We start from the raw sequence: 68,685 nt of genomic DNA on the forward strand, positions 1-68,685 counted from the left end.
GCTGGTCGTCAGCAGGGAAGCGACAGCGACTCTGTTTGCCGGGCATTTTGATGTTATGGTTATGCTCTGGACCCTGCAAGATGAAAGCCTGCCTCTCCTATAGCAAGAGATCCTATTCTGTGTCCATGAAAGAGCTGCCGTGTTTATTGGCCATAGGTCATCACTGGGGACGTTTTCTAAATTTCACCGCCAGCATCTCAAGCTTCACCTTTTGGATTTCTTCTGTGTCATCCTGTAGAACTTTGGTACAATTATCACTGCTACTGGGACTCTCCTGTCAAGCCCAAACGTCAGAGTCTGACTTATGAATTCTTAACCCAGAGAAACTGACTCAGGTGAAGATGGGTACCAGAAAGTATCTAGAGGGATAAGAACCGTCTCCACAGCAACGAGTCTTCTGGGACCCTGGAAGCCCAGCTTGATGGTCTTCCTGGGGGTTGTCTGATTTTCACTGATCAGAGGTGTAAGGACCTCTAGAATCGGGGGAAAGCACATTTATTTATAATTGTGGAAAGCCTGGATCACGTGGTCCTTAGATCCCAGCGACTATGCTGATTCCACTGGGATTGCACTGGACAACCAGGTCCCAAGTTAACTGGGAACCAGCAGGAGCATCATGGGAGGCATCTGATGAACAGCCTGGTGTGAGCACCCGTTCTGAGGGGCACAGGAAGGGCCCTGGCCTGGGTGTCAGGGGCCCTCTGCTTTCGTTTTAACCTTCAAAACCACCAGGGGGCGCCACTGTGCCGGCTGACAGGGTCCACGGACCATCCCCGGCTGTCCTGTGGGCAGAGTCTCCTATCATCCCCACCCTCAGGATGAGGAATCAGGCAGGAGGGAACTCCATCCCTGAGGGCCCCAGGTGTAAGCACGGAGCCAGGATTCAGGGCTCACAGGGGGACCGAGGCTCCCGGGTGTTGGTCATGATGCAGAGATGGGCCTCAGCTCCACATCTGTCCCTACTGCAACCCACTCTGAAATGGAACCAGTGCTAGGAAACCAAGCTTTGGGTCAGGAACTATTGCCTATTTATACCCTCAAATTCATGCTGAAATCCTAACCCCCAGTGTGATGGTTAGTTGGTGGGGCTTTTGGGAAGTGAATGATTAGGTCATGAGGGTGGGGGCCCCACGTATGGGATTAATGCCTTTAAAAGAGGCCCCAGAAAGCTCCCTCGCTCCTCCCACCTCACGAGGATACAGTGAGAATACAGCCGATTATGAACCAGGGAGAGCGTCCCACCTCAGGCAGCAAATCTGCCACCCCTGCGACTTTAGAACATCCCAGCCTCTAGAACAGTGAGAAAGAGACCTCCGTTGTTTAAATCACCCAATTTATGATATTTTGTTAAGAGCAGCCCAAAGACAGGGACTTGGAGGCCTAAATACTATCCCATTTCTTCTGTTTCTCAAAGCATATGTCTTGATATTTTGGGTTTCTTTGACAATGGGCAAGGAAAACAACTGATACACCACGCAGGCCTGTGGTTCCAGGGCCCCCAAAGAGAAAGGGAGGCAAAAGTAGAGAAGGCATACTTTATTGCGGTACAAATCAAGTCCGGGAGGGGACAGGACGCAGCAGCTCTCCTACGGAGAAAACCAGAGCTGAGGTGTCCTGCCCTCTAAACCTCTACTTGGCTGGAGGAAAGGGTGTTTTCCAGAACACAGGCTGAAATTCTGGTTAGCAGAGACAGTGGACAGACACACCTCAAAAGACACAGAAGTGGGAGGTGCAGTCAAGTCCAGTTTTGCTACAAGGATCACTCTTGGCTTCAGAATGAAACAAGCACCTCCCAACACACGCATGCATGCACACGCACACACACACGATACGCACGCACACATGTACACACACATGAAAGCTCTGCAGGCAGCTCCTCCATGAAAGTCAGACCCGCCGTCTGGTTAGCTGGGCTGGGTACACTGTGGCAACACAAACTACCCTGGAAACTGACTCAAAATTTCAGAAACAAAATTAAGGAAAGAAAGAAAATTTTGTATTTTCTTCCCATAAATGAAAAAGTTACAAAAACCCCACATTCTGACTCTCGCTGGTGGAAGACGGCATTCTCCCTGGAAGCATCTTTCTCAGCCACCCACTGCCTGGTGCTCTGCTGCCCACACCTCTCCTCGAGTCCCCTCACTGGAGTGTCCCAGCCAACCTCAGGCGAGGCTGGAAACACTGCAGTGCCCAGCGGGCAGGGAGGTGCTGGTGCCACATCTGGCCCTTTCCACGGGGCCAAATGGAAAGGCAACAGCAACCAAAGGCAGTGGCTGTCCTGCCCTGGAGCCTCAAGGGAGGTTGCTGGTGAAGGGGGAGAAGGCTGGGTCTGAGAAGCAGGCTCCTAGCGGGGACCTGGGGACACCTGTCACAGGGCCTGGGGCAGAGCGTGGGAAGCAGCCAGGCTGGGCCTGTTAACCGCTGGGCTCCCATGGGTGCTCCTAGGGAAGCTCGTTTCTGAGAACACCGCGTCATGCTCCCCAGATCTCTTTCACTAACGCCCTCTGGAAGCAAGCACCCCAGGAAGCAAACTCTCCAGAAAAAAGCCCTTGGCTGAGCTGAGACTAATCACCAAACAGACACAGACGGCAGTAAAGGGGGTGTGAGCAGGGGCCTAGCGCTCAGCCCCAGGGGCAGCACAGCTGGCCCTGCTCCTGACCAACGGGGGAGGGGTCCCGAGCCACCAGGGTGTGAGGCTGGGGCCACGGAGGCTCACAGGGTGGGGGCACGGTGCAGAAGCAGCTCCGGGAACAGAGGCTGCGATCCGCCCATGAGCACCCACAGCAGGGCCTGTGGGCGCCTAGACGAGGCGGGTGACGGGGCAGCTGTCAGGCTCATCCAGGTACAAGGTGCTGAAGACGTCGTTGAAGAAGGTCGGGTGGCACCTGCAGGCCCGCTCACAGTCTGGGTTGAAGTTCACCTCTAGGAGCTGCGGCTGCATCACTCGCTTCCCTGATGCGCAAAAGCACGGGCATCTCACTCCCGGGAGGTGCGCTGGGGGGCCCGGCCTGAGGCCTGCTTGCCCAGGGGGAAGCCCGGAGCCACCTGCAGCCCCAGGAGCGACACGAGACACATCCCGGGGACTCTGGAAGGAAGGTGCGCGGCCAGGGCTGCCGCTCCCCCTGCCCTTCACGTGGGGCCCCGCCCCTTGTGAGCTCTCTCCCGACACCACTGCCGCCCACTTGCCTTCCCCGCTCGTGCTCTGCCCTGCAGGCCGTGGCGCCGAAAGGTGGGCCTCCTCTGGCCCAGATCTCAGGCTAATTCGAGGCAAGTGCTGACCGTGGCGAGGGAGCAGCGACGCCCTCCCTCTGTCCCCATGTGGGCTGGGTGGGGAGGACTGAATGACCACCTTTGGGTAAGTGGGGAGGGCACTTTGGATTATGGGGCAGGGGAGCCCCCTCACCATCTGGACGGCTGTCCCACTTCAGCATGAGGTCAATGGCATACATGGCTCGGGATGAGGGGTAGTCGCAGAGGCCCAGCGGGGGTGGCCTGGCACACGCCACCTGGAACAGCTCCGTGAAGGCCTGGAAGATTTCAGCCTGGGGGCCGGGGGAGGCAGGGTCAGGGGCCCGCACGGCTGACACTGGGTCCAGCCCTTTAGGGCAGCCTCTCCCTATAGGGTTCACAGCCCCTTCCTGAGCCCTGGTCCCCAAACTGCCAAGTCACCTCCTCTGACATCCTTTGTGACTCCAGACCTGGCCACAGTCACCTGTGCCCTGCTCCCTCACTCCTGGCATCCACCTCCTGCAGAGCTGCCTGGGTCCCCCTCCCTGGAGCCCACGGCCCCTTCTGCACCGAGCCAGGCAGCGCAGATCCCGAAACGCTCCCTCCAGCAAGTGGCGGCCAGCTTATGTCTCTAAGCACGTCCCTGTGTGCCCTCAGGTGTGCAATTCCTGGCACACACAGAGCCCTTTGCCGTCTGGCTGTCCCAAGGGTGTCCTGAGTACCCCGCCAGGCCCCCTCCAAGGAACCCTCACAACACCCCACCCAGGCCAGAGGGGAGGAGGGGTCTCAGCCCACACCGTCTCCCTCACCAGCCCTGGTGGGAAGAGCAGGACCATCCAGAGGAGGCAAAGGCCCATCCCCCCACCCCCCCACCTGACGCTGGTCCACGAGGCAAGCCCCGCCCCTCCAGCTCTGCCAGGACTCACCTGGACGCTCTTCCAGGGGAATTCTGGGTATTGCTTCTCAAACTCCGGGACGAACTCGTCGTAGTGCATCTGCAACAGACACAGGGTCCGTCGAGCTCTGCCCGGGGCCTCCTCTGGGCAGGGGCAGGGGAGGCCTGGCCTGCCCCGCTTTCACGTGGAGCCCTGATATTCGCCGGGGCCCCAGGTTGGCGCCAGCAGCCTCTCCAGCTCCACCCCCGCAGGGCACAAATGGGAGGCAGGACACGGGGTCTGAGCTCTGGACACATTCACTTCTCGGAGTCTCAGTGTCTCCATCTGTAAAACGGGACAACGCTTCCCGCCCAGCAAACCCGCTTGGCACGGTTGCTGTGAGGCTCCAGTGAGGCACTGAACATTGGGAGGCCTGGGCCAACGTGTCACCACGTCCCTCTCACGATGGTCACTGGACGCAGAGCTCGGACCCAAGTCTGCAGGGCACAGGCCTGAGCTCACTGCCCGGCCCTGGCTCAAAGTGCCTGAGGACAGCAGGGGCTTCTCAGGCCAAGACGTCACCCAAAACACACCTGAGCAAGCTGGCCGTCAGCTCAGGTTTCTCCCAGAGAGGACCAGGACGGGCTCCCTATGGAAGCCCAACGTTCTCGCCCTGCTGGACACGCATCCCCACACGCGGGGGCTTCAGAGGAAACATGACCCTCGGGACGACACCTGCTATGTAGAGGAAAGGCACTCAGGTCCTCAGAGACAACCTCAGCAACATCCCGGGACCCCGGCAAGGGCTCGGGCTCCTAGGGACCAGCTGTCAACACAGCCCAGGACAAGAGGAGGAAGGACCAGCAGCAGCCCTGCCGGCCGTGCATGTGGCCTGGCCACTTGGACGGCGCAGCGCCCCCTAGAGGACTTCTCAGACATGGCACAGCGAGAGCTGGGGGCGGGGCGGGGGGGGCACATTTACTAACAAATCACCACGTGCCTCGGAAACACAATCCCCACATTCAGGAGGCTGCTTCGAGGGAGGCGGGACCAGAGGCCACCTGCAGGCCTTGTTTGGAGCCGGGCGGGAGAGTGCCTGTGCCCTACTTCCTGTCTGCCCAAAACAGCCATAACCAACCTGCTGGTCCAAGAGGACCTCGTGGACCACACGTCGGGGGGCCTATTTCTCCTTCCCTTCTGCCTCCACCCAGAGCCGGCCTCTGCCTCTACCCAGGCTGTGCCTCCCCTACCTGTCCCAGGTGCACCACCGGCCAGCTGGGGGATCACACCCTCACCTCGAAAGGAGCTGTGCTGACGCCCTTTGCTTGCGGTGCCCAGAGAGCACGGGGAAGACAGAGAGCCCAGGGTCCAGGCAGGGTCACAGGCCAGCAGAGCCGCCCGCCCTGGGGGCCGTGGGACACGAACCTGTGTGCCTCCCCACCCCTACCAGCCTCCTCATGCTCAGTGGGTGCCGAACAGAAGGTGGCCTGCACCTCCCGGCTGAGACCCTGCTCTGCTCAGACTTGCCAGGGGACCGGGAAGCCTCAGGGGCCCCCTCAAGCCAAGCAAGTGCCCCTCAGAGCTGCGGGGGCAGCTGTGGGAGGGGACACAGGTACAAGAAGGCAGCTCCCCTGACCGTTACGCAAGCTGCCGGAAGACAAGCTGACGGGTGTCGGGTCCCGTCTGGGCCAGCCTCCACGGGAACCCCTCCCCAGGCCGCGCCAGGCCCCTACCTGCTTCAGCACCAAATCTGGGTCGTAGTTCATGACAGTGAAATGCTTCTCGTAGTCATCCAGGTCGTTGAGTGCGAAGGGCCTGCAGGACAAGCGGACAGACGCTCGGCTGGGTCCCGGGCGAGCAGATGCTCAGAGCCCCCTGGCCGGGCGCCGGTTCCCCCGAGAGTGGGGCGGCCCTACACTGCCCCCGCCCCCCCGGCCAGGGCTTAACCACGAAGACCCCCACTAGGCCGGTAAACATCGTCGTGGTCTGAGGGAGCAGGTGCCTGTTCCACAAGGTGGTGGTGACACAGGCAGGGTGAGAATTACTGCCGCTTAACAGAAATGGGCTCAGCGGGGTCCCTGCTGGGTGCTTGGTGGTAAAGGAGCCCCCGTGCAGTCGTTCTCATCCCGAATAAAAGAGGGGCCCTGTCGCCCAGCCCCCAGCCCCAGCCCAGTCTCCCCAGTTACCGGTTGGAGAACCGCAGCCAGAACACGTCATAGACGAACAACGTCAGGGGCTTCACCGACCGCAGGAGCACGATGTAGCGGATGTCGAACTTGACCCTCCCCACATCTTCTCGAAGGAACAAGACGGGACTTTCAATGTATTTGGACACAACCTGAGGACACAGATGCAGGCTCACAGGTGGCTTGTCGCACCTGGGCCAGGACAGAGCACCCCGACCTCCCCAGCTGTGGCTCCCACTCGTGGGACCTCCAAGTGCTGTCACCGCATCTGGAGGAACACTCACTCCTGAGCCCACCTCCCGTCCCGGTGCCACGAAGGGACCTGCTCCCTGCACTCCGCGTCTTCCTGTCTTTTCAAACCTGTGTCTTAGTTGCAACAAGTTCTTTATCTTCATCTTTAATTGAAGAAAAAGATACCACCAGTTTTTAGCTTTGAAAACTGGATTCAGATTCTCAGCCATAAATCCACTGACTCCCCATCCCACCACTGGAAAACTTCACAAGGGTCATCGCAGTGGCGTTTTCTCTCGGGCCTCTGTCCAGGTGCAGAACCTTGTGCCCTTCAATTCCCCCACTGATGGGCCCCATGCCACCACAGCGCTTTCGTCCAGGGCCCTGCGGGGCTCCCTGGCCTGGCCACCTCCCTCCTGCCGGGTGGTCCTGTGAGGCGCGGTGCGCGCGGGGATGCAGGTCAGACACACCCAGGGAGGCTCCTTCCTCTCACCCGACTGTCACACAGCCCCTTCCCCCCACTGGAAAGGGCAGGGGAAGGAGTGGGGGTGGTGAGACTCCTGTGAGCTGAAGAACGCTGACGCCGGGACCTACGCACAGAAGTCCTCGCAGAGCCCCCCCTCCCGGCGCCCCAGGGCCCCACCTTGGGGGAGCTCTCGCGGTGCCGGATAATGCTGTGCAGGTTCTTGGTGATGTGGGTGTCCAGGCTGCGGGCCAGGTTCCAGGGCTTGCAGATCCAGTGGTTGTCCTCGCCCCTGGGAGCAGAGGAGATGACCAGGCTGTGCCCTGGGCCCACCCTCCTGGGCACTGTGTCCCCAGTACTGTGGCAGCAGAGCAGGGGCTGAGAGAGGGGTCCCAGAGGAGACCTTAGGGGCTGGGCCTCGGGAGTGAGGAGCCGCCCTCCGGGAGGAAGGGCTGCCGAGCAGCAGTGCACCGAGAGCGTGCAGCTCCCGGAACCGTGGCCGTCGTCCCACGGCAGGCGCTCAGCCAGGGGGCGGGCCAGGCGGGGTGGCGGGGACCACGGGAGCCTGATGGGCGTAGGATCTCGGCCGCCGTGGCTCCGGGGGGCGGGCGGGGGTCCTCACCGCCTCTCCCGCTGCTGGAAGTAGCTGACGAACTGGGGCAGCTCGGTGCGCAGGTTGAAGGTGCGGGGCAGCCAGGCCGGGCCCTCGGGGCCGCCGGCCCGGCGCGCGACGGAGGCCAGGCAGTCTTTCACCGTCAGCAGGTTCTCGCAGGGGAACTGGTTCAGCAGGACGCTGGGCCTCTCCCGGCTCAGCCTTCTGCGGGGCCCAGGTAGGCGCCACTGGTCAGCGGGGGCGGGGGCCCCGGGGGGCGGCGGCGGGGACCGGGCTGGGAGGCGCCTCACCTGTAGTCCTTTAAGTGCGAGAAGTGGTAGAGGATGTGGGCGTCCGCCTCGCTCTGGGTGAAGGTGAAGCGCGGGTGGCTGAGGTGGCCGAGGACCTGCTGGACGTCTGTGTAGACCCTGGGGGGGGCGGGGCAGGCGGAGGTCGGCCGCCGGGCTCCGCCCCATGGCCTCCGCTTGTCTGCCCAGCGACGGGGCCACTCGGATCCTGGCGACCCCGGGTCCCCCACCTGTGAGATGGCACCACAGGGCCACCTCACGCTCCTCCCGAGGACGAACCAGGAGAACCTGAGCGTTTCGTCAGGCAGGGGCTCCCTCCTCCCACGTGGAGACGGGACGGGTCCACATGCTGGGACCTCTGCCCTCAGAGAAGGGAGCCGGCGCCCCGGGGGCCTGCAGGTGAGCGTGTGGCCGAGACACGCGCCTCCGATAAGGCCTCATTCCACACCGGCCCCATGGGGAGGAGAGGACAGGGCCTGGGAGCCTGTCTGCCGGGGGGGGGGGGGGGGGTGGATGCGGCCACACTGTGGAGTTTCAAGGTGGGAGGGAGGCCTGGCCCTGGACGGCGATCCAGGGAGGAAGAGAGGCGAGGAGCTGGCTGCTCGGGCGGGGCCGGCACGGGGCGCTTAGTCCGTGGTTGGGCCGTGGAGCACAGCTGTGGGGAGGGGGCGAGGCTAAGGGGGCCTCCGTGCAGCCTCCGACCTGAGGGGGTGGAGGGATGCTAGGCGGTGAACTCAGGTAAGGGGAGGAGGGCCAGGCTGAGGGCCGGTGGGAGGAGACCCCAGAACCTGGGGGAAGGGGTCAGTGGAGCATGGTGTCCGTTCCAGCTGGAGCAGGTGTGGGCAGCCAGAGGGAGGGTCTCCCCCTGGAAACAGAGGCCAACCTGCCCCTGGCTGACCCAGGACACCTGGTGGGCGTCACCCAGGACCTCCACTTCCTCACCCGTAAAGGGAGCATCTGCTTCCACCCTGGGTCCAGCCTGGGCTTGCTGGCCTGCCTGGCCTTACGTTGAGCTGCAGACACCTGGGCGCGGCCCCCCCCGGCAATCTGGGTGGCTCTCCTGGGTGCCCAGCACCGTCACTGTCGGCACTGGCTCCCTGCTTCCAGAGGCCGCGCGCACCCCAGCTCACCCTCGCTTCTCGGGCGCTCTCTCTGTGAGCCTGAGACCCCGCCCGTGGCGTTTCCGTCACTGCTGTGCTACCAGTGGGCAGAGGACTTACCGAGGCCGCCCTGTACTGAGCACTGTTCCAGGAATTGTGGGGACTGTGAGGCATGTGTGAGGAAAGGGACCGAGGCAAAGGCTCAGCACAGGCTAGGGGCAGGGTGGGCTACGCACTTGAAGATGTGGTTGCAGGGATACACCGCCGGCTTGATGGCCAGTGGCAGCTTCTCCTTGTTTTCCTCCAAAATGGCCTAGAAGGAAAGCACTGGAGGTAGAAACAGACCTTCAAAGAAAGGAGCACACGCCTCCCCATCCTGTACATCAGGGTTTTGGGATCCCAGGGGGCACACCTGGACCTCAGGTAGAGCCCTTCGCAGGCACCGCAGCACCCAGAGCCCTCTGACCACCCCCATCCCAGGACTCCGGGCTCAAGGCCCCTCAGGTGCCGGACAGCCTGTTCTGTGTCAAAAGAACAACGTACACATTGCTCTAAATGCTTCCTCCAAGTCGCAAGCAGCCCAGAAGGTGCCCAGCCTGTCCTGGGAGGGGGCTATCTGGTCCTTGGGGAGCCCCCAAAAGCTGCTCTGAGCTTAAGCGGTGTGATGGTTTAAGCCATGCCCATAGGGACTTCCCAGGTGGTCCCCCGGTGAAGACTCCGCGCTCCCAGTGCAGGGGGCCTGGGTTCGATCCCTGGTCAGGGAACTAGATCCCACATGCTGCAACCAAGAGCCCGCATGCTGCAACTGAAAAGATCCCACACGTGGCAATGAAGATCCCATGTGCTGCAACTAACACCGGCACAGCCAAATAAATAAAATAAAATAAAATAAAACATGTCCATAGACTCGTCTACATTCCTTTTGAAAGGCAGAGTTCATTCATCTCCCCTTGAACGTGGGCTGGGCTGAATGAGTTGTTTATAACAAATAGAAAGAAGTGGAACAACAGTTTGCTACTTCACGAAAGGCCCTGCAGTCTCCTCCCCGCCTTCTCTCAGATCACCTCCTCCGAGAGAAGTCAGTCACCATGTCCCGAAGACACTCAAGCAGCCCCGCGGAGAAGCCCACGGCTGGGGAGGAACTGAGGCCTCCTGCGCACAGCCGGCGCCACCTTGCCAGGTGTGAGTATGCCACGTGGGGGTCGGTCCTCAGCCCCATCGAGCCTCAGACGTCAGCCTGACCGCGCTCACGAGACACCCTGGGCCAGAAGCACCCAGCCGGGCCACTCTCCACCTCTCTACAGAAAGCGAGAGACAACGAATGTCTGCTGTCTTGAGCTGCTATGTTTTGGAATAAATTGTTACCTGGCGCTAGCTAACTAATACATGCAACCCCAGGGCGCAGGCCTGATCCAGATGGGTCAAATGGGGAGAAACAACCCGAACGCTTTAGAAAACCAGTGTTTGGACTCTCTTCTCTTCTTCCTGGCCAGTGGAGGGCATCCTCCTCAACCCCCCACAAATGCTAATTTCAATTCACGTTCCTTTAACAACTTCAAGATCCGGAAGCCTTTGTTCCTAAGCCATTCTTAAACTGCCCCCCTTAGCATTCACTGACTTGTTCAAGTGTTTAAGCACCTACTAGGTGCAGGCACTCTAGGAGGCTCTGAAACACACCTCTGAACTGAGAAGGGTAATCCCTGAGTTTCTGACAGGATCAGTTCAATTACCACTGGCTTAGGTTAAATTCATAGGGAAAAGTGCCAACAGGGCCACTGTGTCAGCCCAGCCCTCCCAGTCAGCAGCACCACAGAACGGCTAACGCCACACGCGCTCCCCCCTCTAATGCGAGTTAACTAGTTTACTCCTTTGCACAATCCTCTGGGGCATTCAGTGAGCATGTGATGTGCTGGTGGGAGCAGGGAAACTTCAACATGTGGGGCAAGGTCGGAGCCTCTGCCCACAAGTTACCAGGACCCCTTGGTTTTGGACTCCCGCCTTTCCACCAGCTGTGTGGCCTTTGGCAAGTTACTTAACCTCTCTGTGCCTCAGTTTCCTCATCCTCAGTAAAATGAAGATAAAATCCGTCCAGATGTCCTAATGTAAGGGTTATGGCAGAGCAATGCCCGTAAAGTGCTAAGCAGGGGCCTGTGCATCTCTTGGTTTCCAACTGGGACCAGCTGACGGGAAGCAGTGGCAGGAGATCAGAGGGCAGGGCAGGAGGAGAGAGGGCCAGGGTGTTAATTCCTGCTCAGCCCTGCCTGGTTCTGTTCCCACAGGCTCTACTTGCTGCCCTACCCCAGGCTGCACCAACCCTGGCTCCCTAACCTGGCCGGCCTCACGGACTGGGCCCTGCACTAACTCACCCCCAGCAAGGACACCCATGACGACCGCTTGCTGGGGGCCTGCTGTGAGCCAGAAGCCATCCCATGCTGTGTTTGAACGTAGTGTCCTCACGTCCCTGGTGAGGGAGGTGTCAGGAAATGGAGAAGCGGTACGGAGCTGGGATTCACAGCCGAGCCACAGAGCGCCCCCTGCCCCCACCCCCCAGCCCCTGAAAACAGGGAACAGCAGCCCTGACCTCCAGTCCACCAGCTCTACCCCACCCTCAGGAAGGACGGTTCCCAGCATCGGGACCCCGGGGTCTGGGCCCCAGGCAGCTCACGTCTGCTCCCTGAGCTCTGAGCCCCTTGTCTCTCAGACACCCCCAGACTCTCCTCTCCCTCCCATGGCAGCCAGCTGGTGCTCAGCAACATTTGGTGACCGGGTGAAGAAAGCTCAAGGAGCCACCAGGCAAACAGGCCCAGGGGTCGGGGCTGGAGGCCACACCTGGTAGTGCTCGTCGGCTGGCTCGGGCGTGGAGGAGCTGAGGTCCAGCAGGTCGGCGGGGGCCCAGGGCAGCAGCACGCACCTCCGGATCAGAGGGTCGGCCTCTCCGTAGGCAAAGTCCCGGGTCACCTCCTCTGCACCAGGACACGCGGGCAGTCAGGGGGTGGCAGCGAAGCGCCGGCCCTTCCTTGGGGTGGGCGGGCTTTGACTTACCGCCCGTGTCCAGGTCCCTCAGGGGCCACAGCAGCGTGTAGGCCACCCGCTGGGGCATGTAGAAGAAGGGCGCGGTGGCGAAGCTGGGCACGTCCGCGTGCTGGATGCGCGAGCCGAACTCGTCCATGATGTACCACACCGGCACCTTCTCCTCGGCTGTCTGCGGGCAGAGCACACGCCACCCTCGCCCACTGCTCCGCCTCCCCGCCCCTCCCGTCCGCACGCCTTTCCACGCATCCCCGACCCAAACACCTACCACTGGCCCATCTATGCCCACCTCTCAGAGCCTGGAGCACATACCACACACGCCTTCAGTCCCTTGAACCTGTGGCCTCCGGGCCGGCGGCCCTGCCCTGGCAGACAAGGACAACAGGCCAGCGGGCTGCGGTGTGATCATGTGTGTGGCAAAGGTGTACAGAAAGAGGGCACTTAGCCTAGTAGCTACATGGATGGTCTGGTTCTGTGTGCAGGCGGAGGAGGGGGGAGACTTCTGAGTTCAGGGAAGGCTTCCTGGAGGAGGCAACAGCTAAGCTGAGATCAGGAGAAGCAACCTTTGCCTTTTCCCGGACTGAAGGTGGTGAGGGGCTGGAACGTAAGGGTGGGTCTGGGGAGGCCGGGGAGCGGGGGTGGTGATATAAGCCCAAGGACATGCTGAAGGGACTCAGCTCTACTCCCGAAAGCAGCAGGGTATCACTAAGGGCTTTTAGGAGGGTGACGGAACCAGAAGAGGCCAGGAGAGAGGCAGCCAGGTCACTGCGGTCCGGGAGAGGGTTGTGTACCGTGAGCCCAAAGGCCGCATGGACACCTGGGTCCCCGGCACCGGCTGGCCCGAGGCAAAGAGTAACAGGCCCGTGACAGAGCCACGGGGAACCAGGGTAGTTTCCACTGGCCACAGAAGATGAGTCTGCTCACTTGCGGGGTAAGAGGACGCCTCCCGCTAGCCCTGTCTGCCTCCCCTGGGGCCCGGCTGCCCGCTCACCCCGTGGGCCAGCTGGTAGGTCTGGTTGAACTTCCACATCTCCTCCAGCACCAGGTCCACGGCCTCGGTGCTGGGCAGCTCGCCGTGGAACTCGATGCCCATCAGGTTGGCCATGCGGTGCAGCAGCCCGGGCACCTGCTGCAGCTGCTGGCGGGCGTGCGCCACGCGGCACGTCCAGGCGTGGTCGATAAGGAAGATGCTGCGGGCACAGGTTACAGGTGAGCGCGAGGCTACCAGGCAGGCAGGGCAAGAAGGGAGGGTGGAAAGAGGGCCAGCAGGCGGGATCCGCCTGAGGAAGAGGCTGGGCTGAGGCCTGGACGCCGCACCAGGCCTGGGTGGGGATCCCGGCTCTGCCGACCACCCGCTACATGGGCCTGGGACAGTGCCTCTCCCTTTTCCAGTTTCTAAACCAGGGCAACACGGTCCCTACCCCCATCACCGGGCTGACGTGAGTACCAAATGAGACAAAACAGCATGCTGACCGTACACTGAATCCTCATGTATTCAGTGATCACTACGGCGATCACCGCGACAGTTAACTGTCCTCAACTGGATTTTGAACTGCTGGAGGGCAGGCCCACGCCCCCCAAGCTTGCTACCTGCAGGCAGACACGCAAAGGAGCCCCACTCAGAGCTCACTCGTGCTTGCCCGGGACTTCTGGGCAATTCTTGGGAAGCGCCAGGGATTTCTGCGGGAGAGGCTTCAAGTCCCCACGTGTACAGATACCTGCAGTCCACACAGTCTGGTCTCTCTGCAGGAGCCCGGTGGGCCAGCTGCACGGCTCTCACACCAGCGTGGTGGAGGGTAGGGTGTCCCCACTGCAGGCCCAAGGACATGACTGCCCCCAGCCCACAGGCCAGGCTGCCCGGACACCATCCAAGCCCTGCTGGACTTGGAGGCTCTGAGCGCACGGGGTTCTGCCTGCTGGGGAAGCAGCCCTGGCCCGGCGCCCTGCTAACATGGAGGCACAGCCACCGCTCCGGCTCTTAGGTTAGGGGCCAAGCTCAGTAGTAGTTATTTTACTGCACTTACATTATTTTTTGTTTGCATATCCTGAAACAAATGATTTATTCCCGTCCTCGTGCGTAGTTTATGACCGTGTGAGACACGGCCAGGCCTTCAAAGTGGAGCGTATGGGGGTGACCTGGGCAGACGCACACAATGGCTGCTGGACATGGCGGGGGCGGGGGAGGATGGAGGCTGGGGCCTGACCATTGGGGCGGGGTGGGGCGGACTCACAGAGGTCTGGAGAGAAGAAAGGCCCAGGAGCAGGAAGGACGGCGGAGCCGGGCTCCAGCCCAGACGCCGGCCCCATCCCTCCCCAAACCTGCCTGGTGGTGTGCGTGGAGGGGGCAGAGGCCGGGAGCTGCTCGAGGTGGCCGCTGGGCCCGAGCCCCACGGCTGGCACAGGCGGCAGCAGAGCAGGCGCCTGCGCGGGTCCGCTGTACCGAACTTAACGAGAAAGGGGAGCCTGCAAGTTTCTGAGTCGGAGGGCACGGGGGTGGAGGAGCTTGGCTGCTGTCATGACCCGTGGGGGCCCTCCCACCCCACCAGGGGCTGGTGAAGGAGCCAGACTTCCTGGAGGAGCTACGGTCACAAGGGCCCGGAAACCCCCAGAGGCCAGCAAGTTTCTCGCTCAGGGTTCCGGCAACGTCGGGCCGAGGGGCCTGTGGGCCTCTCCTGGCGGAGGGCAGCCCCTCTTGGCCCCTGGGAGGCAGGAAGCCTGGGGGCCAGGATCGACTCCGGCCTTTCTACCCTGTGGCCTCGTGCCAGGCCCAGGCCCACTCCCAGCCTCGGCGCCCTCACGAGATGAATCAATCAGGCCACACTCCTCACAAGCCGGGGTGTAAAGCCCAGGGCTCCACCCAGAGACTGAGATTCAGCAGGACCGAGGCGAGGCCCGGGGTCCCTGGAAAAGCCCGGGCTCACGAGTCCAGGCTGCCCTGGGGTCGACACCCACGATCTTAACCAGCTGTGTGACCCTAGGCAAGTCCTTCCCCATTGTTTCCTCACCAGCAAAACGGGAACTTGTCACACCTCCGTGGAGGGACCGCTGGGACAGCTAAGAGGCGTGTGGGGGGGACGCTGCTCTCAGGACAGCATGAAACACGACTAACGCAGGAGCGTCGCCAGTGTCGGGGGCTAAGGGGCCAGCGCCTGGCACTCAGGAGCACGTGTGCTCGCGATGACAGCTTCTCCCTAGCGGCCACGGCCTTGGTGACACCTTTGTAAAAGGGAGCCCGGCCCTGATGGCCACGGTGCGGGTGAAAGGCATCGGCCTATGGCTCCTACCTGTTGGGGTCAGCCGCCTGGAGCCCATTCTCATTGGTCACGATGACCTTGTAGCAGAGCTGGCCGCCTGGGTTGGGCTTCTCCCGCGCGTCCCGGGCCGCCTCGTCCTCACTCTCGCGCTCCTCCACTTCCTGCACTTGCATTATGCCGAACATCTCCCCAGCGTCGAAAACCTGGGGCCACGGGGGGGGGTGTTGGCAGGAGACCCCATTCCTGACCCGTTCCTTCCGCCACACCCCGGCCTCGAGAACAAACTGAACCCCTAGGAGAAGCAGGACCTCTTTACTGCCCAGCTACCCATTTCACAGGTGGGGAGATGGGTTCGTAATCAGTGAGAATGAGGCCCTAACCTCCCCCACTATCGCTGGCGCTATCATCCAAGGCCCCTCAGCCCGTGGGACCCAAGCTTGGAGGTGGGACTGCATGCATGTGTCCCATGATATCTAGTCTGGCCTCTTGCATTACAGGGAAAATGCGCCTCAAAGGGCAGAGCGGGTGGCTCCGGTCACGCTGGAAATGACTGGAAGAGTGAGGATCCCGGTGGCTAGGGACTGCACCCCAACTTTGTTCTCACCAGCACCACCAACCCAACACCAGGGCAGCGGAGGTGACCCCGAAAGAAACAGGGGCCCAAAAGCCTCCTGACGCCACCACGCCAGCCCAGGTCTGCACAAACCGTGGCCTGGGTCTAGTCTCCTGAGGTCCTGGGCCAGGATGGGACAGAAGGTAAGGGCCTTGGTCCTTGAGTTTCCCTGGCAAAGGGCAACTGCCAACCACATGCAGCTGGTGAAGGTGACAAGCCAGTCGGTCCCCATACAGCCACACTCATGTACCTGGTGTCTGCCACAAGTCGGCAAGGGGCCTTAGGGCAGATTCTGCAGCCAGGCTACGCGACCTTGAACAAGACACTGAACTACTCCGTGCCTCAGTTTCCCCATCCATACAATGGGAATACGAGAACCTACCTGAGGGGCTTGTTGGGAGGATTAAATGATTAACACACGTGAAGAGCTTAGAAGCTAAGCTTGGCAAACCCTCTGTAAGCACTTGCTACCATCACGACACTTTTGAGACTAGTCTCTCACCTGGGAAGAGGGCATCAGCCACCTTCCAGCAGAACTGAGAGCGATACCTCAATCAAACAGTACACAGAGAGTCCGTGGCATAGAGCAGGGACTCAGCGAAGGCCAGCTGCCCCTAAAACCTTTCTCATGACTCTATTAAAAACAGAAGAGAAACTCATCCCAGTAGTTGGAAATCAGCCATCCATTCGGGCACAAGCAGCTGGGATGTGCTGGGCAGGACGGGCACTTGGGGGTTTGAGGATGAATCACTCATGACCTTGCCCCGAGTGGCAGAGGGGACATCTGAGAGGACCAGGTAAGTGGTGCGGGGGCCTGGAGGGCCAGATAAGACTTTACGGGGAAGCCGTCACCTGAGGTGAGCGGTGAAGGAAGGGGAAGATTTAAACGTGTGGCCATGCCGTGGTGGTGCAAGGACTCCAGGCAGAGAAGCTGGGGCGGGAAGGGCTGTGGAGCCGACCGGGTCCATCCGCAGGGTTGCTCGGGCACTTTTTGGGACGGCGCCTTTAACCCCCCCCCCACCCCCCGATCCCAGGGTGAAGCCACTACCTTCCCTCCAGTTTGGAGATGAGAAGAGAGCAGCTCAGAGGCTGGGACTCACACCTTGGGCTTCCACCCAGAACCCCATATCTCCAGCCCTCTACCGCCAAACCTGACAGGAGGGAGGGGACAGTACAGGGCGTGGCTTCTCCCAGCTGTGAAATGGGGGTGACCACCATCCCCTCACAGAGGGACTGGAGGAGGCCCTAACGAGGTAAGGAAGGGGAATGGTTTTGCAGCTGGGAAGTTCCTGCAGACAGAAAAGAGCTGAAATTTCCTGTAAAACACTCCCCATCCTTTCCAAGGCACCGGGGTCCCCGGCTCGCGGGGGGCTGGAGGGGCCCCATTCCTGGGTCAGCAGGTGCCTGTGGACCTCCCCCACACCTGGGCGCACAGCAGCAGGCTTGGCAGAACAATGGCTGCAGGTTTGGGTCTGGCAGTGGTGACTCACAGCTCTGCCCATAACCCATAACGGCAAGGGAGGGTCACGGAAAAGTACTGGCTGTCCCTCAGCAGAGCGATAGTGGCCAGGCGGCCTGCAGATCTTGCAGCCAGGATGGAGGGGACATTACACTCTGGTGACTATGAGTTGGGCATGCCTCTCCACCCAGTCCCCCACCAGGACTGTGGAAGTCGGAGCCATGTTTCCTGGTCTTCACTTTCCAGAGGAAGACATGGACTCAGACGGGCAAGTGACTTGCCCAGGTGAGTTCACTGCCCGCAGAGGCTGGCAGGGCCGGAGCCAGGGTGTTTCCACCTCGTGCTCCTTTCACCCAGTACACGAGGACCTTTTTATCCTAACAAACCACTGGGGTCCCCTCCTGCCCAGCACAGGCCTGGGACTAGGGTAAGTGCTCAGGAAATGCTGGCGAACTGAGGGCAAGTCATAAGGGGGAAGGGAATTCACTGTTACAAAAGGTAGGTACCAATAACACTGCACCTTTTTTTTATAGCAACTACTTGTGTTTTGGGCAGGAAGGTACCTGGTCCAACCCTGATTTTAGAGGCAGAGAGACTGGCTGAAAGGATGCAGTTTGTCCAGCAGCCTTTTCCTGGCTCCAGGGTCCCACCTCGCCACCTGCAGTGCTCAGTCTGTCTCAGTCCAGGAGGCAGTCCCTGCAGGAGCCTGGTTCCAGCTCATAAGGCCCCAACAGAGCCCCCGTGAACGTGCTCTGGCTTCAACACGTGGGCAAACCACCAAAACCCAAGGCCCAGCCCTCAGCCGGGACCCTGCGGAGGCCCTTTGGAGACACAGGCTAGAGCACAGGCCAGCAGAAAAGAGCCGACCCCACAAAAAGGGAGACCCTTGAAGCATGTGAGCTCTTTTCATTTTTGTTTAGATTCTGTCTCCACCTCCCACAGCCTGTCTTCGTTGATATGCAAAATGAAGGTGACCCGGGGCTCAAATCAAATGAAGAAACACGAAAGAACTCTATGACCTAAACAGTTAAAGCCACACAAACTCACTGGACGTCTGTTTTCCCTGAGGCAGGTAGTGGCTGAAAGCAAGCTTCTAGTTCTGAAGTCTGACAGACCTTGGGAGTGTCACTTCCTCTTCCTGAGCCTCAGTTTTCTTCACTGTATAAAGTGTGGGTGATGAATCTTACCACCCCCCGCCCCAGGACTGCTCTGGGCTCGGATGTGTGGAGGACGCAGCACAGGGCCTGGCACACAACGGGAGCCAAAGTTCATTTCAGTTCCAGTTCTCGCCGCGGCCCTGGCCCAGCCCCAGATGCTGGCAGGACCAGGGACACAGGTACAGGCTCTGGCCGCCACTCCTAGGCCACAAACCGCCATGGAGTTAAAGTCTAAGTCGGTCGTTAAGGCATTCGTGGCTCTTCATCCTTAAACCACCGGCCGTTTTCCCTGCATCGTCCGTTAACGCCGCCCCCCAACTCTCCGCTGCGCGTCTCACCGAAGCCCGCCCCGCCCCGGAACGCGCTCGCTCTCCTTCTCCCAGCCACCAACTCCCCCAGGCGCCCTCCCAACCTCCTCCGCACGCGTCCTCCAGGAGGCCCTCGGCCGCCCCACCCCAGCAGCTCCCGGCCAAGAGCCGGCCCGCAGACCACACCCTTCCTGGTAGAAGGGTCCAGAGCGACCCACCCCCGGCGCGCCCCGGGCTTGCGCTGACCAGGACTGGAGGATGCGCGCCTCGAGGACCCGCATCCCAGCTTTCCTGGCACCTCTCAAAGGGAGCCCGGGGCGCTCCGGGCGCGCCCTGCACCCCGGTTCTCCCCGCCCGGCGCGTCGCCCTCCTCGCGTCACCCCAGCCCGCACCTCGTGCTCCAGCTTGTGCAGGAGGCGGCCCCAGTACCGCTCGGGGACCCCCGACGCGCGGAGCGCCGGGCCGTGCAGCGCCGCGAACTTGGCCCGGGCCCGCGCGTCCTCCTCCGGGTCCGGGCCCAGCTCCGGGTCCGGCTCCAAGCTCGGCGCCGACTGCGGCGTCTGGACCCGGCTGCCGCGCTCCAGCCTTGCGTCGGCCTGCATGTCGCCTCCACCAGCGCCAGCGCCAAGTCCAGCGCCGCCGCAGCCCGCGGGCCCGGCCCTCTCGACTCCGCCCGCCCACCCGCCAGCCCCGCCGCCCGCCCCGCCCTCCTCTGGGCTCCCCGCCCACCGCCGCCCGCAAGCCCGCCCACAAGCCTGGCCTCCAGGCTCGCCGAAGGCAGCCGGGGCGCAAAGCTGGGGCGCGGGACCCGGTGAACCCAAAGGCAGGGCCTTCCGAAGGGTACGCGCGCGCCACTGCGCGTGCGCGAGCGCGCGGGGGTGGTGCGTTTGTGGCCTGGGGCGGCCGGCGTGTGCGCACGCGCGCCTGGTCGGGGCGGTGTTTTCTCTTTCAGCCCGTGGCTACCCCGGGGGATGCCGGGAGTGAGGCCTTCCAGACTCCACGCGGTCGGAACCGGAAGGGATTCCAGGGAGTGCCCAGAAGGGGAAACCGAGGCCCAGAGACACTGGTGTCCCGCACCGACCATCGGTGTCCCGCACCGACCACACCGACATCTTCCCAAGCGCAGAGTGCAGTTACAGAATTTCAAAAATCATTCTTTGATCGTCCTAGTTGTTCCAAGTTCTGTTGCTTCCGTAGGGGTGCGTTTCGTTATTGTCCCATTTGCAACCTCTCAGTAATTGTAATTTGCTGGAAAGCTCAAAGACTAAAGGTTTTTTTTTGTGCTTCAGTTACTGAATATTTTCATTAAAACTTATTTATGGCTGCATTGGGTCTTCGTTGCTGCACACGGGCTTTCTCTAGTTGTGGTGAGCTGGGGTTACTCTTCGTTGTGGTGCACAGGCTCTAGGTACGTGGGTGTCAGTAGTTGTGGCACACAGGCTCAGTAGTTGTGGCTCGAGGGCTCTAGAGTGCAGGCTCAGTAGTTGTGGCGCACGGGCTTAGTTGCTCCATGGCATGTGGGAGCTTCCCGGACCAGGGCTCAAACCCGTGTCACCCTGAATTGGCAGGCGGATTTTTAACTACTGCGCCACCAGGGAAGTCCTTGATTAAACCTTTTAAGCTGAATTTGAACAAAATGCACCAATGTAGAGGACTCGTTCAGTGTGACTAGGACGCTTAAGTTGTTATGCAAAAGCTCAAACTTCCAAACTCCAGTTGATGATGAAATAAAATTCATATTTTGTGGCGAGATAAGAAAAACATAAAACTTTTATCTGCTTGTTTGGTCCTCCTCCCTGCTCCCCCCCCCGCTTTTTAATTTATTTTAGAATTGTTTTACTTTTTTTTTGCCCGCGCCACATGGCATGTGGGGTCTTAGTTCCCTGACCAGGGACTGATCCCCCGCCTGCTGGATTGGAAGCACGGGGTCTTAACCACTGGACCGGTCAGGGAAGTCCCTCTCCCTGCCCTTTAGTGTATATTGTGCATCCACATTTACCCGACCTCCTTGGGAGATAACCTTCTTTCTTAATCTCATCAAGGATCATTACTCCTTAGGAGATAACCTTCCTTTTTAATCTTAGAGGAGGCAGCCGTGACCCATGACCTACTACTTGTTTTATACACGTAGATCTGGATTGTGTAAACTGTCATTTAACATATCGCCCTCTGTCTCAAAAACTTATATCCCTGTGCTTTGACCTCTAACAGGCAGGACAGTCCTTAGAGCTCTCTGAAAGACTTCCCAGGTAATAATCCTCAATTTGGCTCAAATAAAATTTTCCATTTCTTTCTTAGATCGACTGATTAATTCTTTTCATTGACATGGTGAAGAAACATGTTACCACCATGCTGAAGTGCTTTTTTTCTATTTAATGTCAGCTTTGTCACGAAAATTTTGCCGTTCAGTTACTCTAACTGTGAAAAAATATTTGTAAATTTTTGACAACTATGATTTCTAATTCAGTTTTACAGCTTGTTTGGATGTAATTATTAACCACATCCAATTCCAGGTGTATTTCTGCTTCATGGGGTTCTTTTTTTTTTTAAAATGGCCGTGCAGCTCGGCTCTCGGGATCTTAGTTCCCCCACCAGGGATTGAACCCAGGCCCTCAGCAGTGAAAGCACAGAGCCCTAACCACTGGACCGCCAGGGAATTCCTGAGGGGTTCTTAATTTAGTAAGAATGTTAGTCCCCCTCTGCTGTGCCTGTTGAACTTTATGTGAGTATTATCACCGCAAGAAAAAAATGTCTTCGGTGTTCAACTTATATTAGCTGAGTAGCATTCACAATGATGTTAGTTTTGCACTTTGGAGAGAATGAACTTCCAAAACCTTAATTTTGATTCCATGAATCGGAAGCAAGAAATGGCAGCATCTAATGACTCTGATAACAATATGGCATCCACAGTGGAATAATTCCTCAGCCAGTGGAGCCAACACATTAACAGTGGAATGAGCACAAGAAAACTTGGAATTAGAAAAACGACTGAAGCTAATGTATAAAAAGTCATTTGATCTAAATGAAGAGTCATGATTTACAGAATGAAATGTCAACCCGCTTCTGCAGCTTCACACGTTAATTCATTTTGGGGCACAGCCTTCTTAAAATAATTACTAACTTTCGAAGTCAATGTGATACTTCTGAATGAGAATTGTGTCATCTGGTTTGGTTTTCAGTTAATATCTCTTTGGCCCCCGGGGTGAAATGTAAATGTCCACAGACATTCTGTCGAAGTTTCAATTTCATAATCGACTCTGAAAAATGGAAATATAAAACTTAATTTTAAATTAAGTGTGGAGTAAAAAACATTTATTGCTCCTGAAAAGGTTTATTGCACAATAAGACAAAAAATACTAGTAAACAAAATATAAATAAAAAGCTGTGGATTTATACCGTACAAGAGGGCACAAAACCCTCTGAACAGCAAAAGTGTCCAGACTTCTCCATTCAATCTGCAGCAGGACCACTCAGCCTCTAACTCCTACGTGTGACTCATGCACACAAACTCCGTAATTTCCTGGAGGCTTCATGCATCTTGTAGGCCACAGAACAGGCACAACTCAGGTGGTAGGTAGGCAGGGGCAGCAGGACCTCACTGTGAATATTTAGTACATAATATTATATTATAACTAGGTAAGAATGACTGTGTACTTCACAGGCCTGATCACTAATAGCAACTATGTTATATTGTTTATCGTGCCTTATAGTCTGTGCCTATACAGATATATATCACACTTATAATAATTATTCTGTTATGAGCAAATATATGTTGCACTGGCTGAAAACCTATCTGTTGTCTTAGTGTCTGCATCTTCCTCGCCCTCCGTATCAGCCTGTAGTTTACCCACTCCATGGGACAGTAAATCCAACTCAAACTGGCTTAAGGAAAAAGGGTATTTATTGGCTTCCACAGAGTTATGGACTGGATGATTGTGTTCTTCCGAAATTCATATGTTGATGCCCTAACCCCCAATGTGACTGAATTTGTAAATAGGGCCTGTGAGGAGGTGATAAAAGTTAAATGAGGCCATAAGGGTGGGGTCCTAAACCAATAAGTCTGGTGTCCTTAAAAGGAGAGGAATAGATACCAGAGCATTCTCTCTCTTCACCTAGTGAGGACAGAGTGAGAAGGTGGCTATCTGCAAGCCAGGAAGAGAACTCTAACCTGCACCTTGATCTTGGACTTCCTAGTCTCCAGAAGATACATTTCTGTTGTTTAAGCTGCCCCATCTGTGGTATTTTGTTATGGCAGCCAGAACTATCACATAACACATAACAAAGGAGTTCAGTGGACTTCAGGTTCAGCTTGATCAAGGGGCACAAACATCACCAGGATCTACGTTTTCTGTCCTTGTCTCAGCTCTGCTCTTCTATGCATTGGCTTCCCTCTCTGATAGGCTACCCTCTTGTGTGATGAAGTAGCTGCGATAGCTCCAGCCTACATCCTGCCAGGGATCCAGTCCCACTGGGGAAGGGAGCCTGAGTGTCACAGATTTTCTCTCACACTGGTCAGGTCATGTGAATGTCTCTGACCCATCCCTTTGACAGGGCAGGCCTGTTTCTCATTCTCCTCTCCAAATGCAAACCCAATCGAATCAGATCCCTACTTGAAATCTTTTGTGATTACCCAGTGCCCAGGAATAAAAACTCAGGCCTTCATGTGACCTCAAAAGTCCTGCATGGTCCAGCTCTGCTGACCTCTTTAGCCTCCTTTCAGCACACACTCTTCTCCTCAGTTTTGAGCCCCACCTTGCTGGCCTTCTTCAGCTTTAGGACTGCAATGCCTCACCATTGCCTCCAGGGTTTTCACGTGCTGTTCCTTTGGCCTGGAAGCCCTTGCCCTCTTCCAACCTTGTTAATTCCAACTCATTCAGCAGGTCTCAGCTGAAATGTTACCTCCACAGGGGGCCTCTGAATATACAGTTTTAAAAATTATTTATTTATTTATTTGGCTGTCCTGGGTCTTGTGGCATGTGGGATCTTTGTTGCCACTTGTGGGATTTTAGTTGCGGCATGAGGGATCTTTAGTTGTGGCATGCAGGATCTAGTTTCCTGACCAGGGATTGAACCCAGGCCCCCTGCAATGGGAGTCTTAACCGCTGGACCACCAGGGAAGTTCCTAAAACAACAACAAAAAAATTTTTTTTATTGGAGTATAGTTGATTTACAATGTTGTGTTAGTTTCAGGCGTACAGCAAAGTGAATCAGTTATACATATACATCTATCCACTCTTTCCTCATATAGATTTCCCCATATAGATTCTTTCCCATATAGGTCATTACAGAGTATTGAGTAGAGCTCCCTGTGCTCTACAGCAGGTCCTTATTAGTTACCTATTTTATATATAGTAGTGTGTATATGTCAATCCCAATCTCCCAATTTATCCCTCCCCCTGACTTTCCCCCCTGGTAACCATAAGTATATTTTCTACATCTGTGACTCTATTCCTGTTTTGTAAATAAGTTCATTTGTTTCATTTTTTTAGATTCCACATATAAGTGATCCTGGGCATATATCTAGAGAAAACTATAATACAAAAAGATACACGCACCCCAATGTTCACTGCAGCACTATTTACAATAGCCAAGGCATGGCAGCAACCCAAATGTCCATCAACAGATGAATGCATAAAGAAGATGTGGTACATATACACAGTGGAATATTACTCAGCCATAAAAAAGAACAAAATAATGCCATTTGCAGCAACATGGATGGACCTAGAGATTCTCATACTGAAGTAAGTCAGGCAGAGAAAGACAAATAGCATATGAATATGCAACCTAAAGTCACGTCTCTGCTTCACTCACCACTGCCCCCACCCCCCCACGCAGGGACAAGAAGAGAGGAAAAGAGAGCGTTTGGAGGAGAAAGAATGACCAAGGCATAAGGTGACCTTTGGTCCTGAAAGCTTCTCCTGCTAGGAGCTGTGCTGAGGGTGCTTGTAGAAAATGTGTTTTTCCTGCACCATGGAGCCTGTTCTCAACCAAAGAGGCAGTGATCTGCTTCCGCGCTAGGGGAACGAGTTGGCCGGTTGCGCTGACCGCTGACCAAGAGACCGTGGGCTTGTCTCCCAATGGCATCTTCCTAAGAAAATGTGTTAAAACCGTGCCTCTCCCTTTGTTATCCTTTTAAATAGTTAATGCGTACAAAATTATAGCTGAAACCCTATGTAGGTTATTAACCAACAACACCGCTCTGCTTTCCTCCACTAATTTACCTTCTATCCCCTGGCAAGGGGAGTCATTGTACTGGATTAGAGGGTTATTATTTCCATGCTTTAAAAATTCTTTCACTACATATGATTGTATGTTTAATTAAACAGTACACTGCTTAGTTTTGTTGGTTTTTGAGATTAAAGATATGGAGTTATGATTTATGTGATATTCTTTTTTTAAAAAATGGTCCATACTTTTGACCAGATTTAATAGCTTTATTTATTTTTGGCTGTGTTGTGTCTTCATTGCTGCATGCGGGCTTTCTCTAGTTTTGTCGAGCGGGGAGTTACTCTTTGTTGCGGTGTGCGGGCTTCTCATTGCGGTGGCTTCTCTTGTTGCGGAGCACGGGCTCTAGGCACGCGGGCTTCAGTAGTTGTGGCTCGCGGGCTCTAGAGCCTAGCAGGCTCAGTAGTTGTGGTGCACGGGCTTAGTTGCTCTGCAGCATGTGGGACCTTCCCGGACCAGGGATCGAACCCGTGTCCCCTGAATTGGCAGGCAGATTCTTAACCACTGTGCCACCAGGGAAGTCCATGGGATATTCTTTTCCACTCCGTGTTATGGTGTTTTATTTTGTTCAGACCAGTTTTCACTCACAACATTTTAAATTTGTATTTATTTATTTATTTTTGGATGTGCTGTGCAGCTTGAGGGATCTTAGTTCCCTGACCAGGGATCAAACCTGTGTCCTCGGCAGTGAAAGTGTGGAGTCCTAACCACCGGACGGCCAGGGAATTCCCACTCACAACATTTTTGACACCAAATGTGTGTGCTTTTTCCCCCGCACCAAACATTTCTCCAACTCTTTATAATTTATAATTCAATTCAGTTCTGACACTATCTTCCTGGAGTTAGACAGGTTAAGGGCTCAGTCCCACAGGACTCCCCCGCTACAGATGTAAGTCACGTGTCCCAGGTTGTCACCTGTGCTTCTGATCAACCTGCTATAAATACAGGGGGGATCCCATGACCCCCTTCTTGGGTTCGCTAATTTGCTAGGATGGTTCACAGAATTCAGGAAAGAGCTTTGCTTACTGTTACTGGTTTGTTATAAAGGATACCACTCAGGAACAGGCAGATGGACAAGATGCATAGGGCCAGGTGTAGGGGAGGAGCTTCCGAGCCCTCCTGCGTGTACCACCCTCCCGGCACCTCCTCATGTTCACCAACTAGGAAGCTCTCTGAACCTCATTGTTTGGGGGTTTTTATGGAGGTTTCATGACGTAGGCGTGATTGAATAAATCGTTGGCCATAAGTCAGGTGGTGGAGCTGAAAGTTCCAACCCTCTAATTACACTGTGGTCTTTCTGGTGACCAGCCCCTATCCTGAAGCCATCTAGGGGCCCCGAGCCCCCAGACATCTCATTAGCATACGAGAGACTCCAAATGGAACTCAAAGACCAAATACGTATTTCTTATTGAATCACACCAACCTTGACAGTCCACACTTTTAAAGCACACAATTCAATGGGTTTTAGTGTATTCACAAGCTTGCATGGTGTGCAAACATCACCGTGGTCTGATTCCAGAACATTTCCATCACACATGGGCGTCAGCAGTCACTCCTCATCTCCCATCCCCCATCCTCCATCCCCCTCCCCCTCAGCCCTTGGAAACCACGAATCTCCCTTCTGTCTCTGGATTTGTCTATTTTGGACATTCACAAAAATGGAACCATACAACACGTGGCTTTTGTGACTGGCTTCTTTCACTCAGCATAATGTTTTCAAGGTTCATTCGTATTTTAGCATGTACTTCATTTATATGGCTGAATAGTATTCCATTGTAGGGGTGTACCACATTTGGTTTGTCCATTGATAAATTGATGGGCATTTGGGCTGTTTCTACTTTTTGGCTATTATGAATAATGCTGCTATGAACATTCATGTATAAATTTTTGTGTGAATATGTGTTTTCAGTTTAACTATCTGAGGAAACACTGGCCTGTTTTTGTACAAGTTTTGTACTTTTTTTTTTTTGCCTGCGTCGAGCGGCTTGCAGGATCTCAGTTCCCCGACCAGGGATGGAACCCAGGCCACAGCAGGGAAAGTGCTCAATCCTAACCACTAGACCACCAGGGGACTCCCCAGTTTTGCACTTCTTTAGTTAAATTTATTGCTAATTATTTTATTCTTTTTAATACTATTGTAAATGGAATTTTTCTTAATTTCATTTTCAGATTATTCATTGTTGATGTGTAGAAATAGAACTGATTTTTGCATATTCATCTTATACTCTGTAATCTTGCTGATTTTATTTATTAGTTCTAACAGCTTTTTTGTGGATTCCTTAGGATTTTCTATATACAACCTCAGGCCATCAGCAACTAGAGATAGTTTTACTTCCTTTCCAACCTGGGTGCCTTTGATTTCTTTTTCTTGCCTAACTGTCCCGGCTAGAACCTCCACTGCAATGCTGGGAGCAGACATCCTGGTCTTGTTCCTGAACATTATGTTTTAAACATATATCCCTATTGTTGCATGAGGAAATAATTAATTTCACTGTTATATAATATTTAATTCTGTGACTACTGCAATCTTCCACTGATTGACGTTTGGGTTACCTGCAGCTTTTTGCTCTTGTAAACACGAGGATGTGAATATTCTTGTATGTTTCCTGGCACACATGCATAAGAGCTCCTCCATTTATACCTAGCGGAGTTGATCCATAGCCTCTCTGACTCTTACTACTTTTATCAGACTGAATTTTTGCCAGCCTCGTGTCACAGTGGTATGACCTTGTTGTCTTCATTTATATTTCTTTTTCTTTTTTTTTTTTTTTTTTGCGGTACGCGGCCCTCTCACTGCTGTGGCCTCTCCCGTTGCGGAGCACAGGCTCCGGACGCGCAGGCTCAGCGGCCATGGCTCACGGGCCCAGCCGCTCCGCGGTATGTGGGATCTTCCCAGACCGGGGCACGAACCCGCGTCCCCCGCATCAGCAGGCGGACTCTCAACCACTGCACCACCAGGGAAGCCCTGTATTTCTATTTTTATTAATGAGGTTGAGCATCTTTTCAGCTGCTAATTGGCCCTCCCGTTTCCTCTTTCTCTCTCTTTTTTAAAGTCGAGGTGCTGGCCTTTTTTTCTTATTGCTTGTAGGGTTTCTTTACATAATCTGGATACTAATCCTTTGTAAGCTAAACATGTTGCAAATGCCTTCTCCTGTCTGGCCTCTTCTGTATGGTATCTTTTCAAGAAGAGAACTTTCAGGACTTTCCTGGAAGTCCAGTGGTTAAGAATCCGTCTTACAAGGTAGGGGTCGCTGGTTCGATCCCTGGTTGGGGAACTAAGATCTCCCACGCCTTGGGGCAGCTAAGCCTGTGCGCCGCAACTACTGAGCCTGCATGCTGCAACTAGGGAGAAGCCCGCACACTGCAACAAAAGACCTTGCGTGCTGCAGCTAAGGCTCGACACAGCCAAACATAAATAAATAAACATTTTAAAAAAAGGAGAGAACTTTCAAAAAACATTTTTTAATATTTATTTATTTAGGCTGCTCCCAGTCTTAGTTGCGGGATGCGGGATCTTCATGGCGGCATGCAGGATCTTTTTAGTTGCAGCATATGGGTTTCTTAGTTGTGGCATGAATGTGGGATCTGGTTCCCTGACCAGGGATTGAACCTGGGCCCCCTGCATTGGGAGCACTGAGTCTTACCTACTGGACCACCAGGGAAGTCCCAGAACTTTCAAATTTTAATGTAGTAAAACTTGTTCATCTTCTTTATTATTTTTAATAAATTTATTTACTTTATTAATTTTTTTTGGCTGTGTTGGGTTTTTGTTGCTGTGCGCGGGCTGTCTCTAGTTGTGGCGAGTGGGGGCTACTCTTTGTTGCGGTGCGCGGGCTTCTCAATGTGGTGGCTTCTCTTGCTGCGGAGCATGGGCTCTAGGCGCACAAGCTTCAGTAGTCGTGGCACGCAGGCTCAGTAGTTGTGGCGCACGGGCTTAGTTGCTCCGCGGCACGTGGGATCTTCCCAGACCAGGGATAGAACCCATGTCCCCTGCATTGGCAGGCGGATTCTTAACCACCGCGCCACCAGGGAAGTCCCTATCTTTTGTTTAATTGTTGGTACTTTTAATGTCTTGTTTAAGAAATCTTTCCCTCTTAAGTTCAGAAATATATATTTTCTAGATCTACAAGTTTTCAAGTTTTCCTTTCATATTTAAGTCTTAATGCATCTGAAATTGATTTTTTGGGGTGAGGTATGGGATAGGGACCCAATTTCTTTTTTTTTTTAACATATGGATAAGCAATTTTCCCATCATTGTTTACTGAAAAGTCAACTCTTCCCCAGTGACATGTCATGTACCGCTGTCATCCCAAATGTGTGCAGGTTTCTTTCCAGGCTCAGTGATCGTCAGTTGGTCCGTGTGCTCATCTCTATATGAAATTCATCCAATTTTCATTTCTCTAGATTTTAGTAGCACTTGATTTTGGCTTGGGTTAGTTCTTTCAAATTATCCTTCTTCTGCAGAAGGGTCTTGGCCATTTTTAGCCATTTGCTTTTCCATACACACTTATGGGAAAGTTTTAAATTACAGATTCAATCATTAGTGGTAAGATGATTCTAATTTTCTATTTCTTCTGTGTCATTTGGTTAAGTTAGGGTTTTTCTAAGAATTTATCCATGGTATCTAAATTTTCTTTTTTAAAACATTTTTTAATTAAAAATTTTTTTTGGCCTCACTGTGTGGCATGTGGCATCTTAGTTCCCCAACCAGGGATCGAACCTGTGTCCTCAGCAGTGAAAGCGCAGTGTCCTAACCCCTGGACCACCAGGGAATTTCCTTTGGTATCTAAATTTTCAATCTATTGGCAAAATATAATTTATACTGACCCTCCCAGAAGCTTGCTTGTTAAGAACAACTGCTTTAAAATGTGAATTTCATTTGTGCAAATATATTATGTATTTAATCTCTTAATCCTAAAATGGAAAAGAAAAGCAACAGATGGCATCTACACTTTATATGCCAAGATGCTCTCTTAGAGTTTGGAGAGAGTCTGGGAGCAGCGTAATGTAGACCAGGCCAGTTCCAGACTGAGGCAGAGCTGGAATCTCCTCCCCAGCCACCACAGCTCACAGAGCAAGGCCGGAACAAGCTGGACTGTGGGCCTTCTGCTCTCTTAGAATCTGGAATTCACCTTGGATTTTGGAATCTGGAGAATAAGTAAGTCCACGCTCACCACCCCATTTCTCTTGCATTTGTGGGCTGCCCTGCTTCTCAGCTCATTTTCCAGTCCAAAGAGCCCGTATCTTTTGATCGTGTCTTCATGGGAGTTTTGGTAGAAATATCGTGTGTTGTGTGCTCAGAGGATGTCATCATTGTTTTCTCCTTAAAATTAAAAAAAAAAAACTGTGGTAAAAGATACATAATATAACATTTACTATTTAAACCCTTTAAAAAAATACAGTTAATCAAAAGATACATGCACCCCAATATTCATTGCAGCACTATTTACAATAGCCAGGACATGGAAGCAACCTAAATGTCCATCAACAGACGAATGGATAAAGAAGATGGGGTACATATATGCAATGGAATGTTACTCAGCCATAAAAAGGAATGAAATTGTGCAATTTGCAGAGATGTGGATGGACCTAGAGACTGTCATACAGAGTGAAGTAAGTCAGAAAGAGAAAAACAAATATCATATAATATCGCTTATGTGTGGAATCTAGAAAAATGATACAGATGAACTTATTTGCAAAGCAGAAATATAGACATAGACGTAGAGAACAAACATATGGACACCAAGAGGGGAAGAGGTGGGTGGGATGAACTGGGAGATGGGGATTGACATATATACAGTACTATGTATAAAATAGATAACTAATGAGAACCTACTGTATAGCGCTGGGAACTCTACTCAGTGCTCTGTGGTGACCTAAATGGGAAGGAAATCCAAAAAAGAGGGGATGTGTGTGTGCGTGTGGCTGATTCGCTCTGCTGTACAGCAGAAACTGACACAACACTGTAAAGAAATTATACTCCAATAAAAGTTAATTAAAAAAAATATAGTTGGGCTTCCCGGGTGGCGCAGTGGTTGAGAGTCCGCCTGCCGATGCAAGGGACACGGGTTCGTGCCCCGGTCTGGGAAGATCCCACATGCCGCGGAGCGGCTGGGCCCGTGAGCCATGGCCGCTGAGCCTGCGTGTCCGGAGCCTGTGCTCCGCAACGGGAGAGGCCACAACAGTGAGAGGCCTGTGTACCGCTAAAAAAAAAAAAAAAAAAAAAAATATATATATATATATATATATAAAGTGGCATTAACTACATTCACATTCTCGTGTAACCATCACCTCCAGCCATTTCATCTTCCCAGACTGAAACGCTGTACCCATTAGACACCAACTCCCTGTTTCTCCTTCCTCCCCAGCCCCTGGCGACCCCCATTCTACTTTCTGTCTCTGTGGATTTGACTCCTCCAGGGACTCATATAAGTGGAATCACACGGTGTTTGTCCTTTTGTGACTGGCGTATTTCCCTCAGCATAATGTCTTTAAAGCTCATCCATGTTGTAGCACGTGTCAGAACTTCACTCCTTTTTAAGGCTGAATCATATTCCATCGTATGGATAGACGCTGTTTTATTTATCTCTTCATCCATCGATGGACACTTGGGTCGTTTCTACTTTTTTTGCGGTACGCGGGCCTCTCGCCGTTGTGGCCTCTCTCGTTGCGGAGCACAGGTTCCAGACGCGCAGGCTCAGCGGCCATGGCTCACGGGCCCAGCCGCTCCGCGGCATGTGGGATCTTCCCGGACCAGGGCACGAACCCGTGTCCCTTGCATCGGCAGGCGGACTCTCAACCACTGCGCCACCAGGGAAGCCCCGTTTCTACTTTTTGACTATCGTGAATAATGCCCCTATGGACACGGGTGTACAAATATCTCTTCGAGACTGCTTTCAGTTCTTTTGGGTACATTCCCAGAAGTTTCCTTAGGCTTTTAAATCACTTCATTAAACCAAGAAAAAAATCTGGTGTTTATTGTGTAATTTGGGATATTAATGTCATTTATAAAATTGTTCTTTCTCCTGTCGAGTGCATGGTACCAGAGGGTCTCCACATTACTGAGAACAGTGGCTATTAGCCTTTTTGTGGTTCTAGATTTCTTTGAGAATCTGATGAAAGCCATGGGCCACATTCCCAGAGAAACGCATGCGTGTGTGCTCACAGGCTCGCGCACGCGCACACACACGGAACACTGATCGTGCATCTAATTTCAGGGGTCCCAGATGCCCCGGTGCTCACTGACCGTGACCTGTGTAAAGGAACATCTCTCCTTTCATGATGACGGTCATGAGGAGAAATGGGATTTGAGACACGGAAGTTTCACTTTCTGGGGGCTCATTCAGGAGCGCGTTTCCTAACTTTGGGTGTCCTCCACACGCACGTCTCAAACTGCTGCTTTGTGTGCCGGAAGCTTTGTGTAGCTCCTTTACTTTCAGTCTTCAATACAGCCAGGGAATTTCTGAAAAAACGGTCTGATTCCAGTTACCTTTTCCACCGGCCTCCGCGCCCCCTACCGCCTCTGTCCTAACCACTGATGAATGAGAGGAAGGGGAAGTATTTAAGTTCATTTCCTGTTTATTATTAAAGTGATTTTTCACAAATGTTTAATTACATGCATATGTATGAACATGACGGAGAAAACAAAACTTTGAATATTTGAGGCAACTAAAATAGAAATGTGGTTACATTGATATTTGTCATCCTTGCAGGCAGAGAGATCGCCAAAGCGCCTGTACAGTACCGCCAGCGCCTTCACAGAAGCCCAAACTGAAGGCTGCGAGGACGAGGGTCAGCGCTGCGGTCCCCCACCCAGCCCTGCACCGCCCCCAGTGGTGTTCAGACAGCCTGTTTCAGGAGCCACATGGGCTGGGTCTGCTCACTCAGACTGTTTAAGGTTTTGAGCTCAGCGGAATAAGAAGTTTCCCTGCAGATCTACGTGGCCTCTGGACTGAAATACAAAATACTTGGCATCAGCTAGCTTTCCTTTTTCCCCTACTTTTCCCCACGCCTGTCCGCTGACGAGCTGGCAGAACGGCAGGTAGGGGAGGGGCACTTGGCATCTTGCAGGGCTGTGCGCCGGCCTCGGCTCAAGGCACCCAGAGCCCCCCAGGGTGAGCGCCGAGCCATGGCCGGCGTACCGGGCAGGCTCAGTTTGAATGGAAGTGACCTGTCCACCTGGGGAGAAGGCAGAAGGCCGTCTTTCTCTGAATGAGCTTTTAGCACTTGTTCCAGAGGGGGGAGGTCACTAGGTCCACACCCCCTCCTCCCTCTTGCCCTCTCCTTCATGTCCCCCCACCCCGGGCCCTCCACTGCCAGGCTGCCCTGCTGAGTTTCCCAATCTGTAACATTCAGTGATCAGCATTTCACAGGGGGACATTTCCTACTTTGGGATTAGAGGGGCTTGGGTTTGATTCCCAATTCCATGAGTTCCTAACAATTCGCCTTGGGTCTGTCGCTGGGCCTCCCAGCCTGGAGAGCACTGAGCACATGCACATGTTATGGGGCTGAGCCCCGGGGGGTTTGGAGGGGGGCGGGTGGGTGGAGGGAGGCGACTCTGGTCCTTCATTGCTTCCTGTTGAGACTTGGGGGGACTGACAATTTCAGAGACTCCATCCAGGGGCTGGGAGGCCTCAGGGGAACAAAGGGTCCTGCTCTCGGGGGCCATCCGTGCAGGCTGCTAGGAGGGGGTGTGCGGCCACGCCCACGTCGCCTGGGCCCCCGCTGGTGCCGTCTCCATGGAGCCAGGGGGCCGGCCCTGTGGCTGGCGCACAGCGAGTGCTCAGGGCGCACTGCTGCAGGGGATGTGCGGGTGCTGAGGGGAAGGGGCAGCCCTGGGAGAGCAGCAGCTACTTGCTCCGCCTCCGCCTGCGCGACGGGCAGTGTCCCAGACATCGAGTCCCTCTGCCTTTGGCCTGAATGACGTCGGCTCGGCGCTGTTGCCCTTGTCCGAAGGGCTGAGCTGCTACCGTGTGTATCTCTGGTGAGGAAAGGGGTCCTTGGTATAAGATGCAGTTTGCCAGGCTGACAAACCCCCCAAGCATGCAGTAGAGGAGGCAAAAGCAGCCACGGTCCCTGGGTGACGAGAAAGGAGCCCCCCTTCTGGAGCACTGACCGTGCCGGGTGCTGGCAGCGGGCGAGGCGTCAGGGCGGAGACCGGTGTCCTGGGCGTGTTGGCTGGGCTCCCGGGGTCCGCAGTCTTGGCTTGTGTGCTTCTGTCTCCGCCCGGCTGGCTGCAGCTTCTCCTTCGAGGTGTCTTTCTTGAAGTGTAGCTTGGTGACCAGGCTCTGCTCTGCCCCTCCTGCAGGTGCCCTGCACCCCAACCGGGGTCCTGGGAGGCGTGGGAGGGAGGGATGGCCTTCTGACGGGAGCGCTGGGCTTTGCCACCCAGGCCTCCATCACCTTTATCTCTGTGACCAGAGGGCTTTTCAGGGCATCCTGTCAGCCCCTGGGCTATGGTCTCTCTGCCTTTCTAGGAGCCTAGCACACAGTAGGTGCTCAGCAAACATTTGCTAAATGACCCAACTTAGTTCAGTCTCTTAGTTTTCAGCTGGGGCGGCGGAGGTGCTGGAAGTCTTATTCAGCCCCTGAAATGTCACTTAGGCCCCTGCTCCAGCTCCAGCAGGCGGGGGGGGGGGGGGCTCTTGTCATGGAAGAGGGGTGACCTTGGCTGTTCTTCTGGGAGAACGAGGGTTCAGGTAGGAGAGGTGGGTTTGTAAGAGGTGTGGGGAAGAGGGTCTCCGTGGGCCATCGCTCTCTGGAAACTTCTTGGCCTGGGGTCTCAGTTCTACTCTATCTGCATGTCCCAAACCCATGGGTGGCAGGAGGGAAAGCTGCCCGAGGCCACCACCTCGGGCCCCACGGCCTCCTCCAGCCTGTCACCACAGAGGCGAAGAGCTGGGAGAGACTGAGGAAAGAGGCCACCACCCCTGGCAGGTGCGACCTGCTGTCTGACCCTAAACGGAGAGCCCCGGGGGAGGAGGGGGGCCAGCACCGCGCAGCAGCTGCAAGGCACAATCGGGGAAAAGGAGCCTCGTTCGGGGAAGCAGATGAGACGACTTCAACGCTCCCTCGCTGAGGGCTTGGCCACTAGACCTGAGCGGACTCCTTCCCTTTCCTGGGCGCGTTTCCATGGAAGCAAAGTGTGCCAGGAAGTGCCCAGCCCACGGGGCAGAGGTCCCTCAGTCTCCACTGCCATCCCTGCAGAGCTGCTCCGGTCGCCCCAGCCTGATGCTCTGCTGGGCCAGAACCAAGCTCATCAGAGTCGCCAGGCCTTGGCACCTGCTTTCAGCCCTGGCCAGCGGGCAGGCTTTTGCTTCCAGAAATGTGTTGCTTAGCTCCTTTCCTTGGAGTTTATCGACTGGCTAGCCCCTGAGGGTCCGTGCCAGGCAGGCCCTGGCTGGGATGGGTCTGTGGCTGCTCAAGGCCAACGTCCCATCCAGGAGTGGGATGTGCTCCTTCTGGCTCAGCCCCTGGCAGCTCAGGCCTTCTGCACTCCTGTCTCGGCTTCTGTCCTTCCTCAGGACTCACCGCATAACGGCCCTACCTGGGCCAGTCCTTGTCCGCCTTCCCTTTTCTCTCCACCTCCACCTGGAGCCAGGTGGAATAGCCACCTTGTGTCAGCCAATCTACCACCTGCGTCCACGACACGGAAACACGAAGAAACAAGCTTTGTTCCCCGGGTAGATCTCCTGGGACCACCAGGCCCCAAGGAGTGGCGACAGCTCTGCGTTTAATAAGTGGGACCCCCAGGGTTCCCAGCATGGGGCTGAGGGCTGACGAGGTTCAGGAAAGACCCCACCCCTGGACTCTGAGTCCCCTGATGGCGCGGCAGGTGGTTTTACTGGGGAGGGAGGGCCGGATGGTGACAGTGGGCGGCTGGCGAATTTGGATTGTGGGCTCCCTGGCACTCGAGACGGTGCGGGGCCCACATCTGCACTGCCCCGTCCTGCTCTGCCCGGGAGACACGGGGCACGGTCTGACCACAGTGGTGGCGAGAGCCGTGGATCGGGGTGGAGCCACCGAAAGGGTGGGTAGGTTAGTGGGTATGTGGGTGGCAACTGCTGGAAACCACCCAAAGGAGCAGCAGAAAGTGTTCAAGAGAGATGAGAGCTCTTTCTGGTCCCCTCTGGATCAAAAAAGTCCTTTTTGAGAGCATTAAAAACCACCCCCAAAACCAAAAACCCTTCCCAGTGCCCTCCTCTGGGTAGCTATTGCTGGGGGCTGATTCTGGAGGACACACCTAATTTCTGGGGAGGACCAGGGGCTTGATGCGGAGGACAGGCCTCTTTCTGGAAACTGTGACTGGCCTTCAAGGACTGTGACCAGGGGAGGGGCAGCGTGGCCTGGACGGGGCTCCCCAGCTGACACTGAGCTACCGACCAAGTGCAGTGCCCTCCCCACTTGAGTTGGATTTTGGAAGAGAAGGTGATGACGGCAGCATTAGTCAAGCTGGGGACCCGCCGCTGAGGACGCAGGTAGCGGCGGTGAGGAGCTCCTGAGCGCCGAGCCCCGCTGTGGACTGTAAAATCCACCCTGACCTGTTCACCACCCAGCCCGGGACCTCCAGGCCTCATGCCCTCAGCGCCACAGCCGTTCTCAAAGGGCGTGCTCATCCCTAGCGGCACGCGTGGGTCTGGGGCGAGGAGGAAACCACCTAGAGGCGACCAGAATGGGTGACGGGAGTTCGTGTGAGGATTCGCCCGTGTTCCTTGGGATTCTAAATGTCTGTTAACCCTAAAGCCACAGAGCATCTGCGTGTCCCGCGGCTGGTGGCAGCAGCGGCGTGGCAGTGGGCGAGGCCGCGGCCTGTCGGAGGTCCTCGCTAGCTCCATCCCAGGCCCTGGCTCCTGGCTGAGTGGGACACGGTGCAGCCCGGTCACACTCCAGACTTTGCTTCTTTACAGAGCGACCCTGAGAGGGAGGCCACAGGGTGCAGCAGAAAGAAGACTGCACTGGAAGCCGGGCCTCCGACAGCCGGCCCGCCTCTGCCTGGGGGCGGCCCCCCCGTCCCGGGACCCGTTTTCCTCCCTGGGCCCCGGTGCTCAGCACAGCCTGTGCTCACAGGGGCAAAGCCTTGCCTTCCGGTGGCAAGCGTCCTCAGCTTGAACTCCACGGTCATGGCCTCGGGTCAGACACAGGCCCCTTCTAAAGTTTACCACTGGGCCCTGTGACCCCAGGAAGGGGTCCGAAGGGACACTGCTTTCCACTGCTTTCCACTGGAGGGCAACATGCTGGCAGGGCGTGGAGCCCAGTCCCCCAAGCGTTTGTACTCCACCGCGTGTCCAGGGCCGACCTGCCTCGCCCCCGGTCTTGGAGGCTCCTGGCCTTTGTAAACAGACGTGGCAAGTGCTTGGGGGAGCAGTTTAATCAGTCAGGGAAGCCAGCGACAGCGGGGAGAAGGCGGGGTGGAGGGTAATATTTACAGCTGCTAAAGTACCCGCAAATAGAAGTATGTTTATCTTTACCTTTATATTCATATACACACAGTACTTAATTAGATGCTCTATCACGGGAAAGCAGAAATCTACAGCTTCCTCTCCCAGCACCTCTTTTCTGTCCCATCACAGAATTCTGAGAGCCCAACCGCACTCGCCCGTGTCCTGGGCCCACGGCCAGAGGAGCTGGCGGGTGTGGGCGCCCTGCCGGCATCGACACTGGCTTATCACAGCCCCCAGATGAGCCTTCACCACCCCTGCTTCCACGGCCTGGACTCCTGTCTTGGATTCTGCCTCTGAGAGCCCCCCTGAGACATGGCAGCCATGCCCCTCTCTCCCCTGAAGCACCGGGCAAAGGGCACGTGCAACCTCCAAAGGTCAGCTCTGCCCGGGACCCGCCTGGGTGGTGGCCGAGCGTCCTGGGTCCGGGTGGCGTCCGCTGGTGCCAGCTCAGGAGAGGGCGCTATTGGTGTCCTGGAAGGAGCAAGAAAGGCTGCCTCAAGCAACGTTTTCCCACGGGGGCGGCATCAGAGGAGCGCAGCCGGGCTGGGGTCTCTGCCTGCATATGTGGTCTCGCCTGCCACGGGCTGGCCAGCGATTCCTGAAGGGCAGACGCCACGGTGATTCCCAAGGCAGAGTGTAGGCCCACGGAGCCGCCTGTAGCTTCGACTGTGCAGGGGAGGAGCTCTCTCCTCCCCGGGTAGCCAGCACCCCACGCAGGGCGGCCGCACCAGTGTTACTTGTAGGGTCGCAGGAACCGGGACACCTTGGAACGTAGCAGTTTGATGAAGGACCGTGGGAACATCTCCTTGGACTCCTGGGCTGTGTACTTGAAGTAGTTCTGGGGATGCGCCAACACGTCGAAGAGGGCCTTGATCAGCTTCTTGTCCTGCGAGACATGTGAGGCCAGGGTGAGGGGCCTGGGGCCAGGCTGGAGGGCCCTGGCCGCTCGCCTCTGCCATGCCCGGCGCCCTGGAGGGGCCTGAGGGTGTCTGCAGGGATGGGGGAAGGGGGAAGAGGCTGGGCTGGCTGGTGTGTTTTAGGACCCTACAGACGCTTTGCCACGAATACTTTTTCGGTTTTAATAGCCTAATTGGTTTTTTAATAGTCTATTCGTTTTAACTCTTGGAGTTCCAGTCACATTTTATCTTAAAAGGGTGCGCTGCAAAAACACAACAGCCAAACCCCCCAAGTTGAAAACAGAGCACACGGAGTAGACAGCAAGGCTTTGGAGGCCAATAGGCCGGACTGGAAACCGCAGCTGCACCATCTCCTCCCTAGTGCCTTAGCCCTGGGAAAATGGCCCTGCTGCTCTGAACTTGAATTATTCATCTGAATGACGGGGTGATGATCCCTCCTCTTAGGGCTGGGCGGAAGAGGAAGTGCAGTCCTGAGAGCCAAGAGCCTGGCCCAGGGGTGCCGCGAGGGTCCAGGCGGCCCACACTCAGGCGCCGTCACTCACCAGCTGGGCACCCTCTCAGAGCCCAGGGCCATCATCTGTAAAGTGGGGCGATGCCGCCCTGGAGGAGAACCTCCAGTGACCGGCAGCCACCGCACCGCGTGCTTCCTGCCCCACGAGCTCATCGTCTCAAGCGGCCGTCTTGGGGTGTGACTCGTCCCGGCATGTGTGAGCAGGCACACGCACGCACACGTGCACGCACACACACACACACACGCACTCCCTCTCCCATGTGTACACACGCACCCATGCCCTTGGAGACACTGGTGGAGTTCCTCCCATGTGCTGGGCGCTGTGCCAGGTGCCAGGGAGAGTGCTGAGGGGGAAGCCCTGTGGTTCCTTCCCCATGGGGGGGGACGGGGGCCAAATAATCACAGGACAAACCTAAACTGCAGGCCTGACGGCCAAGAAGGGGGGCCACCTGGGGCCCTCAGAGCGCAACCTGGCTAGGGAGGCCCAGAGGATGGGACGCCTGGGCTGAAAGCAGCAGGGACGGGAGGACGTCCACTGAGGAGAGGATGGGGCGAGCGTTCCTGGGAGGCCGTGGCCAGTGAGGTGGGGAGCGGAGGCCTGAGAGCCGCCGTGGAGGCAGGTGGTAGCTGTGCCAGGCTGGGCCTCGCTGGCCAAGGCTTGGTCCTAAGAGATGGGAACACTTCTAGCTCTGAAAAGATGCTCCCAGCTTCAGGGTGGAGCTGAGGACAGAGGGCCGGGGCGAGGACGAGAGAGTCAGGCACTGTCAACAGGACAGAGTCGGAGAGGCCAGGACGACCCTCTGGTTCCCACTAAACAGACAGGTACCTGAGGAGGGCGACGAGGGGCTTCGTGCCCCGAGATCCCCAGGTATCATCCGGGTAGGGCAGCAGGGGGCAAACCTCTTGGCTTACAAACTGCCTACTGTGTGCAGGAGTGCTCCAGGCTTGGGCTCGGAGACTGTGAGCCATCCCGGTTTCTCAGACACGAGGCGGGGCTCAGACAGCTTGCCTCAGACACCCAGCTGGGAGGTGGCAGCTGGAGCAGAAGTTAGCGAGGGACTGGCCGGCCCCGCTCTTACCCTCCACGCCACCCTCGGCTCCCAGGCTGGGGGTGCTGTCTGCCCAGGGCTGGGCCGGGGCCCGATCCCCAGAGCCCAAGCAGATCCCTGAGTCTGGCTCCTCACGGTGACAACCTGGGCCCTGACCCGGCCTCTGCCCGCGTGTGACGGCCACAGCCCCCGGATGACTAGGTGGCTCTACTTCTCAGGACGTGGGCGGGATGAGGAGGGAGTGAGTCCCAAAGGCAGCGGAGGAGTCTCCTGATTTTAAGAGACCACGCTGTCGAGCTCTCCCCATTTCACAGATGAGGAAAGTGAGGCCAAGATCTCATAAGGAACCTGCCCACGGGCACGTCAGCAGGTCCTGGCCTAGAAGGACACATGCACTGGACCAGCCCTGCCCCTGGCCACCTGCTCCCATCACCTTCTCTTCTCCTGTTATCGCTCTCCTCTCCTCACTTCTGTGCAGGGCTGGGGTCGGGGCTGGGGGCAGGGATGGCCCTGGATCATCACAGGCCACCATCCCAGGGTTATACGATCCCTTCCCATAGGGAAGCTCACTCACTTTCAAAATTTCCTGGTGATTCTCCGAGGCGTAGAGCCGTCCGTCGCGGACGATATCTTCTATTAACTTCTGGTAGTCCTCTGCGAAGGCCACCGGTGGGGAAGGGAGGAAGGTGAGGGTAGAGGCTGAAGGCGAAAGTCCCTCCTGCCTCTTGCTACCGTCAGCCTCGGCCCTCCCCCAGGGCTTCAGACTGCGTGCCTTTGTCTCCTCCACCCACACTGGTCTCCTCCAGGTTTGACTAGCTAGAAAACCCCTATACAACCCTCAAAACCCTGCTCGGGTAGCACCTCCCTCTGGGGCCCACAGACACCACTAATAGGTCCCTCATCTGTACCACCCTGTCCCCCTTATGGGCCTGTCTGGACCCCACAGTCCCCCAAGGCTGGAGCTCCCTGAGGACGGGGAGGCGTGATTTGTTTCTGTGTCCCCAGGGCCAGCCTGGGTGTGCAGTGGGGCCACACTCACCGTCGTAGGTGACATAAGGTACTTGGAACCCTTTGCCGCTGTTGCCTTCATTGGATTTGAACTGGATCCAGAGCTTCCTGGAGCGGGAGGTGAAGGCGATGGGCCTCTCGTAGGTCTGGCAGGTCTCATAGGTGGTGATAGAGGTGGGTGAGGCTGGGGGTGGGGCAGGGGGCGGAGGCACGTCATGGTTGAGCTGCCCCAGATCCACAGCTCCTTACCGGGTCCCTGACCTCCTGCCCCAGGCCTGTGGCCTCCCCACTCAGTCAGCCATCCAGCACCCACAGCACCCAGTCCCCCAAACACTCCAGCTCTCCAGTCCCCGCACTTGTTCCCTCGGCCCCAAACGCCCTTCCCGACCCTCAGCCCCAGTTACTACTTGTCCCTCGGAGACAAGTTTCTGTGCCTCCTCCTCCAGGAAGCCTCCCTGACTGCTCCACCCCCACCCTACTCTGTCTCCTCTCTGCTCTGTGAACACTGTACTACAGCAGCCCTTCTCTATAGGGTTGTCACTGTCTCCCTGCCAACTGCTCCTCAAGGACAGAGCTCACGCCTGCACCCAGCACAGAGCCGGGGCTGGGGTGGGGGGTCAGTCTCCTCTCTCGGTGAGCAGATGAACAAGGGTGAGCCTGCTGACCCCTGGGGTGCCTGGGGCTGGCCAAAGGGTGCCCCACTTCCTCACTGCTCCCTGGGGGAACTTTCCTGAGGTGTCCTCGAGGTGGGAGAGGCTGGCCTCCCTAGAGCTCAGCTCTGTGGACAGACAGTGGAGGGGAAGATGTGGACTAGGGAGGCTGGTGATGGGAATGGGCAGGGGATGGTCCTGGGCTGGGCTCTGACTGGCTGTAGGACGCTGGCCGGGTACCTTGCCCTTCCTTGCCTCCCAGGCCTCCCATTCACACACTGGGGGCCATTTCCTGCTCGTCAGCTACACTGAGTGGGCGGTGCAGGCACCGGGTAACAATGCGGCACATGGTGGACGACGCCCTCCCCCTCCCCCGTCCCCCCCCACTCTCCTGCTCCTCTGGCTGGTCTCTGTGTATCAGACTCACCCCAGGCCCCGGTGGGTGGACACATTTTTGTGTCTGTCTTGTCCCCCTCCTTCTTCCCTAACATTCTGACCTGGAGCTTGCTCCCTGGGGGCACTGCGGCCTTAGCACAGCAGCAAGGTCCCCAGCCGAGGCACAGGCCATAAGGGGTTCTACCCAGTCCCTGGGGGGGTCTCAGGGCTCCCCACCTTTCTCGCTGCCGTGGCCATTTGGGCAGGCGCTTGTGCCCACCCACTGCTAAGGGGCTGGCCCATCGATCAAAGTCTCACCCAGAGGCCCCATGGGGGTGGGGAGCTGGGAGGCTGCAGCTCACAGAGCAGGGGAGCGGCGCCCTGTGTGAGTGCACAGGCTGGCCCTTCACCACCCCTCCAAGCACAGAGTGGGGAAGAGGCCCTGCAGGGCAGGGGGTGCTCCTGGAGGCTCACCCTGGGCGGTGTGGCAGGATGCGGGAGAAATGCGAGAGACTGGCTTGTGGTCAGCATCGAGACCACACCTGACCAGGTCCTGATTCCCACACTTAGGACACACCCTAAGCTCTCCGGACCTTTCCACACAGCTCCGGAAAGCCCAGCCCCTGGGGTCAGAGGTGAGTGCCCCGCAGAGCTGTGCCGCGGGGGAAGGGTGGGCGTGTGGTTGAGGCCTCCCCCCTGGACGGCACGTACCGCTCTTCCTCATGACCAGGACGTCGCCACACCCGTCCTCGATGGGCAGGAAGATCTCGGGGACCACGATGAGGATCCTGCGCTTGGGGGGCGGCGAGATGTGCCACACGCACTCGGCATTGGCCGGGTAGTCGCCAGGGTAGTTGGGGGACTCGATGTAGCCCGTGTAGTCGCCAAGCTCGCCGCCGCAGTGCTGGTCTGTGGGCACCACGGCCCGTGCCCTGGTCAGGCCCGGCTGGCCCTCAGCAGCCTTGGCGGCCCAGGGCAGGGCTGGTAGGTGCTCTGCCCCCTCTTTGGCCCCCCTCTACCCGGTCCTCCCCGCCAGCAGGCCAGGCTCCAGGCCGGTCTTCCCTCGGGGACCCCTCAGCGGGGGGCGGGTCCTCGTTCCGTGTTGGTTCTCGGAGGCCCAGCCCCGGGTGCCTCCTTCCTGGGCTGCCTCACCTGGACCTCCGCGGCCGGGCCTCGTCCTGGCCTCCTGCCTGGAGCTGCTCGCCCCGCCGGCAGGCACGTCCATGCCCCCGCCGCTGCCAGCTCCCCGCCAGCCCATGCTCTCCTCCGTGTCTCAGCCAAGGCCAAGTGTGCCCCAACGTCCCCTTTCTCTCCACTCACTCGTCTGTGCAACCCTTTGTTCAACATCCCCTGAGTGCCCGCCAGGAACCAGGTATGGCCCTCCCCAGGGAGCAGGCAGGCTCAGGGACCAGCAAGAGATATGCTTCCCCACCTTTGCAAGTCTAGCTAAGCCGTGCATCCTCAAAGAGGCCAAACGTGACTTTTTTTATGAGCTAAACGGTTCCTAGGTTAACTGCATAAAGGAAGTTATGCAAAGAAAACTGAGTGTAAATACTAAATATACATAATTTTCTCACAGATTTTCATTTAAAGATCTCCTCACATCAAAATTTCTGGGAAACATTTCATTTTCACCTTATCATTCCAGAAGCTTCCCTCCCACTTTCCCCCCACTTTTCCTCATTAGGACGTTTAAACACTTAAAACCCTGCCTATGCTGAGCTGCCGCAGGAGGCCGCGAGCCCAGCTGGGGCAGCCCGGGGAAGAGGGGATGGCGTCCACGTTGAGGATTAAATCTCCTTCACGGGCCATCAGGCTGTTCCAAACATGACCAGTAGCCCAGGAAAGGAGTCACTGGCTGGAAAGTGATTAGGGAAAGGGTAAAATACCAGAACGTATGCCCTAAAGGGCTCTGAACAGTGAATGAGAGATCCCTAAAGACAGCACCCTCTGGGTTAGGCCCAGATGGCTTGCTGGTGAGGGGCTCGGAGATGACCTATTTCCCAGATTGTCTTACGCTGCCACGTTTCTTTTGGCTGAAACGGGGCTTCCTACAGACACAGGGTGGCCGTCTGGTCTCCCTCTTCCGCCGGCACCCTTGGTACACCCCGAGCATCCTGCGCCTTCAGAGCTGCAGCGTCTGGCGCGGGCAGCTGCCCCACAAGCCTCCTTGGCATGGGCCCTGACTTTTCCCTCCGCAGACCCAGAGCCTGGAGTGGAGTGGGGCCTGGCCCGGCACTGAGGCTCAGGTGAGCCATGGGAACCGACCAACGACGGCACGATCAGGTCGCTCCGTGGAGCGCAGGGGGCCGGCCAAGCCGGCCGCACCCTCCGCACCACAGTGTCCCACCGAGCGCATGTGCGGATGTGACGGGCCAGGGAGGAGTCACCGGCCTCCCGGTCCGTGTCACCGCGGACACGACCTGAGGTCAGGGCTCACCCTGCCCTCACAATCTGCCCCCAGTCCCCTCCCAGCACCCGCAGCTCCTCGGCCGTGGGAAAAGCAGCACCTACTTTTGCAGTGTGTGACGTTGGTGGAGCCGTCGAAGTCTGTGCTGGTGTTGCCAGGACAGGTGATGCAGTGGTTCTGGCCAAACTCGGGCTGGTAGGTGCCGACAGGGCAGCGGATGCACCGGTGGGTGGTGGTATTGTAGTGGTGGCCAGGGGAGCAGTGCACTGTGGTGGGGGGGGGGACCGGTGGGAAAGGGCAGGCGGCATTCTCCCCGGGGCTCCCTGCCCTTGAGGGCTGACTCAGCACAGAGTTCAAGGCCCCTCCCCGTTGCCCGGAAACCTTCCACCACCCACGCCCAGTCCCTGAGTGGCCGACCCCTCTGCTCCCTGCCCCTGCCTGCAACAGTGCAGGGTGTGCTGTGGACCACAGGTTCTGAGCAGCGAGCCAGGCAGACCGAGCTGTGCCCCGGGGCCAACATCGTACTCTGGCTGCGTGGAATGCCCGTCTGTCCCTCCACTGGGGATAATAAACGGAAAGGGAGATGCCATAGGGCCGACTGTGGAGGGAGGCGAGGGAAGGCGGCACCGAGGGGACCTGCGTGGAGACCCGAAGAGTGCAGAGCTGGCCCGGAGGTGGGCCGTGTCTGTGCCAGCTGTGGCCGGAGCAGAGGTCAGGGGCCACGGTGAGGGCTGGGCTTTCCTCTGAGAGAGGAAGGCCACCTGGAGCTGCCCCGTGTCCCCGGCTGCTGCACTGGGAGTGGGCTCTGGGGGAGGGGGGGCAGAGGCCCAGGCAGGTCAGGCCAGGGCCATCGGGGAGGGGTGGCGGTGGCCTGGGTCAGGGTCACTCTGTGTCTGTTTATTTTTTATTTTATTTTATTTTTGGCTGCGCTGCGCGGCATGCAGGATCTTAGTTCCCCGACCAGGGATCGAACCCGTGCCCCCGGCAGTGGGAGTGTGGAGTCTTAACCACTGGACCGCCAGGGGAGGCGCAGTCGGGCTGTTTAGAAGCTAGAGCTGCAGGGGCTGCGGACAGACTGGGTGTGAGGTGAGGGGGAAAGAGCACTTAGAGTGACGCCAAGGCTCCCGTGAGCACCTGGCAGGAAGAGCCGCCGTGCACCGGAGGGGAGCCTGGGCCTGTGGAATCTGAGATGCTTGTTAGATACGATGTGGAGCTGTGGCCTGGCGGGAGGGCAGAGTCCAGTTCAGGGGAGAGGCTGGATGGGAAACAAGCTGGCGGCACCCGTGCAGAGATGCTACCTAAAGCGAGCAGATGAGTTTATCCAGACTCAAGAGCAGCGCGTGCAAGGGGCCTGGGACGGCCCAGCACTTGGGGGCGGGGCTGGGGGAGACTGAGCGGGGCCTGGGGCCCAGGCGGAGAAGTGGCAGGAAGAGCGCCCCAAGGGGGCCACGTCCCAGTCTCGGGAGACGCGGACAGAACTGACTTGGGCTCCAGCAACTCAGGGACCCTGTGGGCCCACCTTGATGGGAGCAAACGCTGGGCGGGTGTAGTGCGGTGACAGTTGGACTGGCTGGTGGGGATTCGGAGAGAATGAGAGGAGAGGAAGTGGAGTCCAGACACTCCTTCTGCGAGGCTAACGGTAAAGGGGGGAAAACCTGGCAGGAGCCGGGGGAGGTGGGCTGGAGAGCTGGGGGAGATTCAGAGTCTGTATGTCGGGCCATCAGCAGGTGGGGAGGACTGTCCCTCCGTGGAGAGTCGAGCCTGGGGCGGCGGTGCAGCTTCGGTGGTGTGGAGGGGAGGAGGGGCCGCACTGCAGGGCCTGGGCAGCCCTGATGACCTCTGACCTCTGACCTCACCCCACTGCCCCTCCTCACCTTCCTCCCCTCCCAACCTTCCTCCCAGTGCCGCTCAAAGCCTCCCCAGTGTCTTGAGGAGCTGGCGGCTGGGGGCTCAGAGCTCCAGGCTGGAGGCTCAGCGCCTGGCTGGCTCTCTCATCCGAGCCCTCAGGCAGGCCTGTGCTGGACTCCCGCCGTCCCTGTCCTTGTGTGCAGCATAGAGCTCGTCACCAGCGTCCACTGCTTGAGGCTCCAGGCTCCTCCTCTGACCGTGGAGGTTTGCCAGGGCAGGAAATGAGGGGCATCTAGGGAAACTGACCCTGAGCGGAGGGGTGGGTGGGGGAGTCCTCACCTTTGGCCTCACAGTCTTGGAAGGCGGCTGTGCCCTCGTGCTTGGTGAGCAGTCCCCCTCCACAGGGGAAGCAGCCCGTGCGCCCAGGCTCAGGCTGGTACGTGCCCACGGGGCAGGCCTGGCAGGGCCTGAAGCCGTCGGTGGAGAAGAAGCCTGGAGAGCACTGGCCTGCAAGTCAGAGGTCACGGCTCAGGCTGTGGGGCAGGGCGCCTCGGTCCAGGCGCGGCGCTCAGCTCAGCCCTCACCTGTCCTGGGAAAGGCACCAAGGCACCAAGGCAGGGGGTCGTGGGGGAGGAGTGCACTGTGTGGGCTTGGTCAGGCCTGGCTTTTCTCCTCCCACCAGCTAGAAGGGTCGTGGGCTGAGAAGTGGCCTTGCTCCAGAGCTGAGAAGTGTGGACACCACATGTGGAGGTGGGAGGTCATGGAGGCCATTTATTTAGGGGGCTCTGCCCAGGGGGCGGGCCACACCGTCTTCACATGAGGACCTGGGGCTCTTAAGCTCCAGGCTGATGCTGCCTTGTCCATCTGCCTGGCTGGGTCTGAGTGGAGGGAGGGGGTTCTGTGAGGTCCTTAGGGCACAGCTAGGACAAAGGGAGGAGACAACACGTTCTAGCAAGATGTCAGGATGTAGAGGGTATTCCGGCGCTGAGCAAGGCATGGGTTTAGTGCCTTCTCAGCCCCGACCCTGGAATTCTCTGCTCCCCCAGTGGCCTCTCTGTGCTCTCTGACAGGTACTACCTCCCCTGGGGCACAGACCACACTCCTGGAGGGGACAGGGGCCAGCCTGCAGGGACTCAGGGCTGGGCTCTGATCTCTTCTGTCCCCCAGAGAAGGCTGGAGGTCTCTGCCACCCTAAGGGTCCCACTCACCAGCACACCTTTCCCCATCCATTCTCTTGGGTGAGCCCCACAATGGCCCGGGAAGGGAGGCTGATGGGGGGAAGGCTACAAGCCCATTTCACAGATGAGGTTAAGTGGGGGTAAGTAAATGGAAAAGCTCTTTGCAAACCAAATTGTGCTCGGTAAGTTGAAAAAGCGCTCTGCAAATCACCCACAGGCCAACTGTAAAGTTCTCTGTGTAGAGCACAGTTCTCCCCCAAGTATCCGGCCGCACGCCACAAAGCATTTCGGCAAGGATGGGTGCCCCATGAGGTGTCACGTGTTTGGTCAACTATAAAGCACTACGTACCTCCGCTATAAGCTGACCTGTAAATGAGCAAGTGGTAAACTGTAAAGTCCTTTCCAACCTGCATGGTGCAGTTTTAAAGGCACCAAGTGCAGCCCAGTGCCGGCTCACTGCCATGCACTCTGACACATGCACTGTGGGTCTGCAACGCACTTTGTAAGTGCAGCTGCGTGGAAGTCCTGACAGGCTCTGGAAACGGCAAAGAGCTTTACAAAAGACCACGAGGCACCCGGGCCTTTGCCTTGGGAACCTCGGTGGAGACGGGAGGTGCCCTGTTCCCCCACCCCCGGCTCCTCTTTGCAGGGAGGGCCCCTACTCGCCTCCACACTCGGATACGTTGCGGGCGCCGGCCAGGCCGAGCCCGTCGCTGCTGGGGCACGGCGTGCAGCTGAGCTGGCCGTTCCCGTCCTGGTAGGTCCCCGGCGTGCACGGCACACACCGGCCTGGCTCTCCGCTGAAGTAGGTGCCAGGCCCGCAGGCCACTGCGGAGGCAACGTGGAGAGACTGCTGGGGGCAGAGGTGGGGAGATGCGGCCAGGCGGTCTGGCCGTCTGTCTGCTGGTGCCTCAAGCCCAGGCTCTGTCCTTCCACATAGGGCCCAGCTCTCGCCCCTGTGGCTCCGGGGGCACAGAGGGGCCCAGACCCATCCCAGAGGAGCCAGGCGGTGGTCATCTGTGAGGACCCTGTCCTGGTCTCATGCGCCCTCCTGGCTGCTGCCACTCAGGGTCCCCTGCAGACCCCTCGCCTCAGCCCTCTTGTAAGTGTCTCTGCAGGGACTTTCGTCCCCTCTCTGCTCCACATGCTGCCCTCCAGCCCTGGGCCCTCGGCCTGTGTACCAACGGCCTCCTAGATGCCCCACAGTCAACTTCATCCAAACCACGCTCCCCTGCCGGCTCCCCCTTCCTTCCCCGTGTGGCGGAGCTGGCACCTGAGGACGTGGGGCTCAGGTGCAGAGGGGCTGGGGGAGTGACAGGGGCCTGGGGTCTGGGGATACAGAGGTGCTGGGCTGAGGAGAGCCGGTGTGGTCGGCTGCATTGGCCACGAGGGGCCTGGGGTCTGAGGATAGAGGTGCTGGGCTGAGGAGAGCCGGTGCGGTCGGCTGCATTGGCCACGAGGGGCCTCGGGTCTGAGGACAGAGGTGCTGGGCTGAGGAGAGCCGGTGTGGTCGGCTGCATTGGCCACGAGGGGCCTGGGGTCTGAGGACAGAGGTGCTGGGCTGAGGAGAGCCGGTGTGGTCGCGGCTGCATTGGCCACGAGGGGCCTGGGGTCTGAGGATAGAGGTGCTGGGCTGAGGAGAGCCGGTGCGGTCGCGGCTGCATTGGCCACGAGGGGCCTGGGGGCTGAGGACAGAGGTGCTGGGCTGAGGAGAGCCGGTGTGGTCGCGGCTGCATTGGCCACGAGGGGCCTGGGGTCTGAGGACAGAGGTGCTGGGCTGAGGAGAGCTGGTGTGGTAGGCTGCATTGGCCACGTAAGCAAAACTGATGAGTGAGTAAGGGAACTGACAGAAAATGAGGAGAAAGGGAGCTGAATGCGTCATGGGACAAGATATTTAGAAACATGGAAAAATAACATGAAAAAAAGTTAGAATGAATACTGAGGTACTGAATTGGAGGTACTGGTAGGAACTCATGGTTTTATAACACACACACACACACACACACACACACAGAGCTACAGGAATAGCATAGGTACATAGGTCTCCATGTAATATATGCATACCTATACTTTCTAGTTCTGTCCAATGAGAGGGCAGTGACACTCCAGTAGCAATGAGTACCTCAGCTCTCGCTTTCTACACACTCTCCTCCTCTAAAAGGAACAGGGGTCCTTGGAGTTTTGGCTGATTCCAAGGCAGGGGAAGCACAAGCTGAGTCTGAAACATCTTTAGTGCCGGACACTCAGCAAGTGATGGAGCCATGTCGAAAGGACACAGGGGCCGAGCTGATGGCGCGCCCACTGGCTGAAGCAGGGACGATCTGAGCACCGAACTAAGTCACCTTAGGAGTGGATTACAAGCCAGTGAGGAATCTGTGAGTCCACACTGACATAAATGCATAGATATATAGATACATGCCAACATGTGGGAGAAGGGAAAGCTCTCTCTTGCACTAGAATGCTAATAAATGCAGGAGGGATGATAGAAGTAGAGAACACGGCTTGACAACAATTGTAGAGGTGGCTAATTTGGCGGCTGTCAGCGAGTGGATGGTAGTTTGATGGGGAGCGGGGTGTCGGTGCACACTGCAATACATCCCCATGAAATCCTAATCGATTGCAGAGGGAAAATGGTGAATTAAGGTGGAGGAACAAGTGGTGGACCAGGGCAATACCCTGTGCCTCCTGACGGGGCCGCTGAAGAGCAGACGTGGAGCGTGGTTTTCCTGCCAAGAACGCAGGCCCTGAGTCTGGTCACCAGGAAACACCAGACGCAGCTGAGGGTCACCTTACAGAACTTAGGGCCAGCCGGGGGCAGGACAGGAGAGGCAGGGGAAGAGCCAGGAACTGCTCCAGATGAAGGATTCTGGAGACATGACCACTAGACACAACACGGAGAGGAAAGGGATGCTGTCGGAAGAGTTGGTGGAATTTAGCAGGTGACGTAAAGGCACACAAGCGCGCCACACGCACGGAAAAGCATGACGGCGCAAATGCTGTAAGACATCGCAGTGGGGGGATCTGCATGAAGAAAATACGGAAGTTCTTTGTTCTGTCTGGCAGTGTTTCTGAAAGTTTGAAACGGTTTCAAAATAAGTGGTTGAAAATAAAAGAATGACATCCTCGAGTCCCTCCCCCTCCCCCCTTGCGGGGAAATGGCGCTGTGTCCACTCCACCGCCCCTCCCGCCACTCCTAAATCCCACCTCCTCTCCAGTGGCTCCCAGCCTGTGTCTCCGGCCCAGGCTACACTCTGTGCTCCAGATCTGTGGCTCCAACCTAGTCAGCGCCTTCACCAGGACGACTCAACGAGCGTCTCAGACTAACAAGGACAGCTGGGACCCCCGCCTCCGCCAGCCCCCTCCCCCAAGTTTCTCCCAGATCTGAAAACAATGCCGTCTCTGCCCAAGTGGCCGGAACCCTTGGAGTTGTCCTTGAAGCCTCCTCCCTCGCCTCCCTCCCCAAAGCGTGCTCACAATTTCTCTCTTCCTTGTCCGCCTCTCCTGCTGCCCCTGGTTCCAGGCTCTACCATCTCTGGCTAGGTCTTCGCTCTGCTGCTCCCCACTTGGCCTTCCCACGGCAGAGGGCGAATGAGGCTGCTGCCGGCTCAGCGCGGGCCAGTACTTCCCAGCGCGCCCAGGGCAGCACTGGGGCCAGCAAGCCCTCATCTGGCCTGTGGATACGCTCACCCGGTGGCTGCCTGCCTTCTCTCCCACGTAACCGTCAACCCCACTAGAACCAGGACTCTGTCAAGTTCACCTCTGAGCCACCGGGGGCTGTCTCTAAACCCGCCCCCTCTGGATGGGGGCCGGTCAGGTCCCCAGCCTCGTTCACTGGACCTGGCCGCCCTGCCCACGGCCCCTGCGGTGGCCTGGCCTTCCCTGCGCCTGGCAGCACCACCCCCGCCCCGCCGGGGGGCCCTCAGCCTCCCGGGCATCTTCACTCTGCTCCCCCTCTGCCCTCAGCTCCCACATGCCTCTGCTGGGAAGGCTTCTCGAGCCACACGGACTGGTCCCATGCCCCTCATACCCCTCGGCTGGGGCCTTGCTGTCCCGCCCCTCCTCAGGACTGCGGGCAGGGTCACACGTATACTCGGTCCCGGCGCCAGGGGAACACTCTTTAATGCCAGCCGTCATGTCTAAGTGCTACGGCACTTCTCCCCGGCAGGCCTCCTTGTCTCCCCCTGTCCTGGCCTGACGTGTCTGTCTCCCGTGGGCTCTTTACCTGGGCCCACACGGAAGGAAGGACAGAGAAAGTCTGCAGGGCGACACTGGAGTGGCTGAGGGCAGGGACTCACCGCATTTGCCGTCCTGCAGCACCTGGCCTGTGCCACACGTCCCCTGGCCCTCCAGGGCCTTGGCCGGCCGCTGGGCCACCTCGTACTCAGTGCCTGCGACCTGGACGGAGAAGTGCTGCCGGCTGACGGACTTGCGCAGAGTCTTGACGGCGGCCTGCAGGCTCTGTTCCACTCGCCTCCGCACGCACTCGGCCTCGCAGGTGTCTGCAGGGGCGGGCGAGACCCGAGCTCGCGACCCCCCGCCCCGCCGCTGTGAGCTGTCTCTCCGCCAGGCTGCCCTGCCAGGCGCTGCGCTGGGCCGCGCCTCTGCTCAGAGCCTTCCCGCAGCGGCCCCGGGCCGAGGCGCCCTTGCTGCGAATGTGTGCCAGCAGGAGACTGAGGCTCCAGGAGACCGAGGCTCCAAGAGGTATGAGCCGCTCAAGGGCCCCGCAGCAGATCTGAGTAGAAGCCCGGCCTCTGCCACTGCAACACGTCCCCTGCCCAGGACACAGCTCACCTCAGTTCTCATTTACAGCCCAGAGGGAACTGCTGGTGTGAAACACGAGCCAGCATCCCACAAGGCCCCTGCTGGAACCTGGCAAAGACAGGTCCTTGGCCCAACGGTCCAAGCCTGGGGAGGCTGCAGGCATGGGCCCTTCCAGGCCCTGGTGAGGGCGTGGAGCAGTGGGGAGAGGCCTGTGGCTGTCACTGCGGGCCCCAGCCCCACTCCTCTCGCGGCCCCGGGCCTCCTCTTCCACCCTGGGCTGGGCAGCTGCTCTGAGGGCCCGGCCCTGAGCCCTGCCAGGTGCCCCGCCTGCCTGGCTGGCCTCCACCTCCGGTAGCCGTGGCTTGAGTGGGAGCCTGGCTTCATGCCCAGCAGACTTCCCAGTCCTCTGTCCTCGCTGAGGCCCTCAGCACCTCCTGCGGGGACTCCTCACCCACCTGAGGCCTCTTCCATCTTTGTCTCAACCTCGAACTCTGCAGTGATGTGGGTCACCTCCTTGGATGGGGACTTTCGGCCACGGCGCCTCTTCTTGGAGGAGTCACACTTGAGGGTCACAAAGGTCACGTGGCAGTTTTCTGGACAAGGAAGGGGCCACTGTGGCAAAGGTGGCACGGGGCGGGGAGCACGGTCCTACCTCACCCTGCACACAGACTGCTGGTGGCCAGGGTCCCGCCCTGCCTCAGAGTTCATGTGCAGACGGGGAAACTGAGGCTGGAGAAGGCCAGGTCTCAAGAGGGGCTGGGGGGGCTGAGCCAGGCCCTGCACCCAGCCCTCCCGAGGCCATCACACCGCTGCACGTGAGGCACTTCGTGCATCTTCCTTAGCAAAGCCATGCGGCTCCAGCTCAGGGCCGCTTGGCCCAGGTTAGGCCTGCTGGGTGCCGAGCTTTGTCAGGTTTGAGGAGGAACCCTAAGGTGTTTGGGAATCTTTGTGGAAACAGAGCGGGCATGCTTTCCTCCTGGTCCGTTCCCCCAGGCTCTCCCCCAGGCTGGAACACCCTTCTGGGCCACCCTCGTTCTAGAGAGAGCCGCTGAGTGAGCCCGGGGTTCCTCCCGTTTGGACACGACCACGCTGCGCAGAAAGCCCTTGCTCTGGGGGAGCTCATTTAACCCTGAGTGAGGCGGGCCGATGGACCCCAGGGATGCTTTTCCACTCAAATGCTGGCTTTCTTCCCCACGGACACCACCACTGTCTATGGTCCACCAGGCGCGGCTCCTGGGGCTAAGGGACCACGGTGGTGAGGACGAAGAGAGGCCCCTACCCCTGGAAACCCAGTCCCGCTGGACGCTGGGCTCCCGGCCCCAGGCCTGGGGGCCTCCCCCGCCCCCGTGTGGGTGGTGCCGGGGCGGCCCACTCACCCAGCAGCTGCCTCAGGGCCTCCTTTGCCGGCTCCCGGCTTCGGGGCCGCAGGTGGCACTTGGCATCGCGAATCTTGAACCGGGCCTTCTGCCTGACGAGGGTGGCAGGGGCACCTGGGGAAAGTCCAAATCCCCCCAGGTGGCGGCCTCTCCCTTGGGCAGGGAGGTGGTGGGGCCAGGGGCTGCGGAGGGAGTGCCTGAGTGTGAGGGGGCTGCCAGGGGGACAAACCCACTGGGAGCTGTGGGTGGGGACCTCTGCCGCCTTGTTTCTCTCCCTGAAAAAGGTGCAAGGGTGGACGGTGGGGTCATGCTCGCCCCAGGGGCCATCCAGCCAGCGGTTGGTGGAGGAGGAAGGGCAAGGCTCCTGCCTTCTCCCCCATCACCAGAGCTACTTTATGCGGCTGGTGCTTTCAGGAAAAGGGGCAGCACGGACGAGAGAGGGAAGCAAGGAAGGGAAGGGGATTTGCAATGATACAGATGCCAGAGCCGCTGATTCCTTCCAAGAGCAGAGCAGACCCTTGGACCAAAGAGTCCTATAGTCACAGAAGCTCAGGATTACATCCTGTACGTCTTAAGCATATCATTGAATCCAGCATCTTGAACAGGAGAAGCTGTGAAGCACGACCTCCTGCTGGCAGGGGAGCTGGCTGTGTCCCGAGGTGCATGGGAGTGTGCGTGCCTCCAGTACTCCTGGGGGGCGGTGGGGCGGGTGGGTGGTCTCCCAGGGGAGTGCCGACTCTGGGAGTTTTTAGAACCTTGTGGCCGAAGCAGATGTGACTCCCTTCACTGAAATGGAATCTGAGATCCATAGACCCATAGCACTTTAGGGTCACTAAACCACTCTGGAACCGTGGCCCTGAGCCGGAAGGGCCCTTCCGTGGTCCACTGCCCTTGGGCTGGGACTCAGCTTACAGCCTGCTTGCTTCTGGGTCCTGGCCCTGCTCTTAGCTCCCTGGCACCCTGAGCCATACTGGGCAGGCCCCAGGCCAGGAGGCCTTCCCTGGGCCATGCCCCTCTGTCTCCCCCTGGCCTGGTGCTGGACGGAAAGTCAAGGGGTCCCGCAGGTGCGTGTGGTGTGGACAGGCCAGGGACTACCTGAGCAGCTGGGCCCAGTGCTGGAGCCGGTGCTGTTGCGTTTCTGTAGCATCTTGCCTTGGAGGCCCGGGACACCGCAGCTCAGGCTGTAGCTGTCGTCTGAGTCTGTAGAGAGGCCAGGGCTGAGGTGGGCCTGGGTGCCCCCCCTTCCAGCACCCGTACATCCTGGGGGCCTCGGAGGGGTCACTGAATGCAATGAAGGTCAGGACTGACCCTCACGTCAGTCCGTTTCTGCTACACGACTACAGGCTAAGTGGCTGGGCCGCTGCACTTTTGAGAAGGACACTGCGGCCCCCACAGAACCGGACAGCTGCCCAGGGTCACTCAGTGACCAGGGCTGGGGGTCCTCATTCCTAGGTTGGGCTCCTCTCCTGGAGAACAGCAGGGAGCAGAGGCTGGATCCCAGGGAAGGGAGTCCCGCCCCCCATGCCGTCCCGGGGACAGCCTTGGGTTACCTGGCATGAAGAGTGTGTGGGCCAGGCAAGAGAGGGAGCAGCTTTCCACACCGCCCACCTTGCTGCAGGACAGCTGGGCCTGGGGTGAGGCCTTGGCCCGAGAAAGGCACTTGCCCGTCTCTGAGGAGAAGGAAGACACAAGAGGGGCTTGAGGGGCCAGGGATGGCTTTCTGGAGCCGGCAGGGCCCCTGAGCATGGACCAACAGGAACTCCCACCACACGTCCGTCCCCTGGCCAGACCGTCTTGGTGGGAGGGGGCTGGGAGATGGCAGGGTCCACATCCGTTTGGACGTAGGGGTACACTGGGCCCAGGGAGCGGTTTGCTCCCTTCTCCCTCCAACACCAGTCCAGGCTCTCTGTGAGAAGGTCCACTCCCTGTGCCCCGATCCAAGGGCAGGGCTGGATCCTCCAGAGCAGGTGTCCCTGCCCATCGGGGGAAAGGAACAGCTGAAAATGGCCATGGGCTTCTTGGCAGTGACCAAGCACGGGAGGGTCACTGGGAAGCCCTGTCTGGGGCAGCCCCCAGACACATCCATTAGGTGTTTGACGATGTCCAGAACTGAGCTCTTCAGAGTTTCTCATGTGGAGTCGCCCCAGGGAACAGGCTGAAACAGGGGACTTACAGCTGGAATAAGCAATTGCAGTAGGGGAACTGCCAGCCTGGATGATCTTAAACACGTGGCTGAACATTTTCAAGGAAGCGTCTTAAAAGGACACAATCTAGAAATGAAAACAAACTCATGGCCCTCCAGATGAAACATCTGGCCCCCAAACAAACTCAAGACCAAAAGGCCTTTGTTCCCAAAGGATCAAGAAACTATGAACAAAAACACCTGCAGATAATACAAACCAAAAGGGCCGCTGAAGAACCCGTGTTCTCACTGGTTAAGAAACAGAAGGACAACCATCCACAACCTTCCAAGGGAGACGTTAGCCCTCAGCAGTTCCCTGTACTTCCTCTGACTTCCTAGAGGGGATTGTCAGCAACTACAGATGGAAAGCACAGCTTTCTTGTGCGCGCCCGGCCCTGCACGTGCCCGCACGTCCTTGTGGGGACGTGGGGTATGCAGAGCACTGATGCGTCTTTCCCGGAGCCATTTCTCAGGGTTTTGTTGACAGCGAGCACCTTCTAGGGATGAGGTAACATCTCCCTCCAGACAAGAGCAGCCTGGCTTCCGTTCACTACAAAAGCGAGGGGTCAGTTTCCCAAGCTGGGCGTCCTTCAGCCGGGATGCAAATTTCCTGTCTGCACATCCTCCTGGGTGGACGGGACCTGGGGGGCTGCTGGCTGTGTTGTGAGTTATGAGGCTCTTGGACTCTGACCCGGGGGTCCCACGAGTCCTGCTGGCGCCCACGGAACAGGGGCAAGCTAGCTTACTCAGCTCGCATGCGGATGAGATCTGACTCTCCGCTGTGTAAACCATCCATCTCACCACCTTAGGACATCGAAGCCCTCAGAGAAAAGTGTAAAGTCGCCTAAAAAGCAAGAGGGAAGGCAAATCGACTGGCAGTAAGGAAAAAAAGGGGAAGAAAGTACATTTGCCTTATTGTAAGTATATCTGGTTGTGAGAGAATATGCAAGAAGATGAGAAGAAGCATATTTGAAAAGGGTCAGGGATTTGTAAAAGGCTTGAGGGGACATGAACTTGATTTGCTTTGGTTTATTAAAACCACTCAAGTAAAAACCATAATTCAAAAGGAGTCATGTACCACAATGTTCATTGCAGCTCTATTTACAACAGCCAGGACACGGAAGCAACCTAAGCATCCATCGACAGATGAATAGATAAAGAAGATGTGGCACATATATACAATGGAATATTACTCAGCCATAAAAGGAAACGAAACTGAGTTATTTGTAGTGAGGTGGATGGACCTAGAGTCTGTCATCCAGAGTGAAGTAAGTCAGAAAGAGAAAAACAAATACCATATGCTAACACATATATACGGAATCTAAAAAAAAAAAAAATCGTCATGATGAACCTAGGGGCAGGACGGGAATAAAGACGCAGACTTACTAGAGAATGGACTTGAGGACATGGGGAGGGGGAAGGGTAAGCTGGGACAAAGTGAGAGAGTGGCATGGACACATATCCACTACCAAATGTAAAATAGATAGCTAGTGGGAAGCGGCCGCATAGCACAGGGAGATCAGCTCGGTGCTTTGTGACCACCTAGAGGGGTAGGATAGGGAGGGTGGGAGGGAGGGGATATGCGGATATATGTATATGTATAGCTGATTCACTTTGTTATAAAGCAGAAACTAACACACCATTGTAAACTAATTATACTACAATAAAGATGTTCAAAAAAAAAGAAAGAAAAAAACCCCACTCAGGTAGTGGGACTTTCTAACAACCCTCAGTTCTTTCCCGAGTTCCAGGCTGTAACTGCTCCTTTGGGATCATTGTCAGAAAACAAGCCTCCCTTCTCTAGGTCAAAGGCACTGCACGTATTGTGGGGAGGGATCTCCTCTGCAAACGGAAGTGCCAGCTAAAATATACCTACGGGGTTATTGTTAGAAGTCTCAGAAAATTCTCCTACACATGATTCAGATTACAGCCGATGGGAACCTTAATATACCTCTATTATGTATGATCAAAAAACTGAATCCCTGGGGCAAAGTTTCCACGACATCAGCAGAACGATTGGAGGAGAGCTCAGGAAGAGTCCAGACTGAATCTTCCCTGATTGCCAGAAATCATTTTTTTTTTTGGTATCAACATGCAAAGGTTAGGCCAGGCTCTCAGGGGACAAACTCAACAACTCGGGGAGCATCCGTGACCAAGCCTTGTCCTTCCTGCCTCAGAGCAATCACAGCCTTGGATAAAGTAGTTGAAACGTCTTCAGATCTTGTACCAGAACCACGTTTCAATCTGAGGGTACCACATGCAGTATGATCCCTCTTGTGACCTGAAAACACCCAGTACTTTTTCTGCTTGTCAGTGAACTAATCATGGTGTCTGGCTCCTTTCTCTTTCTCATACTACCGTTGAGCAACCCTCCTACCCCTTCCTCTTGTTTTTTTTGGCCGCACCACGTGGCTTTTGGGGTCTTAGTTCGCGGACCAGCGATTGAACCCGGGCCACAGTCATGAAAGTGTCGAGTCCTAACCATTGGACCGCCAGGGAATTCCCTCTCCTACCCCTTCCTGAAGGAGAGACTCACCTCTGTGTGTCTGTACTTCAGAAGTGTTCATATCCAGAACAGATCTTTTGGATGCTCTACACCAAATCCCAACTTAATATTGTTTTGTTGATGGGACTTATCTTAAAAAATGAAGAGATCCTAAAATCCATATGGAAATTCAAGAGAAGTTCGAGAATAGCTAGATCAGTCTTGAAATATGAAAAACAAAGTAGGAGGACTCACATTTTATGATTTAAAAACACTATAAAGCTACAGTGGTGTATAGGTATGAGGACAAACAAATAGATCAACGGGACAGAACTGAGAGTCCAGAGACAAATCCATACATTTACGGCCAACTGATTTCAAGAGGACGTGAAGATAATTCTACGGGGAAAAAGAACGGATTTTCTTCAACAAATGATGCTGTGACACTTGAAGAACCACATGCAAAAGAATGAAGTTGGACCCCTGTCTCACACATATAAAATTAATTCAAAATGGATCAAAGACCTAAATGTAAGAGCTAAAAATATAAAGCTCTTAGAAGAAAACAGGTGTTATCTTTGGGAACTTAGATTAGGCAATGAACAGTTTCTTAGAAGTGACATAAAAAACACAGGCAACCAAAGGAAAAAAGAGATAAACTGAACTTTACGAAAATTAAAAACTTTCGTGATTCAAAAGACACCATCAAGAAAGTGAAAAGACAACTCACAGAATGAGAAAACAATCTTTGCAAATCTTATATCTAATAAGGGACTTGTATCTAAAACATATAAAGAATTCTTACACCTGAATAATAAAGACAAAGAACCCAATCAAAAAATGGGCAAAGGATCTGAATAGACATTTCTCCAAAGAAGATATACAAATGGACAATAAATACATGAAAAGATACTCGACATTATTAGCCATCAGGGAATTACAAATACAAACCACAATGAGATACCATTTTACACCCAGTAAGGTGACTGTAAGCAAAAAGTCAGCTAATAACAAGTGCTGGTGATGATGTGGAGAAGCTGGAGCCCTCACACACTCTGCTGGAGGGAATGGAAAATCCTGCAGCCACTTTGGAAAACAGTCTGGCAGTTCCTCGAAATTTAAACACAGGGTTACCATATGACCCAGCGATTCCACCCCTAGGTATATACCCAAGAAAATTGTAAACATACGTTCATACAGAAATTTGCTCATGAATATTCATAACAGCATTATTCATAATAGCCAAAAACTGGCAACTACCCAAATGTCCATCGATTGATGAGTGGATAAACAAAATGCAGTATAACCATACAGTGGAACGTAACTCAGCAATAAAGAGGAATGAAGCACTGACACATGCTACAACGTGGGTGAACCTTGAAAACATTACGCTAAATGAAATGTCAGTCACAGAAGGCCACACATTGCATTCCACGTACATGAAATGTCCGGAGTAGGCGAATTCATAAAAGGCAAAAGTCGATGATAGCTGCCTAGGACTGGGGGTCTTGAGGGAAAATGGGGAGTGCCTGCAAGGGGTTTCTTTGGGGAGTAATGAAAATGCTCTAAAGTGGATTGTGATTGCATAACTCTGTGATTCTACTAAAACACACTGAATTGTACACTAAATGGGTGAATTTTGTGGCACGTGATTATATCTCAAAAAAGCTGTTAGTAAGAGCAAAAAACAAAAAGAAGAGAGACAGGAGGCTTCCCTGGTGGCGCAGGGGTTTAGAATCCGCCTGCCAACGCAGGGGACACGGGTTCCAGCCCTGGTCCGGGAAGATCCCACATGCCGCGGAGCAACTAAGCCCGTGCGCCGCAACTACTGAGCCTGCGCTCTAGAGCCTGCGAGCCACAACTACTGAAGCCGGTGTGCCTAGAGCCCGTGCTCCGCACCGCAACAAAGAGTGGCCCCTGCTCGCCGCAACTAGAGAGAAACCACACACAGCAACGAAGACCCAATGCAGCCAAAAAAAAAAAAATAGTACTTTAAAAAAAAAAAAAAAAAAGGAAGAGAGATAGTACCAGGCTGGACAGGCAATAATCTTCCAGGCCGGAATCAAGCCCGGAGGGGCTGCAGTTGGCTCTAGGGCCGCACCCGTGGCTCTCTCTAGCATGTTAAATTGCTAAACATAAAAGGTAAATATGCACATGAGCGGAAGCAGTCAACCTTAGAACGCTTTGAAAACAGAGAGGTTTCCTGCCCATAACGGGAGCACAGAGGCCCACAGCAGAAGAGGTGCAAGTCAGTGGCAATGTTTCCGGATCATCATGTGAAACAGGCTGTTCTGGCCGAAGTCCTGGGGCAAGGACAGAGGGGCCCAAGGGTTCCATCACACACACACACTGTTTGGCTTCCTACTCTGTAAAGAAGCGGGGGGAGCAAGTTGTAAGAGGCATGAGGACGATGCCTGGTGAAGCCAGAGAGGCCTCCTGGGACCACCAGACCACCTCACTCAGACATTTGCTAACATCTTTCCTAAGACAACCCATCCTTGCAGGGACAAACTGGTGGTGACATTAGACAACGTTGGTGAGAAGCTTTTCCAGGGTGGCAGAGGAAATGGCCAGTTCGTGGTGTGGCTGTGACCTTCAGAATCCTGGGTAAAGCGTAAAGATGGGACATGCACTGGAACCAAGCCCTAAGGGACACTTTGAGCGCGTCCAGATGGATTTCATGGGTTATAATTACGCTCTAGTAATAGTATGTTTACTTTCTGGATGAACTGAAGCAGTCTCTTGTTGAAAAAAATAACAGCACTCATAGGAGCTAAAATATTATTAGATTTTGTGCTCCTTATTTGGGATATTCCAACTTATTTACTTAGTAACATACAGACACATTTTACTGGGAGAGTTATTCATGAATTACTCAGAAATATCACAGTCTTTATTACCCCTAATTTTTCTTAAGAAACAAAAATGAATTTTTCAGAACTTACTGTAAAGTCACCACTTACAGATTTTTTTTTATAAATTTATTTACTTTATTTATTTATTTTAGGCTGTGTTGGGTCCTCATTGCTGTGCACGGGCTTTCTCTAGTTGTGGCGTGGGGGGGGCTACTGTTCGTTACGGTGCGCGGGCTTCTCATTGCAGTGGCTTCTCTTGTTGCGGAGCATGGGCTCTAGGCACGCGGGCTTCAGTAGTTGTGGCATGTGGGCTCAGTAGTTGTGGCTCACGGGCTTAGTTACTCCATGGCATGTGGGATCTTCCCGGACCAGGGCTCGAACCCGTGTCCCCTGCATTGGCAGGAGGATTCTTAATCACTGATCCACCAGGGAAGCCCTAGAGGTCTTAAACTGAGGTTTTTCAGAGAACCCCCAAAAGCAGACAGTTCACAGAAATTGACTGTTACCCGAGATTCTCAGAACCGGCTGACGGCTACACAGAATAGAGAGCTTGTGCCTAAGACCACTGGAATAAATTCTCCTAGATGTCTGTAACCACTGATTTCCACACGCTCTTTTGCAAACCTTTGCTCTTCATTCTTCGGATCACATTTTCCCACCTTATGCATTTAAGGTTGTACACTTCTGCTTTACCCTATCATGTTTCCCTTACAAATAACTCACCTAGATCTAGGCCTTACTAGTGATAGCCACCATCCTGATTCTTTTTTTTTTTTTAAATAAATTTATTTATTTACTTTTTGGCTGCGTTGGGTCTTTGTTGCTGCACGCAGGCTTTCTCTAGTTGCGGCGAGTGGGGGCTACTCTTTGTTGCGGTGCACGGGCTTCTCATTGCGGTGGCTTCTCTTGTTGCAGAGCATGGGCTCTAGGCGCGTGGGCTTCAATACTTGTGGCACTCAGGCTTCAGTAGTTGTGGCATGCGGGCTCAGTAGTTGTGGCTCGCTGGCTCTAGAGCACAGGTTCAGTAGTTGTGGCACACCGGTTTAGTTGCCCCGGCATGTGGGATCTTCCCGGACCAGGGCTCGAACCCATGTCCCCTTCATTAGCAGGTGGATTCTTAACCACTGAGCCACCAGGGAAGCCCCTACCATCCTGACTCTTTAAATCGGTTCTCCCAAGCTATCGCTAGGGAAGCCAACATTTTAAAATGTTATAAAGTATGTTACACGGACATAATCATGATCCTCTTTGTAGGCGGTACATAAAAAAGGAAAATGCCCTCCCATCAGGAGAGACCAGTTCAGCTGCCTTGCAATGTATCTGACTGTTCGTCACAACACCACCCACAGACAATACATCTACAGCTCCACTGAGGTTGACCCCGTGTCTCACATGGACATCTGATTCATGGGTGCCACCCCAGGACCTCAGCTAACTGCCCTGTGGGCCTCTGAGACTGTAACAAGTGAACGACTCCCCAGGACCCTCAGTGAACGATGCCTCCTTGCAAAGCATCTAACGGTAGAACACCTTCTGAGGGACATAATAATACCTGGTGAAGCAGACGGTGGAGGCTCTTGGCCCCAACCAGAGGGACTGGACAGCTTTAGTGGTCATCAAAAATGTGTCCCTCACTTAGGGTGATACAGCGAATAATACAGCCTAGGGCGTGGCGCGGGGGGCAGGACAAAACACTCTGACTGCCTAGTGCAAGTAGTTATAGATAATAGCACGACCTTGGATCTTCTGGGCAACCAGGGGAGTTTGTGGCCCTGCTGACGCTTCATTCTGAACCTGGATTTACAGTACAGGTGAGGTGGAACAGTCTACTCCAAGGCTACATGAGAGAGCAACCTGCATACTGTGGACTTAGGGAGCAGGTGGGACCGGTTCTCCTGGTCAGCCCTGGGAACCCTTAAATCATGGTTCTCGAGGGCCTTGCTTCCAGCACCTTCTGGTAATACCCGCAGTCACACTTGTCTGTCTCATCCTTCCACATCTACCATGGTTCTCGAGGGCCTTGCTTCCATCACCTTCTGGTAATACCCGCAGTCACACTTGTCTGTCTCATCCTTCCACATCTACCGTCTAGAATAACAACTGCTTTCGCGTGTAGTCCCAGCAAATGGCTCAGAGACAAAAACGGGATGAAACCTCCCCGACTGACTGTGACCTGACAATCTGGTCTCCACCGATGACCCTTCACAGAGGCTGGTTTGGTGGCAGTGGTGAAGATCTGGACAGGCCCTGGTGGCCTCTCCTGCAGCTCTGACTGAGGAGGGACGACCAAAAAGGGGACTGAGAATTAACAAACAAACAAAGAAACATGTCCTCATATCCCTAGAGAAAGCCTGTACCCGATAGCTCTGGCCAGCAGTAAATACCAGACCTCATGTGACCCTAACAATCAGTGGACACACCTCGGAAAGCTAACTGAAGGGTGTGGGCGTGGAAAGCAGCCAGCTCTGGGCCAGTTCACTCAGCGATCAGGCTTCTGAGGCTGGTGTGAGCCCAGTCTCCCACAGCGCCCCGCAAAGACATGCTGCTGGGACTGATATCACCCGCCTTTAACCGGCACAACTCCGCACGAGCTCTCCCCCCAAACTCTAGGCAAAGCCAGCGGTTTGCTTTGCTCAACCAGACTGCCGGAGCAGCATAGCAATTCTTACTTAAGTAAGCAATAAATTCAGCTGTCTGACCTCGGGTTACTAAGTGATGGTATCCATTCTCTGATACTTTCATTCATTCATTCAACAAATCCTTCACTGAGTGTCTATGGTTGCCGGGCCTGTTCTAGGTGCCGGGGATACAGCAGTGTTTATGGAACCAGTGAATGTGGACTGTCCAGCACTCAGCCGAGAGGTGCCCCAAGGCCCCAGAGCTCAGCAGCAGAGGGCGCATGAGCCCTGAGCTCTCTAGGAGGCCCGCCCCTTGCCAGGCCAGTGGCGGGTGTACAAAGACCCAGGCGCTCCCCAGTCCAGGCTCTGCTGCTGCTGCACCCCGTGTAGCCACCCCTCCCCTCCCACCAGCTTCCTTGGCAGGACAAGGGGAGCTGGGGCTGCTGAGGCCTCCGCGCTCTGCTGCTTCTAAGTGTCAGCTCCTCCTGAGTCCACAGCTCTGGCCGCACACGCTGACCCCCAGGTCTCCACCTCCGTGTTCCCCGTGCCCCCGCCCCAAGCCGTTTCTGCGCCTCCAAGCGTGCTCTCCCCGCTGCATCCCCTCTTCTTCTGTCAGCCCTCATTCCCATCAGCCGTATCCCACCAGCAGAGAGCACCTGCCCAAGAGCCCCAGCCATCCAGGCACCAGCGGAGGAGCTGGCACCCAGGCCCTTCTCAGGGGTGCTCGCGATGTCTCGCCCCAGGGCACTCACCCACGCAGTCCTTCTGGTTCCAGTGGAGGCGCCTCCCTGGGGGGCAGACGCATTCGTAGCTGCCCTTGGTGTTGACGCAGCCCTGGTCGCAGCTCCCGTTGTTCATGCTGCACTCGTCCACATCTGGAAGCACAGGTAGGCGTAAGGGCAGGAGGGGGGGCTGGACGGTCCAGCCGAGGCCACACCCTTGGGGCTGGCAGGGCAGGACCCACCCAGGACAGGAGGGCCGAGAATCCCCTGACCCTGACCCCAGCCTGATATTGTCACTGGATGCAGACATGTGGTTGCACACGACACACACACAAGCTTGCACACACACAGGGTTCCCGCAGACACCAACACACATCCCCCCCCTCCAGGAACCTCAGTGGTTTGCTGAACTTGGGCAGCTGAGCCCAGACTTGGGGGAGGGCAGAGAAATGGCACAAAATAAAGTTGCAGTCAGGTCTTGTGGGGCCGGAATGACCAGCACCGGCCCCGGGGTCCTGAGGCCGTATCTCACTGTGGGACTTCGGATGTGCCCTTCCCAGCCAGTTTCCCTCCTGCACAACAGGCACCTGGGTGCAGGAAGTCTCCCCTGAGGCCCCGCCTTCTTTTGGGCCAAAGACCTGTGTACAGAAGCTGGTGCCCAGGTTTTTGGGAGTCCCTCCAGAAGAATCTGCAGCTCACCCCACGAGCCACGCTCCTAGCACCAGCTGTGCCTGAGCCCACCTAAACTTCACAGCTGCCCAGCAGAGAAATTGTGGCTACCACCAGGTCAAAGGAAAGGGAGAGACACCAGGGACCTCAGGGCCATTCTTGACACCCCCGCCAGCTTCACCCCCCAAGCCTGTACATCCCCATGTCCCATCATCCGTGGCACCTAAAGGCATCTAGAACCTTCCCTCTCTCCCCATCCCTCCCCACCCTGACCAGGCTCCAGTAGCTCTCACTCCCATGCCTGGAGCCGTGTCCCCACTGGTGCCCTGGGTTCCACCCTCCTAAAAACGTGGCAGCTGGAGGGATCTCGTTACGTGAACTTGAGCCCGTCACATCCCTGCATAAACCCTCCAATGGCTTCTCATTGCACTGGGAATAAAGCCACAAGTCCCCTGGGGCTCACAAAGCCCTGTGTCCCCTCTGTCTGCACCTCCCACCGTGTGCCCCTTCCCTCATGGGACTCTAGCCCCACTGGCTGCCTCTCAGTCCCTCTGTGCTCCCTCTGCCTCAGTGCTTTTGCACACGCTGACCCCTCTGGCATGCTTCCCCCACCGTGACCCAAACACTCCTCTTTTAGGATCCCCCCATTGTCCCCACCCTCTGCCCTTCTCTGTTGTTACCCCCTCCACTGGAATGAACTGTTGGTGGGATCCTCTGTGCAGCCATCCTCCCTTCCGGACTGGGGTTCCCCAGAAACTGCTGTTTCCAGGCCCGTGTCCACAGCCTGGCTGAGGCCTGGCACCCAGTGGATGCTTGCTGCCCATCCCCCCACCCTCCTGCCTTACCCTTGGCTGAGCCCCTCTGCCCACCAGTCCCTCCCAGGCCCATCAGAGTCAAGGTCAAGGTCGGGGTGTGGGGTGCAGTGCAGGTGGCCGTGCGGCCGGGCGCGTGCCTCTGGGGGGAGGTGGCCCTGGCGGGCGAGCTGCAGACCTCCGCAGTGGGTTGTCCCATAGAGCGTGTAGCCGCGGCGGCACAGGCACTGGAAACTGCCCGGGGAGTTGACGCAGATGTGGTCACAGGTCCGCTCGAAGGAGCACTCGTCGATGTCTGTGTGGTCACAGGGAGACAAAATTTGGGAGGAGGTTCAGGGTGTGGTGGATGGCACGGCCTGCCCCTCGCTCAGTCACTCAACAGACCTCTGTGCCCGACAGCCCTGGGGCCCCAGGCTCAGCGCACAGCCGACGCACAGCAAACGTCAGACTTCGTGTCGCTGCCCAATTTTCCATTCCGTCTCCGTTAGCCTCATGTGTCTGGGTGAGAAGCTGTCTCACATCTTTTCTGGAGGTGGGCAGGGTAGAAATATTTTGAGTAGAAGGGATTATTACGAATCCCTGCCATTTTGATATCTCCCATTCCAGTGTGATTAGGGTAGGTATTTAATCCACACCTGCAGGAAACTAACGGGCTTGCCTGAGGAAGGGGCTGAACTGGGACATGAAAACAGACCACTTGAATGCCGACCAAAGTGTGTTCCCCCATCACCCCAAGATGTCTCTGGAGAAAATGGGGAAAACAGCACAGACAGAAAGGGGGATGGGGGTAGGGATGATGCTACCCATGAGGAATAACAAAGTAGCCTTGATAGTATGTGACATTTGATTCTGACCACCCTGGCGGCCAGGGTAAAAAGGGAACGAGGGAGGGCCACAGAGTGCTTGTTGCTGGAAAGGAGGAAATGAACTACGTGTTTGCAGGAGACAAATTTATCCTGGCCGTGAGTTCTGAGCAGGGTGGCCCCCATGGGACAGTTGATGGGGGTCCCGAGGGCAAGGCAGACACTGACCTGCCTCTCCATGGGCACTGCAGCTGGAATTTATTCTTTGAATACATTTGCTCACATGACTACAGACGCACTCATAACATATATGTTTGTAATAACACTAGCACGAGGAAGGAATCACTGTGGATGCTCAAAGGAAGATGTAATTCCTCCTGGGGGTGGATCTGGGAAGGTCTCTTGGTGCTGTGGCACCTGGGCTAGACCCTGAAGGATGGGGCTAGCCTGGAATGAAGGAATGAGAGTGGGGGAAGGGCACCCTGGGCAAAGGCTGGGAGGTGACAGCACTGGATCCTCAGGGATTGTGTGGAGCTCAGGGGGGCTGGGGAGGTGTCTGGGGTCCCCATCCCAGGGGCCCTGAGTGCCTGCTGGAGCTGGGGACCCAGGGGCCGTGCTGGAGCAGGGGTGGGCCGGAGTCCCAGGGCCTTGCAGAGCTGAGTCAGGAAGAGGGGGGAGGAGACTCAGCCAGAGCCCGGAGCAGTCCCGCCATCGCCTCCTCCGCGGCCGCTGCTGCCCGCCCCTCTTCCAGGGCAGCTGGAGATGCAAAGCCAAGGGCCCTCCCTCAGCCCTCCACAGAACGCGGCAAGGCAGACGGAGAGACAAAGTCAAAGTGCAGAGGAGCCTTGATTGGAACCTGGACGGGTGTTGTGCTCCCAGAGGGCCCCTGTGCCCTGAGAGGAAGACAGGGCCAGGTCGCCCGAGCAGCGAGGCGGAGGCCGAGCCCAGGGAGGGGAAGCGATGGGCTCAGGTCACGTGCTGAGCCCCGGGACAGGCTGGCCCTGGACCCTCCCTTACCAGCCTCTGCTCTCGCCTTCCTCAGGGCCCTCAGGGCCTCGTGCTGCCCCAGGCCGGCCTCTGAGCGCCGCTATGAGGCACATGCTGCAACCGCAAGCCAGATGCGGCCGGTGCAGCCTGTGGCTCCTGCGACCTCGTGGAGACGAAACGACGGACAGCAACAGGGTAACAGCGAGGGAACTGAGCCGGCCCCCCACCCCCCGGCCCCACCCTCTGCGCGTATCCCTGAAGCCAGCTCCTTCTCAGTGGCCTCATCTAGCTCCACGGGGCTCCTTCTGGTTCCTCACAGCCCCTCAGCCCAACAGCGCCACTTCCTGGTTGGGTTTGCCTCCCTGGCTCCTCCTGGAAGATGCCTATTCATCGTTCAAGCGCTTCCCCAGTGTCCCCTCCCCTAAAGCCTTCCCTGACCCGTCTCTCCGCTGCCCATCCTCTGGGCTCTCACTGCATCCAGGATGTCTGCGGGACTTGTCCCGGGCTATGATGCTTGGCTTCTGCCCAGGTCTCTCTTCCCATTACCCCTGCTCCTGGCAGGTGCCCAGGGACCCTGAGGAAGGGCTGCTGGAGCACGCCTGCCACTTGCTACAGCTTCCACCAGGTGGCAGCATCCACCTGGCCTCTGAAGCCACTGCCGGTGGCCTGCGAGGCCCCCTCTGGAGGGAGGAGCCGGCGCCACCTGGGACACGGGCCGACCCCTCCCTGGGCCTCAGGTCCCCTCTATATCAGGGAGAGGTGGGGCTGGATGGCTTCTCAGGGCCCCTAGAATCATAAAGGACGGGAAGACAGGAGGGCAAGCGCACAGGCTAGGGACACAAAAACTACTCCCGGCCCCTCAGGCCCGGCCCGGCCGGCGGACAAGCCCACCCCAGGCTCTCCTACCCTGCTGGGAGCCTGTGTGGCCTGAGAGGGGCGGGACCCCACGAGGACCAGGGCGGCTCACCTTGGCACGTCCGCTCGTCCGTCAGCAGCTTGT

At 56.5% G+C, this 68,685-nt stretch overlaps 2 protein-coding genes across 5 annotated transcripts in view; both read right to left on the reverse strand.

The window, feature by feature from the left end:
- Positions 1–1,521: 1,521 nt before the first annotated feature.
- TTLL12 (tubulin tyrosine ligase like 12) lies at positions 1,522–19,430 on the reverse strand. Of its 4 annotated transcripts, XM_022596729.3 has the most exons (14): positions 19,197–19,427; positions 15,298–15,470; positions 13,005–13,203; positions 12,026–12,185; positions 11,813–11,946; positions 9,220–9,296; positions 7,887–8,003; positions 7,606–7,800; positions 7,164–7,275; positions 6,290–6,441; positions 5,837–5,918; positions 4,155–4,223; positions 3,404–3,542; positions 1,522–2,952 (listed from the first exon to the last, which is right to left on the reverse strand). In XM_022596729.3, exons 1-14 carry the CDS (start codon positions 19,404–19,406, stop codon positions 2,801–2,803), a joined length of 1,971 nt encoding a protein of 656 aa, XP_022452437.1. In that variant the 5' UTR covers positions 19,407–19,427; the 3' UTR covers positions 1,522–2,800. The 4 variants fall into 4 exon arrangements, with proteins under 4 accessions (XP_022452437.1, XP_030616654.1, XP_089777544.1 ...); XM_030760794.2 differs by lacking the exon at positions 7,606–7,800 and having other exon boundaries at positions 19,197–19,428; XM_089921418.1 differs by lacking the exons at positions 1,522–2,952; positions 3,404–3,542; positions 4,155–4,223 and adding an exon at positions 4,699–4,838 and having other exon boundaries at positions 19,197–19,430.
- Positions 19,431–37,721: 18,291 nt separating this feature from the next.
- The window catches only part of SCUBE1 (signal peptide, CUB domain and EGF like domain containing 1), a 195,611-nt gene continuing 164,647 nt past the window's right edge, over positions 37,722–68,685 (reverse strand). Inside the window, exons 17-31 of the mRNA XM_089921601.1 lie at positions 68,653–68,685; positions 66,074–66,190; positions 64,445–64,567; positions 55,103–55,222; positions 54,638–54,752; positions 53,553–53,734; positions 52,632–52,769; positions 51,711–51,914; positions 48,082–48,243; positions 46,577–46,744; positions 44,494–44,655; positions 42,691–42,888; positions 40,986–41,138; positions 40,521–40,600; positions 37,722–38,355 (exon numbers count right to left, since the gene is read on the reverse strand). The exon at positions 68,653–68,685 is cut by the window's right edge and continues 90 nt beyond it. Of these exons, the coding sequence (XP_089777727.1) occupies positions 38,203–38,355; positions 40,521–40,600; positions 40,986–41,138; positions 42,691–42,888; positions 44,494–44,655; positions 46,577–46,744; positions 48,082–48,243; positions 51,711–51,914; positions 52,632–52,769; positions 53,553–53,734; positions 54,638–54,752; positions 55,103–55,222; positions 64,445–64,567; positions 66,074–66,190; positions 68,653–68,685 (2,108 nt within the window). The 3' untranslated portion in view covers positions 37,722–38,202. The remainder of the gene's footprint in view (positions 38,356–40,520; positions 40,601–40,985; positions 41,139–42,690; positions 42,889–44,493; positions 44,656–46,576; positions 46,745–48,081; positions 48,244–51,710; positions 51,915–52,631; positions 52,770–53,552; positions 53,735–54,637; positions 54,753–55,102; positions 55,223–64,444; positions 64,568–66,073; positions 66,191–68,652) is intronic.

The sequence above is a fragment of the Delphinapterus leucas genome, chromosome 11, assembly GCF_059928025.1.
Source record: "Delphinapterus leucas isolate spDelLeu-1000000601 "Yukka" chromosome 11, BTC_Dleu_Yukka2, whole genome shotgun sequence".
NCBI lineage: Eukaryota > Metazoa > Chordata > Mammalia > Artiodactyla > Monodontidae > Delphinapterus > Delphinapterus leucas.

What these genes read in the sequence shown, in the direction of transcription:
- TTLL12 (XM_022596729.3), bottom strand. Translation starts at nt 19,406, where the DNA reads ATGCAGGCCGACGCAAGGCTGGAGCGCGGCAGCCGGGTCCAGACGCCG. An exon ending in CAGGCGGCTGACCCCAACAG is followed by an intron (nt 13,204 to 15,297) that starts GTAGGAGCCATA and finishes CTGTGCCCGCAG; the next exon opens with CATCTTCCTTATCGACCACG. An exon ending in CAGCCGACGAGCACTACCAG is followed by an intron (nt 9,297 to 11,812) that starts GTGTGGCCTCCA and finishes CTTTCCTTCTAG; the next exon opens with GCCATTTTGGAGGAAAACAA.